This window comes from Dermacentor variabilis, unplaced genomic scaffold (genome assembly GCF_050947875.1).
Source record: "Dermacentor variabilis isolate Ectoservices unplaced genomic scaffold, ASM5094787v1 scaffold_13, whole genome shotgun sequence".
Classification (NCBI taxonomy): Eukaryota; Metazoa; Arthropoda; class Arachnida; order Ixodida; family Ixodidae; genus Dermacentor; species Dermacentor variabilis.
In genome coordinates this window covers 39,194,673-39,266,761 of record NW_027460291.1, presented here as the reverse complement: position 1 = coordinate 39,266,761, position 72,089 = coordinate 39,194,673, and the positions used below count along the sequence as shown (strand labels likewise).

At 46.6% G+C, this 72,089-nt stretch overlaps 1 protein-coding gene across 1 annotated transcript; it reads left to right on the top strand.

The window, feature by feature from the left end:
* Nucleotides 1–22,253: 22,253 nt before the first annotated feature.
* On the top strand, nucleotides 22,254–43,780 carry LOC142566815 (uncharacterized). Its single transcript, XM_075677696.1, has 3 exons — nucleotides 22,254–22,400; nucleotides 32,038–32,383; nucleotides 43,477–43,780. The coding sequence occupies exons 1-3, from the start codon at nucleotides 22,334–22,336 to the stop codon at nucleotides 43,703–43,705; spliced, it is 642 nt and encodes a 213-aa protein (XP_075533811.1). The 5' UTR covers nucleotides 22,254–22,333; the 3' UTR covers nucleotides 43,706–43,780.
* Nucleotides 43,781–72,089: the final 28,309 nt, after the last annotated feature.

Here is a 72,089-nt window from a genome sequence, read left to right as displayed (position 1 = left end):
AAGAATTTTTGCTGGGGTTCACTTTGAACCCGTTTTCGTCTGCCCGCTTGGAAACTTTGTTCAAGCACTGTTGTACTTGTATCTCACAGACTGTTAGGTTGCAGGATTTGAAACCTACTTGTATGTCGTCTACGTAGACGGAATAGAATATAGATGGTGGAAATACTGTGCGAAGCGTGTTCATTTTAACGACAAAGAGCGTGCAACTCAGTACGCCTACCTGGGGTACCCCAGTTTCCTGTATAAAAGCACGCGACAGCGCATTACCTATTTTCACCCGGAATGTATGGTTGGGAAGGTAGCTTTCTATAATGTTCAACATAGTCCAGCGGATGCCCAAAGTCGATAGGTCACGCAGGATTCCTTAGCGCCAGGCTGTATCGTACGCCATTTCCATGTCGAGAAACACGGATAAGAAGGATTGTTTATGCACGAAGGCGTCACGAATGTTTGCTTCGATACGCACTACATGGTCGGCTGTAGCTCGGCCTACTCTAAAACCACACTGATATGGATCAAGAAATTTGTTTAGTTCAAGGAAGTGTAAAAGTCGACGGTTTATAATTTTTTCAAAAAGTTTGCATATACAACTTGTGAGGGCAATTGGGCGGTAACTTGTTACTAATGTGGGGTCTTTGTCCTGTTTCAGAAATGAAATGACGAGGGCTTCTTTCCATGCTGTAGAGAGGTACCCCGCAGCCCATATAGCGTTAAAAAGCTCTAGCAGTGATACTCTAGCTCTAGAGTATCACTGGGGAGATGTTTTATCGTATTATTACGATATTATCGGTAGGTACCCGAGAGACGCGCCGCCGCGAGAACGACGACGAAGTGGGTCTGTGCCCTTGGCGGGAGAAAATGTCGGCCTGGTGCTCTGGCTCCAGTCCAGTGTAAATAGCTTGTACATGGCCTCTTCCGTCTGTGTCTTTCTACGTGTAACATTCTGGTGGAGGTGAGCGATCCCCGTCCTTGCCACGGAGCTCCGGAGTGGTCGGTACATCGAGCTTGTCACCATGCCTTCCGGTAACGAGACCACCTCTGCAACGGCTTCGGCTTGTCCGACTGCTCCCGTCGTCACAGTTGCCCAACATCGCGACCCTGGTGTGTTCTCTGGTGTGGAGGGACAGGGCGTTGACGAATGGATCAAGCTATATGAACATGCCAGCGCTAATAACAGGTGGGACCCAACCATTATGCTCGCCAATGTAATCTTTTATCTCGGCGGACCCACGCGTGTGGCACCAGACGCATGACGACGAGATAACCAGCTGGGACAATTTCAAAGAAAAGCTCAGGGAACTGTTCGGCGACCCCATTTGCCGCAAGGTTGCCACGAGAAAGGCTCTTGCGTCTCGCGTTCAGACATCTACAGAGCCGTACGTTTCATACATCCTCGACGTCTTGGCTCTATGCCGAAAAGCTGACGACGCTATGTCTGAAGCTGATAAAGTGTTATGTCCTAAAAGGCATCGCCGACGACGCTTTCAATTTGCTTGTTTTCGGCAACGTCTCGACAACCGACGCCATCATTAAAGAATGCCGTCGCCTTGAACAGGCTAATAGCCGCCGTATCACAAAGCACATCACGCGGCTACACAACACTGCTGCTACGTCGACATGTGAGGGTCCACCACGTCAGGCTACCACCTGTGACGACGTCACCCGTACTGTTCGCCGCGAGCTCGAGGCGACCTGTTCGCCAGCTTTCGCCGCGACGCCTCCCGATCCGCCAGCAACCACGATTTCGGTGATTCAGGCCACAGTCAGACAGGAATTTGAGAACATGGGTCCGAACTCCGTGTGTACAACGTCTCAACCCAGCGTTCCCCAGTTCTCTACCGGCTCTCCTCGTCCCCGGCAGTCCTTTTCTGCCATATCTCGCCGCAACGCGTCCGAATGGCGTACCACTGATGACAGGCCGATCTGCTTCCACTGCTGTGACATCGGCCACGTCGCTCGTCACTGCCGCAACCGATGGCCACCACCTCCTCGGACATACGCCGCCACTTATTCCCGTACTTTGGGACCTTCTGTTCCCTATCCCACCCGCCATGAACCCACTGTTGCTGATGCCCCTGCTCCGAACCTTCGCTTCAGCCGCTCGCCCTCACCTCGATGCCATCAGTCTCGTTCGCCCCAACCCTGCCGCTTCTCTTCGCCGCCTATCGCCTCCCGGACCCAGCCGGAAAACTAGGCACTGCAGCTTCTGGAGGTGAAGCTGCCTGTCGACCCTGCCCTCAAATCCTCTGCTCACGTTACCAACGAACCAAAACCTTCTTGACGTTGACGTTGACGGCTATCCTGTCACTGCACTCATTGATACAGGCGCACATCTTTCTGTTATGAGTGCTGCCTTCTGACGACGACTCTAAAAGCTCCTCACCCCAGCGTCGACACGCGTCGTCCGCGTTGCGGATGGCGGTACTGTGCCTATCATCGGCATGCGTACGGCACGAGTCAGCATTGCCGGCCGCCGTACCCCGGTCCTCTTCACCGCGATGGCTCATTGCCCCCCCGACCCAATTCTCGGCCTCGACTTTCCCTCCGCGCATTCTGCCCTTATTGACTGCTCTGCCAGTACTCTTCGCCTTGAGTTGCCGATTCTCGAAGAACCTTCTGACGCGCTCCAGTGCCGCTTACGCCCCACCGGCGTTCTTCAGAAGTCGTACATGAGCCTATCGGGTCCTGGTACAGAGCTATGACATGCAGTCAGGGAGGCTCTCAACTCGGCAATGTTAAAAGGCGCGTTAAAGGGTTCGTTCTGTCTGTATTTGCGGTCGATAGCCTTGCGTTCTGCTACTTGTAGGTGTTTTAGGAAAGCCTTGGGATAATTAGCACAACTGGAAACATGCTGGAAGTGTTCGCCAAGGGCCTCAGCTTGGTCTTCCAAGCGGTTCGCTTCACCGTTTACTAGGGGCAACGGATAAATTTCTTGTCGGTGTAGCCTTTTCAGCCCATCCCATACTTTAGTTTCCTGTGTATACGAATTGATACTTAAAAGAAACCTCTCCCAGCTTGTCCTCTTTGACTGTCGTCGCGTCCTTCTTCCCTGTGATTTAGCCTGCTTAAATTCTATTAGATTTTCGGCTGTAGGACTTTCCCGTAGTGTGCTCCAAGCTTTAGTTTGTCTCTTCCGAGCCTTTCTACAATCATCATTCCACCAGGGGACCCGTCTTTTGGATGAGGTGCCCATTGTTTGGGGAATCAACTTTTCGGCGGCGTCAATGATAAAAGCAGTGAAGTATGAAACAGCATCATCTATGGTAAGATTATCTATAAAATCCCGTGATATGCGGCTGTATTCTCTAAAACCTTCCCAGTCAGCTGAGACCGGTTTCCAGCGAGGGAAGTGTGGAGGAGAATCAAGTTGGCTTACGAAGTTCAGCGCTACTGTGAAGTGGTCACTTCCGAATTGGTTTTTAATTACATACCATTCTAGATTGGGAAAGATGGAAGCGGAGCCGATCGCCAGGTCCATTGATGACTACTAGTTATGATGCGGGTTATGATATCTTGGTTCTTTCCTATTAAAGAGGCACGCACCGGAGGTTAAAAGGAAATTTTTAATGAGTCGACCTCTCGAGTCGCATTGTAAGTCTCCTCACATCGTATTATGAGCGTTCAAATCTACCATGAGTATATAAGGCTCGGGAAGCGGCTCAATGAGGTTATAAAAGACTGTCTTTTGAAGATGATGACTCGGGGTATATAAATGGTACATATAGTGACCAACTTATTAAGGAAAATGGCCCGAATTGACACTGCCTCAAGGGGTGTCTGAAGGGCGACGTGTCGGCAAGTTACCACCTTGTCGGCTACTATTGCTACACCACCAAAGGCATGCGCCTTGTCACGGTCTTTTCGGAAGATGGTGTAGTTCCGAAGAAGATTTGTGTTGGTAGGTTAGAGATTTGTCTCTCTTGAACACACAGCAACTTGGGATTGCGTTTGGTATTAGTTCTCTAATGTCGTCAAGGTTATAAAGAAGACCGCTAACGTTCCAGTGTAGTATTTGTGTCTCCATTATGGCAAATGTGTTGGGTGCTGTGTGTTTAAGAAGTAAGAGTATGGTCACGGGCCCTTTCGAGGTCCCGTGACGGAAATTTTATCTTTTTTGGAGTGGTCGAAAGATGCTCGCGGCTCCTTAGGCGCTGGTGGCGCCGTCTGGCTCGTCGTTGTGCCCATCACCTCTTGCGAGGTGCTGGAAACGCGCTCTTCCGAGCGCTTTGCTTGACGTGAATGTCTCAGCACGTTGGACGGGACCTTTGAGCCCACCTGCACGTAGGTAGATGGCCCGGTCTGCTGGGTTGGCGTAGCAGCGCTAGCTGCAGCCACTGGGGGAGGGGGGGAGGCTGACGTCACTGCGTGTAGGTCGGACAGCCGCCGGAGGCCGTTGTGGCGCTGCCCCCTGACGCGCCACTTCGGCAAAGCTTCCAGGCAGGTATGACACCCGCCTACGTGCCTCCTTGAACGATATATTTTCTTTCACTTTGATCGTCAAAATGTCTTTTTCTTTTCTCAAGACGGGCACTTTTTTCCAAAACGGGCACGACCAGGAGTGCGCGACGTGCTCTCCATCACAGTTTACACAATGCAAAGAGTTCTCGCAAGCTTCAGACGTGTGTTCATGGGCACTGCATTTCGCACATGTTTGGCGGCCTCGGCAGCTCTGCGAGCTGTGGCCGTTGGCATTTGAAACATCCGAGGTGATTTGGCACATATGGTCTAACACGGAGCTTGATGCACCCGGCCTCTACAGACTCGGGCAGAATACTTGAGCCGAATGTGAGCATTAGGTGTTTGGTCGCAATTCCTTTACCATCCCGCCTCAGTTTAATTCTCTTGACATTGACAACATTCTGCTCACTGAATCCCTCCAGGAGCTCAGCCTCTGTCAGCTACAGCAAATCATCATCCGAGACAATGCCGCAGGTGGTCTTCAGAGTACGGTGTGGAGTTACTGTCACGGGTACATCCCCAAATGACCATAGACTGGGCAATATTTCATATTGTTTCTGATCATGCAGTTCTAAGAGCATATCACCACTTGCCTTCCTTGATGCCATGTAGCCTGGACCAAGGACATCAGTTAAAGACTTTGAAACTAGAAATGGGGAGATTGTGCGTACTTGTTTACCTGATTTTGCCGAGCGAAGGACGTGAAATCGTGGGACGTTGGGTCTTTGACGTTGTGATGTGTGGTGCGCGACACGGTGCGGTGATCGGGACGGTTAGGAGCAGACGACACTGAGTGCACGCGCGCCGAGGTGGAAGAAGGAAAACAACGACGCCGAAGAGCGTCCGGCACGAGAACGCGCGGCGCATGAAAGACAACAAAAAGAAGAAAAGCAACCAATTAGAAAAGACCACGGGGCGTCAGGCAGCCAATCCGAGAATGCCAAATCGGCCAGACAAGAAGAAAAAGCGTGATGCCCTGGCAGAAGGGGAGGACACGCGAGGAGACGCAAGGGAGACGCCAGGAGAGTTCCAGGAAGCAACGGCAGGAGGAGGTCAACCACCGGAGCGGGCGTTGAAGACGGGCAGTCGGGTTCCCGTCCCGAGCCCACCAGGACTTCACCCGACCGCGGCCTCCTGCCAACCTGTTCCTGTGCGTCGCCCGTCTACATGACCGTGCCGCCAGCTCCTCAAGGCCGGTGAGCTTCTGCGCCAGTGGGCAGGACGAGAACAGTCGGGCCACGGGCCCGAGTTCTACGCCAGCTGCCCGGCCAGAACGCCACCCCCGTCTGTCGTGCCGCCTGCTGCCCGAGGCCGGCGTTCGAGATTCGGCGCCCGTGGGCAGGGCAAGAGCAGTCGGGCTACGGGCCCGAGCTCTACACCCAGCTGCCCGGCCAGAACGCCGCCGCCGTCTACTCCTGCCACCAAGCCGCCCGTTTTACCTCGCCTAGCCAGAGCTGGCGCGCTCCTGTCGCCCGGTCGGTCAGCTTGCACCGCGACCTATGGTGAGACCGGCGCCGCTCCTTTCGCTAGCCTGTCGCCGCGTCGCCGCGTCGAGACTGTTACGCGTCCCTGCCCTCGTGGCAAGCCCGGACTCGCGTACGCGTTAACCGGATGCAAGCCCCATGTGTGTTTCTTTCTGCGATTATGTCTATTAGAGTGTTTCTTTTATGTTTTCTATTTGCTTCTACTTATTCTAAGCTTTTGTTGTTTCATGAAAAGTTTGTGTGTGGGTTCAAACCAACGGCTTTGTCCTCAATTGGGTTCTCGGAGGCTTCGCCTAAGCGAACCATGAGAACCTTTTGAGTACACGAACCATTACCCCCATATTAGGGTGATCACAAATTGGCGTCCATGACAGGACAAAGCCGTTCGTTTGGATTTTATTCTAGCGGCTGGGAACTATGGCTAGCACACGAGACTTGTTAGCCTTAGCCGAGCGCATGGGGCTGGAAGGTGCGGAGTTGATGGCATGGTTGAACGAGCAGGAAGCGCGGGCGCGAGAAGAGCGGGCAGCGGAGCGCGAAGCCAAGAAGCAGGAACTTGCATTGGGGGAAAAGAATTTACAATTGCGGCTAAAGGTCGCAGAGGCTGAGGGCGCATATGTGGGCAAGAAACAGCCAGAAATTAGTTTGCTTGACTTAGCCACAGTGGCCCAGCGATTGGGTGTACATGGGGCAGACTTGAACAAGTGGGTGCAAGACAGATGGTTGCTAATATGCGAGAAAGCTCAGAGGGAGCGTGACAGGCGAATTGCAGAACAGGCAGCTGAGAGGGAACGCCCGGAGGAAGAGCTTCGCAGGGTGCGCGTTGGCATCGAGGCACTCGCGGAGGCTCCATCCGAAGGGACGAGCTCCATTGTTCAGGATGCACCACAGCAATGCAGGGGCGACCCGAGGGTTCCCTCCGACATGACGTCAGGCCTTGGCGACCAAATAGTGTCTCAAGGAGAGACACCTTGTAATGATGCCATTGTAGGCAAAGATACTGAGGTATGGTGACAAGACAAGGAGCATGCTGCTTCCATACCTCAACTAGTGCCGCGTGAGCACAGCGCAGGCGATGACTGGTTCGTGCAGGGTTCAGAGCTGCCGTGCATGGGCCTGGTTCAAAAAGTTGGAACCGATCACCTCCTACAGGCTAAAGATAGCACGTGTGAGCGTTCGCACCATGGGCAGGATGAACCTGAAAATATCAGGGCTCTTGTGGAACCGTGTTTGGTTTCCACAAAAAGTATTGAGGGGTCTTTACTGCGTCCCTCGAATCATACAAAAACTGTTTGTGACACTATGGGCACTTGGAAGGGCTCAGGCCTGTGTACCAAATCAACACATGGCTTTAAGGATTCAGAACATCCTTTGTGTTCTCATGCATTTGTGTGTGGTTCGACCATTGGCGCTGATGCGGCAACCATGCATTACAATGTTCACTACCATAGAGCGCCGACAGTGACTTGGTCGACAGCATGCAGGGACATTATTGCCTGGAGCAATATTATCGCGGACTGGCCAGGGTTCTCTGACCAAGAAGATAAATGTCTAGTTCGGTTGATATGGGAAAGGGTCACCTGAAGGAGCCGGTGCTTCGCTTATGGCTCTTCACGGACTTTTGACCTCGGACTTGGTGACTTCAAATTGATGGTGTATAGCGTGTTGTGATACCCTTTGATGCTACAGTTTTTATTCTTTAGAGTTGTTTTGGTGTTTTTGAATTAGTGTCTTTCGTTAATGACTTTGATCTGTATGCTCAGTTAACTGTGCAGCTGTGTGAACTGTGCATGAAGCCTTGCAGCGCAATCTCGTGGACAGACCATGACTGTAGTGTTGTGAACTATGTCGCGCACTGAGCGGCAGTTTTCCTACAGAAAAACTTGTTAAAAAAAGTGGCTTATGTGATGTGTGGTGCGCAACACGGTGCGGTGATCGGGACGGTCAGGAGCAGACGACACTGAGTGCACGCGCCCCGAGGTGGAAGAAGGAAAACAACGACGCCGAAGAGCGTCCGGCACGAGAACGCGCTGCGCGTGAAAGACAACAAAAAGAAGAAAAGCAACCAATTAGAAAAGACCACGGGGCGTCAGGCAGCCAATCCGAGAATGCCAAATCGGCCAGACAAGAAGAAAAAGCGTGATGCCCTGGCAGAAGGGGAGGAGACGCGAGGAGACGCAGAGGAGACGCAAGGGAGACGCCAGGAGAGTTCCAGGAAGCAACGGCAGGAGGAGGTCAACCACCGGAGCGGGCGTTGAAGACGGGCAGTCGGGTTCCCGATCCGAGCCCACCAGGACTTCACCCGACCGGGGCCTCCTGCTAACCTGTTCCTGTGCGTCGCCCGTCTACCTGCGCGTTCCGCCAGCTCCTCAAGGCCGGTGAGTTTCTGCGCCAGTGGGGAGGACGAGAACAGTCGGGCTACGGGCCCGAGTTCTACGCCAGCTGCCCGGCCAGAACGCCACCCCCGTCTGTCGTGCCGCCTGCTGCCCGAGGCCGGCGTTCGAGCTTCTGTGCCCGTGGGCAGCACGAGAACAGTCCGGCTACGCGCCCCAGTTCTACGCCAGCTGTCCGGCCAGAACGCCGACGCCGTCTACTCGCGCCACCAAGCCGCCTGCTTTACCTCGCCAAGCCAGAGCTGGCGCGCTCCGGGCGCCCGGTCGGTCAGCTTACGCCGCGACCTATGGTGAGACCGGCGCCACTCCTTTCGCCTGCTTGTCGCCGCGTCGCCGCGTCGAGACTGTGACGCGTCCCCGCCCTCGTGGCAAGCCCGGACCCGCGCACCCGTTAACTGCATGCAAGCCCTATGTGTGTTCTGTGCCGCAATGTCTTCTTGAGTGTTTATTTTAGGTATGCTTTCCATTTCCTTCTATTTGCTTTATGCCTCTTTTTAGTTTGATTAAAAGTCTTTGTGTGTGTGTTCAAACCAACGGCTTTGTCCTCAATTGGGTTCTCGGAGGCTCCGCCTAAGAGAACTAGCCGAACCATTGAGTACACGCACCTTTGCCTCATATTAGGGTCATCACAGACGTCCAAAGAACTGAAATATATTTTCGGTGCGCCCTCTTTTCTGAGGGCGATCTGAGAGGTGAGGGAAAGAGCTTGCCACAGAAAAATGTAATTTTCGGCAATAACGTCAGCCACCCACCGTGGATCCCTACGAGGGGACGCTACGAGGACTGTAAAAATAGGTCCTGCAAACGCCAGCTGTACTTAATCACTATAACCAAATATGAGATAACGTAGGTTGGCTATTCACACAAGGTTAACCCTTGCTGCCTGGAAAAAGTGGAAGTAAGCGGAAGCTAGGAGAAGACAGGAAAGATGAAAAGCGAGAGAAAGACGAAGGCTGGAGGGAGAGAGTCACAGGAAAAGGCAACTACCGATTTCCCCCGGGTGGGTCAGTCCGGGGGTGCCGTCTACGTGAAGCAGAGGCCAAAGAGGCGTGTTGCCTCGGCCGGGGGGCCTTAAAGGTCAAAACACCCCACATTTGCTCAACCCCCAGGATTCCTTGTTCCCCGGACAAGGCTAAGCCATGCACGGCTACACGCGGCAGGGTCCAACCCTCGTGTGCTCGGCTACGTGGTGTCGCAACACACCAAACGCCTGCTGACGCAGACGCCCCTGCTGCGAAGAAAAGGAATAAAAAGATTTTTCAACTTCAAATGAACCATAAATCTGTACTCAGTTCGAATGAGTGTCTGGGCTGGACTTTTTAATACCTTTTAAAGGACTTCTACTGAAAAGTTCTCATGAAAGCACACACAGCGAAACTTTTTGATCTTCACAGCGCTATTTCAAAAATGATAACAATGGTCAAAAGAATCCTGCAATCACTAAGTGCATTTTGGGCTCAGCAAAGACTGGATAACGGTCACAGTTATGCAACTAGGTAGCCAATCCTTAACAACTTCCTGCTTAATTATTTTCATCCTCCCTAATTCAATGTTCCTAACCTTCATGAAACATATCATCCTCCATTATTCTTAACTTTTATAACAGTATTGCTAGAATACTAATCTATCTTACAGAACCTGTTATACGTCGCAAAACATTCACATGCACCCAGTTCTGGTGCATGCTGAATAATACTGCAGTAAGAGTGGCAAAATATCAGAGAATTGATTGAAAAATATTCATGAAGCATTGCACGTAGGAAACTTTTGCAGACTGTATTAGTTTCGAATCAGTAGTTTTCAAGATTGTGATTGCAATGCGCACCATAAGTGAATAATTATAACAATAATTAACGAAATAACTCGCACTCTGAATTCCGCACAACGCTGTAAAAATGAAAAATAAATAATACAGAGAAATGTGCTCACACTTGTCTATATATTTTATACGAGCACATTAACCGAACTAAATATTTTTCTTTTTCTCTAGGGCAACACTAGACAGTACTACACGCATTTCAACTGCTCCCTTTCATATTTTTCTTTTATTTCGCTTGAATTCACCAGCTCAGTCCGCGAGTGCCTCCACAACCATCGAGTAGCGGCGAGTGCACAGAGTGCAGCAACAATTTCTAGCGCATTCCTCCCAGATGGCAGCCTGTCTGCACCACCACACCCAAAACCCAACGACAGCCTCGCCCGGTCACTCAGTCGACTAAGGCGGCTGACCATCGCCCACAATGGTTCAGTTCCGAGCGGGAAGACTCCGACTTCGACTACTCGGAGTCTTCGAGCATCTACGGATCCCGGTCCGGTTCCAACCCGAGGTCCAGGCCCCGCTCCTGCTGTCGCCCCCGGCCTCACTTTCAGTCGCCCAGACAGCGATCTCGGTCAACGCCCAAGCAAGAACAGCAGGCAGCACCATCCAACGCGGCGCTCAAAGGCAAGGGGCCCCAGCCGCACCAATGAAAGACCAAAGAAGCCTCACTCAAGAGGACTACCACCAAAAAACACGAGGTAAGCTGGTCAGTAGCAGCCTCCCCCTCGTATAAAAAACCACAGACGCCACCATCCATGAAATTTGAAGGGGAACTTGCGACCATGCGCTCACAGATACAAACACTCACAAAAGAAAACAGATAACTCAAACAACAAGTGATACAGCTCACACAAATACCATAAGAGATGGCTCCACACAAGGCCATCATTGACCTACAAACATATGTCGATGCCACCCGCACTGATGCAAGCCTTCATGGACGCTACGCGCACCCAGTTGGAACAAATAACACAGACTGCAATACAACGCACAGAGGCAGCAATAAAACACATAGAAGCCACTGTAGACAGCAAGCTTAAGAACCAGCTTCACTCCATAAAACTACTAAAGACACTACGACAGAACCTTCACAAGGCCACATCTGTAGCAGGACCTCACCAAATCGTACCATCACCGACCACAACAAATAACAATGTCTAGTCCATACAGGCAAGTCAAAGAAAACTTTGAAATTTGGCAATGGAACTGCCGTAGGTACTGAAGGAAGGGCTGCTGACACAATTGATCGCTCATTCCTCAAAGCCACCGGGGGTCATAGCCCCACAAGAGCCGGTACCCAGCCAACACTACATGGCTACATAAGTCAAGAAGACGAGTGGAAGGTAGCCATACTAGTAGATAGAAACATCACAACCATACAACAGAAACCCATAGACGACATGGACGTACTACATGTACTTCTCCAAATAGTATACAAACGCAACCAGAAACAAAGCGCCTTCGTCTTGAACATTTACTGAACATTTACTGCCCCCCCCCTCCCACCCAAAAACGTTTTGGGGACACCCTCCGCCTCGCTGAAGACAGTCCCCTGGTAATGATAGGCGATTTCAACGCTCTGAACACGCTGTGGGGATACAACAGGCAGGATGGGAAGGGTCTCCGACTAGAAACACTGATTGAACAGTGTCACATCCAACTAATCACAGGCCCGAACATAGCGACACAGCTACATAGCGAACATAGCGACGAGGGAAGGGAACAGGGTAACACGCGACACCTCTCCTGACCTCGCCTTCTCCACTCAAACCACGCGAGCCAAATTGCTCAACACACTCGAAAACTTACACAGCGACCACTGCATATTAAATATACCACTACAGGCTGGACGCCTACGCAGGCAGATCGGCACAGCTAAACTCACTGACTGGCCAAAAGTCAGGGAAGCCCAAGAACAGGCCGCCGACACTCACGAACCTGGAAGACTGGTACGATAACCTCCGTCGACCTAACACCACACAAAGGAAGTCGCCAGAACGGAAGAGACCCCAGAGGTGGATCCTCACTTCCTACACCTGTGGGACGCCAAACGGGGCCTCACGCGCTTCTGGAAGAAAACAGAAATAAAACAGGAAATTGAAGACGCGCGTAGCCCAAATAACAGCGGAAGCAGAAGAATATGCCATGCAACTCGCCTCCGCGAACTGGTATAGATTCTGCGACCCTTCGGCGGCACCCTGGATATAGCCGAGACGTGGCACATCCTCAAAGCCATCCTGGATTTCACCAAAACCAAAGGAGAAGGACACAGGTCTCTGGAGCGGTTACTACACACCTACCCAGGTAGCCAACAAGACCTCATCGATGCCATTAAGACCAAGTGTTATGAGATCCCGCTCCCACAGAAACATGTAGAATACCCTACACAGGACAACCCAACCTACTAATGGACGAATCTGTCACAGAAAACGAAACGAGAGCGGTCATCGCAGCCACCACCCGTAACACCGCGGCGGGCACGGACCAGATCACGAACTCCATGATCACAAATCTGAGCGACAAGTCTATCTCCGCGACCACGGGCTTTCTCAACCAACACTGGGAACAAGGTACGGTGCCGGCAATGTGGAAACACGCACGAATAATCATGACCACCAAACCGGGCAAGATATTGGCAATTAAAAACCTCAGATCCATCTCGCTCAGGTCCTGCCTCGGCAAGGTGTACGAGAAAATTATAAAGGCTAGACTACAGAGACACTTAGAAGGCAACAAACACCTGCCGGTAACCATGTTCGGTTTCCGCGCAGGCCTGTACCCCCCACACAAAATGCGCTACTCCAAATCAAGGAAGAAGTCCTCAGCAACGTTTCCCGCAGCGGAGAACACGTCCTCCTAGCAATCTACATGAAAGGGGCTTCCGACAACGTGAGCCACCAAGGAATCGTAGAAGGGCTGGCCAACCCTGACTGTGGCGAGCAAACGTACAAGTATGTTAAGAGCTTCCTAAGCCACCGCGCGGCGGAGCTGAAGATGGGAGTGATCCAGACTCCAGTGTACCATCCTCTCAACAAGGGCAGACCACAATGTGCTGTCATCTCACCCATGCTGTTCAACGTCGCCATGATCGGCCTCGCAAGCAAACTGCAGGACGTAGCAGGTCTTCGGCACGCAATCTACGCAGACGACATAATACTCTGGACAACAATAGGGTCCCTCGTTGGAAACAAGAACGGCTGCAAGCTGTAGCAAATCTCATCCAAGAATACGTCAGCCAACGGGGACTACAATGCTCCCCCGAAAAGTCTGAGCTCCTACGAGTCTGGCGAGGCTGGGGTAACCACACAGTCCCCACAGACCCAACAAGAAAACTCGAGGTACTCCTCATCGGGAGCCTCATACCAGTGAAGCCATTGCTCAGGGTGCTGGACACGTGGCTGCAGTCCAACCAGCGGGCCGCACACACCCTTACACTCCTCAAAACCAGTGTCAAGGCGATATCACGCATGACCTCCCGCGTAACATTTAAGAACAGAGGCATGAAGGAAATGGACGCCCTCCGACGGGTCAGAAGCCGGGTGGTGAGGAGAATCGCATACAGCCTGCCCTACTACCATCTCACACAGTTTGAGACTAAGCAGGCCGACACACTTTTGAGGATGGCTTTTAAGACCGCCTTCGGCCTGCCGATGAGCACGTCGACTGACAAATTATTGGCGCTAGGGTTGCAGAACGCCCTCAGTGAACTGGCAGAAGCCCTTAACGTCTCTCAACAACAGAGACTTGCGCGGACTTGCATGGGCCGGCAGGTCCTACAAACCCTGGGCTTCGCAGCTATAACAACACGAACTCAAACAACCTGCTTGATACCTCGTCACGTCCAGGACCAGTTTCACGTTGCCCCGATACCAAGCAACATGGACCCTAACCAACACTGGCAGGAGGAGAGCAAGGGCCCAGTACATGAAGGAAGCATTCAGGTTCGATACCACGGCCCGTTTTACGGACGCCGCCATGTATGGGACGAAAAACAAGAGCGCAGTGGCAGTGGTAAGCGACCACCGAGGCCACGTTACCTCCGCTACATCGACCCGCCCCTGCACGATTACGGAAGCCGAAGAGTTGGCCATCGCGTTAGCCATCCGCGAAGGCCAACACGCAAACCAACCACTGACGATCCTCACGGATTCCCAGCAGGCCTGCTGCAACTTCCTACAGGGAAGAACTGGAAGACCTGCTGCACATGTCCTAACCCAAATACTCAAGGAGAACCCTGAGGACTTGACCACCCAAACCATCATCTGGATAACGGGCCACACTGGCATCATGGGCAACCTGCAGACCGATAGAGCAGCTGGAGGAATAGTACATAAGCGAGCTCTCATCACGCAGGCTGCAGAAGACCCGGGCCCGGTGGGCCATGAGTATCCAGCCATCGTGTACTACCACAGAGCGCGTCGCTAGCGATATCCACCATCCCATCGAAATCTAAAGACAGAGGATGCCGCTGCCGGGCGTAGGCTCCAGGCAGGCACTTACACGAACCTACACATATTACACCGCATACACACCACAGCCCACAGGGACGAATGCCCGTAGTGTGGGAGTACACCAACCCTATACTAAATTACGTGGGAGTGCACACTGCATAACATAGGACACCCGGACACCAATATCACGGGGGAGCAATGGGAGGCAGTGCTGCCCATCTCGGCCCTAGACGACCAGCCCAAGCTAATATAGTGAGCTGAGAATATGGCAAGAGCCAGCGGAGCCCTGGACTAGGGGCCCCGGCCATTAGCGGTTTTTCTGATTATTCTTTTAATAAAGTTTATCTATCTATCTTATTATCTGGTCTTGATCCCACAACGGGGAAATAATTCTGCTTTGCAAGTGCATTGCAGTACTTCAATGCTCTAACTGCTTGTTACAAAAACAAAGTGCAAGTAGAGTATTACGTAAGGATCATGTGTTATGAGGCAGTCGCTACACGTATGTCACAGCACTGAGTTGCCGGTGGCCATTATAATTCGCTGTTTTGTGTGGCGTCGTTAACTTGACAGAAGATAGTGGGCATTATTTGATCAATAAAGAATACGACATAATTCTGACCCTGATTAAAAATTTTGTCTCTTCTATGTGATGCGCGCAACCCGCTTTCGATGTGACTTCTTGCAAAGCAACATGGTAGTCCTGTTAATGATGCTGTCATTCACACTTGCGCAGATTGTTTAGTAGGCAGTAGCTCAATGCCATTCCCCAATAGAATCACAGCTTGCATTTCATTCATGTATAATAGAAACATTCTGCACATTTCATGTGAAAATGTGACTTTGGAGGAAATTATGCGATAAGTTCACAGCAGTCAGCCCCATTTTTTGGGACACCGTTGTCTCAAATTACTTACAGCAAAGTGAAGCCATGTACATTCTCACCTTAACTAATGCAGTTTATTATGGCCACAATGGCCAAAACAAACACAAATAAGGTTCTCGTATTGCAAAAGAAACTTGTTCTCGCATTCTCATCTTAACTACTGCAGTTTGGTATGGCCAGAATGACCAAAACAAGCATAAATAAGGCTGTCGTATTGCAAAAGAAAATTGTTCAAATAATTGCCAAGGTTGGTAATACAACTACCTCCAAGTGTGCTATTGAAGCACATAACATTGTTCGCGTCAATCCTTGGTATAAGTTTAAGTTCGTACAAAAAATTTATTTTTCGACGGCATCCACTGCCGATTTTTATTTTACTCTGGCATCTTTGGACATGCGTCGTGCTAAGATACACACAAGAGCTGTTAATACATAGAATATACCATGTTTTCGCGCTAATTATCAATTACAAATGTTGTCTTATAACCTGCCCCGTGTTCTAAACACGTATAAACATAAAATAAGGTATACCAAAGCTGAGCTGCAGAAATATTTTAGTGAAATGTGATTTTATGCCTTCCCTTGTAGATGCCGCATGGTGCTTGGTTATTACTATTATTATGTCTGAACATATGTATGACCATTTCAGCGTTCCGATTTTTGATTTTATTGTTCGAATTTGGTGCAAAAATTCTTAGACTCTGTATGCATGAATGGTGAATGTTTCTCTTTATTGAATGCGACTATTCTATGCGCGTCTGTTGAAGATTTCCTGTACCACTCGTGTGCTACTGCTTGCAGAGGTTTTCTGGACACAGTCAAGCTGCCCAGGCAGCTTTTTGCCAGAAAACACGCTAGTTGAACCTGGAATATAAACTCATACTTATAGTTACTTAAATGTGTTCTGCCTACTGTATATCTACATGTGTGGGCTTGCGATATACCCTGATGGCAAGGCCATTTGTGGTTCGTTCCAAGAGAACATCAACGGATGCAGTATAGCTATTCTCAGGCTCTTCTCTTTATGTTCTGCTGTAAGCTGAATGCTCTACTTATAAGAACCTGTGTTCCTTGTGATCACTATATGTGCCCTTGCTAAAGGTTGCTGTGGTGTCTGCATATTTTTATTGAATAAAATTTTTAGAAGGTTTTTATAGTTGTGCTGTTCTTTCAGAGCTTAACCGGAGCAGGCAGAATTTGATGCAGATATGGAGGCAGTGCTAACGGAAAGATTTAGGAGGTGGGACAACAGTCTTTTTTGGCAAATTTGATGAAAGGATGGCCAAGAAGTTGCACTTTTGAAACATTATGGGATGTACTTACTATGCAGGCAGCACGGGGATATTGAACTGGCGCTATTTATCATGCCCTGTTTTGCACTTATCTGGTCATCAGACATATTTCTTTTTTTCCATTGGCATCGATGATGTATGATTGCTTTTATTTGGGGAGATTGTAAATTTCTCGCCTAATATCAATATTGAAATTTAATTCCTCTATCGACGTATGCCTCCATGACATTTGAAATAAATTAGCCCTTTGCCCTGGCAAAGGATTAAATCCTTGTTCAAATGCCCGAAATGATACATTACCTGATAAGCTTGGACATATTGCAGCTGTTTAGGATGCCTTGTAAACTGAAGCATGGTGTTTCTCAAGGTTGGCCACTGATTCCAATTTAGCAAATCAGACTGCTGTCTTCTGTTTTTGCCAGGTATAGTGCATTGATGTGTTAGAGGTTAATACAGTGATAGTAGTGAAACTTTTGCTCTTGGTGTTTCAGTCACTGTAGTGATACGTGCTCAGTGTTTTTTTAGTTGTTTATAGAATTGTAGTTTATAATAACATATAATGGTGGCTGAAAGCTGCTGAATAACTAGGCATTTCTTGCACACGCAAACTAAGATCTATTATGTTGTGAGCTTCCATCTTAGCGTGAAGATAGTCTATTGACTACCCAGGCAGAGGTCACCGCAGTTGCTGCAAAGGGTCCGGTTAAGTAGCAGGAGGTAGTTTGACCAACACTTGTGATGGTAGTCATGTGCACCACCATTGTCAGTCTTCAGATGATTACCCTAGGAATGGTCAATGTTGCCATACCAAAGGGGTTCCGCTGACTACCAAGGGGTATTTGCATGGACCACTGAGGTAGTCGCATCAACTCCTGCTTTCGGAGTATTGCATACACCTCAGTAGTTCTTGCGGGAGAGTAACCGGTACTGTGATAGAGTGGCCGGTACCGTATTCCCAAGAGAGTCCGTGTTACCACCCAAAAGGTCATATGTGCGATGAGCAGATACACCTCGAAGAGAGTCAGTTGAGAGTATCTTTCTTTAAGAGTGTTGTACACCGCTGGTTCATGATGTGCGTGGGGTCTCATTGGCATAAAACGCGTGTACACCGTAGCCATTATTCCCTGCGCACACCGTGCCCATGGTGGCCCTTGTGGGCGCCCCTTGCTGAGACCACGGCCAATTGACCATCGCGGTAACCCTCTCCTGAGCCAGTGTTTGGTGACCAAGTGTACGCTAGCCTCAGCTGTCGCAGTGGAATCTTTCGTTGACGTGTGGCCCGCAATTACGACGCTATCGGTTTATGCAAATGTCGTACGCACTTACGAGTGTGTGATGGGTCGGCACATCATATGTTAATCACCCTGCCGCCTCACTGAGCAGGTGCTTGCTGCTTATTAGTTTTTAATTGCGCCCACTGTGCTCGACCCTCTTGCATTATCTCGTGTACGATTTTCTTTCGCGTAATGTTCGATTGTTTTGCGTCTGTAAACCTCTCTCCATTCTTCTTTTCTGGAGTTTTACGTGCCAAAACCACTTTCTGATTATGAGGCACGCCGTAGTGTAGGACTCCGGAAATTTCGACCACCTGGGGTTCTTTAACGTGCACCTAAATCTAAGCACACGGGTGTTTTCGCATTTCGCCCCCATCGAAATGCGGCCGCCGTGGCCGGGATTCAATCCCGCGAAAACCTCTCTCCATTGTCGCGTTTTCTTTTGTATGTCGTTTTTTTAGGAAAGGGAGCAAACACGTTAAACCATGGTTAAAGAAAGGGGTCGTAGAAGTGGCTCAATGCTTGAATAGCGGGCAGACCACTCGCACGATGATCCTTGTATAGGTTCGATGATTGGTGTGCCGGCGGGCCTTCCTCAAAACCACGCGGTGGTGTTTGGGCTATACGTGGTGGGGCACTGAGGGATAAAAAACGTGGCCCTGTGGCCCTGACTAAGCGTTATGCACTAAACTTCAGGCGATATACCCCACTGGCTCTACCGATATAGGGTCCCCATATGTGTTCCAGTTACACCTTGAATTTCTATGTGTATTTCTTGTAAACAGTTGCAAATACAAAGTGTCTTCGAGCTTCATATGTGTCTACTTCCATCCATCCGAAGCCTCCAGCGAGCTTATCACCGCTATCCTTAGTGGCAGTATTCTTCACTTGCGAAGACCGTCTCTGGCAGTATGTCTCGGCCGCCCAACTGAAGAAGTAGCCCCTTTACCTGTGCGAGGGTGGAAGAAGGACCTGGATCCTACTGGCCTTGCTGGTCTCCACAGTGCAGAAGACCTGGTCAGTCATTGGCACGGATTTTGTTTCGCGAGAGGTTTGGAACGTGACAACCAGGAATGCAGAAAAGCGGCGGGACAGACGACCACGAGTGCAGCCGTTAAGGTGACCATCCATAAATATCGTCTCCGGCACTCCTGTTAATTCGTTGCACGGAAAGACAAGATCTATCGCCATAGATAAGCAGATACCAAAGTATGGAAAGCAACAATCAGCTAAGACCGCGGATATTTGCAGCATCTTTTTTACTAATTAAGACTAGAGTGTCTTTGTTGTAAATAGTGTATTTGTGAAATTTATGGACTGCGAACGGATTGTACAAGAGGAGTTAATGTAATGAAGATGTTACAGTCACTCGTCTATCAAATCTGCCAGTAGAATCAAAGTACCTTTCGAAAATTGAGAACCCGTTAAATGAGTTCATATTGAGAAAATTTCACTTTACTTGTTTTGCATCATTATCCTGTAGTTGCCAAGTCCATCGTCACAGTATCAGGCTTCCACTGCCCGAAAAAATTTCGATTTCATAAAACATGAATGAAACCCCATTTTAATTAGAGGAATAAACATATACATCCCCAGAGCAGGACTTCCTAGACTATGCGCTCTTTTTACAAAAATTGTGTTTTTTTATGTGGCGAAATTGCACAGTAAGTTGTCTTAGAAAGTCTTAGAAAGTCTTAGAAAAAAATTCGAACTTATAGTTTTCCTTCAACCAGAGCAAGGTGCAAAAGATTTTTTGTAGTACGCCCCAGCAGCAATGCGGTCGCGGGGGCGTAGAATCGAAGCCGTTACTTTGTGCTCAGTAGCACACTCGACCACTGCACATGCACATCATGTGAGGTGTTTACTGATGCTGCTCTTCACCCCATGAAAATCCGGAAGGGATCACTTGATAGCATTGGTGCACAGGTCATGCACTGGTCGATGGCGTATTGCGATCGCCGTGAAGATAGCTTTAAATGTATATGATCACTTGTCGCTCGGCTTATTTGGTCTTTATTCGTCATGGCCGAAAACACACGACATCGTAAGCAGAAGCCGCACTACAGGAAAGAGGAAACACGCTTTTTCTGGTCCGGTGATTTCTTCACAACTTTTGGCGTCTTGAATAGCTTAGAAATGCATAGATGACGAGATAATAGGCGATAAAAGAGCAGAATGGTGCCTAGGAGTCTCAGTAACGCGACAACACCCGACAAATCTTGGTGTCGAATGCAAAGCGCCGAGCGAATGAATAAATAATTGTAGCGGGTTGGATTCGGCTGGTGAGTGGACACGGTGACATAATTATTTGCAACAGCTGGAAAGGCACATGTAGACGGAGGCAAGAAACATGCTTGAGACTACTTCAACAGGCTTCCACGTTCACTGACTCGTGCGCTATTGGTTACGATACCACGTGATCACCACCCATTGATTCAGAGACGCGTAAACTTTCCCTTCTGAGGACACCCTGCGCCAAGAAGCTGTGCTGCATTTGGCGCGCGTTTTTGAATGATTGCAATTACAGCGAATATATTTATTATTCTCAAACGCGTTTGAGATAATCTCGCACCACAGTGTCGTTACCGGGTCGGAAGCTGCCCAATGAACCGAAAAGAAACACGTTTTGTAAAATTTTTGTGCCAACACACTTTTAACATGCGTAATGCCAAAGTGCAGCGTAATTGGTATTTATTTATTTATTATTTATTGCGTGTGCCTTCAGGGCCAGAGCCATTAAATAGCGGAGTGGGTACATAAATTACAGAGAAACGTACCGTGCAGCAAGGGTGTTAGTACTACAGAAATAGATAGGTCTCAGTTATGCAGTGTTGTCTAAGTGTTCTTGTAGAGCTGGGTAATAAATTTTTTTACGGTGCACATACTGCACTTATGCACGGTAAAATCTTTTCCTTCTCAAGAACTTGAGCGATAACTTGATTTTTTTTTTGGTTTCGCACAGAACCATGACCTTCCACGTTCTTTGTTTGGGGCGTTCAGCAGAGTGGCAGTGTTTGCCAATTATTTCGAATAAACTTACCCCATGCTTCTCGAGCCGACACTCGATAATTTGAATGCTTTCTTAAATTTAAGTCTTCCTGTACCCTCATCAGTCGTAAAGTTTGAACTGCTGCTTTTGAAAATATTGAATCCTGCTTAAGAAATGTTTTTGTAGCTCAATAACGTCTGCCTGTTAAAGGGTTCCACCAAAAAATCTCCAAACTAAGGGCGTCTGGTATGTTCTATTTCTATGTAGTTGTGTAATAAAGCCACCGTGGTAACGCCGTCATAAGGACTAGTCTTCAATCGACTTTTTTCAGTCACCTTATCCACTTTATGGATAAGACCGCGGCAGTTGATGAACGCAGCAATAGCTTTCTTTAGGCCGATTGCTTTTTCACAGCCTCGCCACTGTTTCAGCTACCTTACCTGTGGTGTTACACGGAGCATGGTGCGCAAATGTGTCCCAGTAAAGAGGTCTTATTCGGATCTAGCGCGCTGTATTGAAGGGCCTAAGTAATCTACAGATCGAAGTTAAACTACATTTTTATGATTATCGCATTGAGACATCTTTTTCTCCTACAGCGCTGGGCTTTACGAGACGCTTGTTTAAATCAAGGCTATTTAACACCAAATCATTAATGAAAGTAATTTTACTTATGTAGTTCTAAGAACAGGAAGCAGCGCTGCGAATGCGTGGTGCTAGGGCTCCTAAGGATGATCGCATGGTCATATTAATTATTTTGGTTCAAGGTGACCTTTACCCAGTAGTGCAGCTGCTATTTTTCTGCATGAGATATAGCAGATGGTTCTCCATCTTCACTATGACCAAAGTTTGGCTTTGTTGACCGTCGTCTTTGCGATTCTTACATGCGACTCCAAGAAAACATCTGAGTGCTTCCGAAAGGCAGCGCACACCTATAGCATGCATTACGCGGTCCAGATCAGCGAGAGAGACTTTGTTCTTAGTCGCCAACATTTGCTTCTCGCTCATGCGATGTCATTTAATCTCGGTTCTCATTGCCTAGGAATGACGTCTAACCATCTGTTCGTTTCCACGTCTCGAAGTCTCAGATACCCGGAGATGAAGCATCTGCATTGTAAGCGCTTCTCCCGCGTCTCGGAAACAGGGCTTGACCTAGTGATTGTTATCGCGCTGCCCACGCTCGCCAGTGATATAAGGCTCGCGTGAGCGCTCCCAAGTACTAGCAGCAAGGCTGGAGGCTTGGACGCCGACTTGGGTCGCATTCGTGCGTGCAGAATCCCCGGTGCAGTCATGAATTTCGACAAACGAATTTTGGTCATCTTGCTATTGGCGTTTACGTGTGGAAGTCACAGCTCAGGTGAGACCGGCGTTGTTTCAGTGATTGAATTGGGTTCTTTGTTTGGGCACGTAGCAATTAAAGGCACAGGAAACACGGAAAACGAGATGAGGTACGCAACACCAGTGGAGCCGTACCGATTCTCTTCCTGTTCATTCTGATGCTAGTCCATTTATTTCTTGCTGATTCTATTCATTTCTTATTTGTCTCACGTAGCGGATGATACCGGTGACAAGCGGGAGTGCGAGCCTATGACGAAAGGCAAGAATAATGGAAAATGAAAGAAATATCCCCGCAGTCTGTACACATTTCGCTACCATTAACGTTTGTCTTGCGTAGGTTGTATTTCTCGTGTTTCTAACACTTTCGTTTACACTGTGACGGATGCCATTCTGACCAGTTATCTCGTCTTTATGAATTGCGGTCTGCTTTGGTGATGTATGTGAGCTGAGTACTGAAGCTTTAAGGTTATGTTGTAATTTAAAGTTTTACGGGCTGGTGAACATTTTACAGAGTCAGATTTGATCTATCATCATCATCATCATCGTCGTCAGCCTGTTTTATGTCCACTGCAGGAAATGTACCAGTCACTGAGAATTCAGTGGCAACAGCTTTTTACAAGCTTTTAGTCTTTTACAGTGGGGCTGGTAGAGCGCCGCTGGATTTCCCTTTACGTTTGCGACTTGGCCGGGCTGGGGGAGGGAGAGCTGAGAGAGAGTGAAAGCAGAGTACAAAAATAGCATCGCCTAGCATAGGGACACAGAGGAGATTCTTCAGCACTCAAATGAGAAACGAAAATGCAGGTGCCCTTTCTGCTTAAATTAGGGTAGTTATTTATTCAATTAATTTATTTATTTCTTCAAATACCCTAAAGGCCCAGCAGGCATTACATAGGGGAGGAAACAACAGTTAGTACAAAGCAACGCAGTACTACGATGTGTACAGAAGTCGCTGACCCTTAACAGCATGTTCAAGAGAAAAACAAAATATAAAGATACATAGCAACAATCATCAACAAACATTCAATTGTTACAGAGAGTAGCGTTATATATACACACACATGTATGAAGTGAGGAGAGGGGAAGAATGAAGGTTACAGCTCAAGGTGACATTTCAAACTGGTTACAAACGCTTCGTAATCAATGACAGATGCAATGGTGCTAGGCAGAAGATTCCATTGACGGATGGCTAGGACGAGCGGCGAATGAAAGAAGAGGTTAGTGCCGGCAAAGATGGGTTCGACTTTGAGTTGGTGGTCAATGCGTGGGAATATGCGATGTGTTGGCGTGAGATGGGGCAAAGCAAAGGAAGAGTGGCTGTGATATAATTTGTGGAAAAAGGACAGTATGGAAAGCGTTCTACGTCTTTCAAGAAGAGGTAACTTGAGAGCTTTCTTTATTTCAGTCACGCTTGCCGTACGCGACTAGTTCTTCGACATGAATCGAGCGGCTTTATTTTGAAGAGACTCTAATTTTGTTATTAAGTATGCTTGGCATGGGTTCCAAATCAAAGAGGCGTAATCCAACTGCGAGCGCACTAATGTGGTGTATGCTAAATACTTAGTGTCTGCATTAGCTGAACGCAGATTGCGTCTGAGAAATCCGAGTGTTTTAGAAGCGTTGTTAATGACCACATCTATGTGAATGTTCCATGAAAGGTCGGATGCTAAATGGATCCCTAAATATTTTATGAGCGGTACCGATTCTACGGTCATGCCGTTTAGAATGTAATGGCAAGGTTCTGGGTCAGTTTTTGTGGTAAATGTCACGACTTTTGTTTTCGAGGTATTAATTTCCATTTGCCATTGCGTGCACCAATTGTTAATCTTGTCTAAGTCCGATTGTAACTGAAGTGAATCAGAAGGTTCAATTATTTGCCTGTATATCACGCAATCATCTGCAAACAATCTGACTGTAGAATTCAGGTTATTGCTTATGTCATTAATATAAACTAAGAATAAGATAGCTCCAAGTACAGACCCTTCTGGTACTCCTGATTTAACGTGGGAGAGGGTTGATGAATCACCATTAACAAAGACTGATTGGTATTTAATTAAATACTGTCGACCTGACCCCATAAACGTATACTAACATCGATATTCGTGCTGCTAATCGTTTGCTGCGTATAGATGGCCCTGACCAATAATAATTATATAATATTTTTTCGTATTTGATAGTTTTTATTACTTTTAAAATGCAGGAATATAGGCAATTGCCATCCCGCACATATCAACCACTGCAATCCGCAAGTTTTGTTCTTGTCACAGGCCCAAGAAACAAGAATTGAAAATACTAAAAGAAGCCTAAATCACCCGCCACAATGATTGATTAATCAATTGAGAAGAAGATTCTCCGGTGCGAAAAAGCATTGGGCAAAAACAGAAACAACATAAAGGGATTGGACTATAGTAGAACTAGTCTTTGGGCGAGATACTGCGTATTTATGCTTGAGAACAGGAACATCAAGACAACATGGCACAATAAACACGTTTACGCACCTCTGACCTAATGTAGATCCACTCAGCGCCCTCCCTCCAAATTCAAACTTTTTTTCACTTAATTCATCCTTTTATGGCGTCTTCGTAAACCAGCTAGGCGGGAGGTCTATGAAACTGACTGGCAATAGAACTTTATCTTCGTCAGGAGAGTCGTGAGAAGCCAACTCTCTATTGGAATGTGCTTATTACCATTCTGGCACCAACTCGCAGGAGCAGGAGACTCCGCGCCGTGCGTTTCAAGTACGAAAGCTCTTCCTAGGCCTACGTAACGTACATTTCTACAGCTCATTGTGAAGAATCTGCAGCCTCCTGTGTGGTTGCAGCCTTTCATTGAAGAATTATTTGATGCACCAGTACACAATATTCAATTGATTTCTGCTTTTAGGGTAGCAGCCGGTAAGGGTGTGTTTGATACGTAGTTCCTGTTCAAAAATTGGAAGTGTGAACTAAAACTGGTCTGTGCAATGCTACAGGAGCTGTGCTATAAACCTCCAATTCTTTTGTATGATCCTGGAGGCAATTTCTTCTTCTACATCTGGTTGATCGAGAAGGGGGGACAATGTGACGATGTGATGAGACCTACAAAATCCCGGACGAAGAACGTTGAAGCGCATTTGCTTGAAAAGCTTATACGAACACAACTGCCTCGTGCAGTCAATGAACATAGGATGAACATCCAAGTTCATTTCCTTCCGCTTACTCATCAAACTTATCGCATTCTCTACTACATTCAATGTGGGTCCACATGCACAAGACAAAAAAAATGACATGAAAGCCCTCTGAACTTACCATTTCTTGTCTTTTTGTGTCACTCATAGTATGATGCATTTCATCTGAAGTGTTCTGAATGGTATTTACGGCAAACGTGGTAGAGGTGAGTGACTCAATTAGTCCAGAGAAGCGTCCTAGCGGCAACGGAATATTTTGCATGACCTACCATGGTGGCTTAGTCGGTATGGCATTGCTCTTCTTATGCACAAAATCACGGGATCAAACCAAAGCCGCAGCCACCACATTTCGATGTGGGCAAAAAGCAAACGCGCGCCCTTATGCCGCGCTTTGGCTGCACGTTAGTGAACTCCACGGGGTCCAACTTACTCAGGAGCGGCCCACTGTGGCGTGGCTCTTAATCAGATCGCGCTTTTGCGTATGAAAACCCCGGAGTTTCTTTTACATTTTGGATATACTCAAATCCCCAAAAACACGCCGAATTCAATAAATTGCATAACGTATACGCTTAATATTTAAGATTTCGTTCAGCTTAATAACGCCGTTAAGAGCCGATCGAAATGAATAAGATTATGTTTTGTTGCTGCGTCAGAATGAAAACGCTCTCGCAGCCTTACTAGGGTGAAGCCCGACTCCAACGGACTGCTGCATTTTTTAATGCATATTTCTTACGCAATGCGGGCCTTAGTAGCTGCCAATCGGGTGAAACTACGCTAGGGACTGGACTAGAGATGCATCAGATGTAAAATGTAGACCATTGTCCGCAATTCAATACTACCAAGCAAAACATGAGAACAATACTTTTTGTGTTTCTAGATTTGCCTGCGTTTGAGGACCTTGCTTCAAGCCTCCTGAGACACGGCGATTTCCTTACTGCACTATATTACGTAAAAGCCTGAACACAATCTGTACCACATTCTAAAGTACTTAAGTCCCACAAGCGGCTTTGATGATTTTTCGTTGTCGTTTCAATTTATGCCCACCAAACATTTGCACAGAGGTGAACTATCTGCACGTTGTTGGAATACGTTGTACACAACACAAAGTATGTCCATTCTATTTGTGCCTTCAATTGATAATAGGAAGCGTAGCGCTCCAATTGAAAAGCATGCTTTCTGTAAACTACTTGAGCAGATGTTTCCACGTTGTTATTAATAACGCACTAGTGGCACCTTCAACCCAGAAGAAATTTCTGGAAACCCGTAAATGTTTTCGAACAAAACACATGGTTCCGTGTAATAAGTTCAGTTACAGGGTTTTGAAGCTTCCGCAATAATATTTGCTGGTTCCGGCAATATCTACACTGTGGCTATTCACTACTTGCGAAGTTGGGTATTCATATAGTTGTAGTCTATTGCTGCGGGTATTCTTTGTAAATAGGTTTGGGAGCAGAACATCAGATGTAGCCCAGCAAGGACGACATGGAAGTTTATGTTATCCCAGTGCTGCCACTTGCGTCTACAATGTTCATTTTAAATTTGTGAATACGCTTCGGCATTTCAGTACACATAATGTGCGGAATCATGAGCATCGACATACGGTTTACTGACTATCTGCGAAGATTGAAACAGGTAGCGTTATTATCCTACATGTGCGGAATCTAGGGAATTAATTGTCTCTGCCTACGCCCATATGGAGGACGGATGCAGCTTACTGCATGCAGCTGATGCAGCTTACTAATATTTTTTATGATATAAATGGAGCGAAAAATACCAGCAGGAACGTCTTTAAAAGGCTTAAGTCGCGATAGGTGGCTGATGCATAAGCTCAAAAGATTATCATTATACACCGTACATTTAAGAGACATCCGCGAAGGACACGCTCGCCGAATGGCATTCGTACAGTGAGACGTGCTTTAAAGGAATTCGGGTGGCACGCACGCAAGTGAGCGAAAGGAGAACGCGCACCTTTCGCTCAAAACTTGGCCTCACTAAGCCACTCACGATAGTGTGTGCAGAGCCAAAGGACTGCGCGAACGCAGTAAGATGAATTTAGCTGCGTTCCCCTTCACCAACCTTTATCATCATAATCCTACTTTATGTACACTGCATGACACGGTATTTTAAACGAGACTCACTTATTCGGTTGATCAACAAAACCTGGATGAAGCGACAGTTGTGGCTCCCAGGCAGCTACGGCAGCGACAACTTTCATAACCTCATTATCCGCTAGCCAACAGCGTTAAACCACACTTTGAGTCCGCAAGCCTTGCCCGACATTTCCTTATGAATGAGCCTTTAACTATGGCGGAGCTGCTGCCTCCCTTGGCGTCCATGAACCGGTGCACACCACCGCGAACCTACACTCATTTTCCAGTGCACGCTCAGCTGTGGAGGAGCACATACTTTCTTCACGTAAGGCCCAAAATATAGCTCCTATATACAGCGACCCTTGGGTTTGGTGCAAATTTGGTGCAGCCAAAGAAACGCGCTATATATATAGTTCGCTTATAAAGCGAACTGATGCTATAGAGAACAGGAAACGACGCTTAAAAGTGGATTTCCGCAGACCTTCATTCCTGGTTGCTACTGACTGCCGTCACAAAATTAAGCGAAAGGACCAGAGCTGAGGCCTTTGTCACTTTCAGCGAGAATACCGTCGTACTTCTTTACACCCACCAAAGTTACTCCATAAACATCCTTCGGGAGGGCCACAATACAATTCAACACGGCAAAGCATTTCATGGATACGGTGGTGGTGCATCGCGTGATCCCGAGGACCCCTCGCTTGCCGCACCTGCACTTGCTCTTGCCCCAAGCTGCGATTACTACGACGTAACTACATCGATGAGCCAATGACAGCGTTCAAAATCACGACAAGAAACACGGTGCCAAATGAACAGTGGCAACTCCTGGCCAGCCTTGACCGAGGCGAGGGGTGCTCACAGGCATGGAGAGAACGGTGACCGGGCGAATATATATATATATATATATATATATATATATATATATATATAAACAAAGACCACGTTACATTCCCGTCATGCACCAGAATATAACGCGTGGCGCGTTGCGGCTTCAGAAATTTCTAAAATTACCTTGCATTATAATCGTAGGTATTTGGTACTCGACCACAATTCACAGAATAGTTCTGTGAAATTTACCAGTCCCGCGTTAAAGCCCGTGAAAACAGCATGAGACTGGCTGCTTCTTCTTTCTCAATCAAATCTACGGCTCTCGTAGAAGGCTCTCCCTTTCTACTAAAATGCACCATTAAGGCAAATTTTGCACCACCCATGATACAAGCAGACACCGGAAATCAAGAGAAATAACCAGTTAGCCGCCAATTATGAAGAGCGAACCATGACTTCTGTTCTCAGCTATATATTCCAATTGTTCATAAGGGGCATGTGAGGGGCCTCAATATATGCACCACCCATATGGAAATGCAGTTCCTGAGGCGTGAGACCTTGGTGGATTTTATCACATAAACTGGGCAAAGTCGCACTTTGTATGCATGGGCCACCCGGGCTGCACGCCTAGAATATTTGTAGAAGTGAACATGGCGATGCACGCCAAGTCTGAAAATTAGACCGAAAGCTCTGTGCTGCAATGAACGAATGTCGTGACAGTCCGCCGGAGAATCCACACGAAAAATAGCCGAAAGCAGTCTTCAAAACAGAATGGTCTTCATGAACCTCCACAAGAAAAAGAGTTTTATTCTCCGCAGGGTGGTGATAAGGCGCAGAGCGTTGTTCTCCTTCGCCCACGCTTGGTGTAGATTGTATGATGTATCACGGTTCCATTTGGATTTTTATGTGCTTTATGGAAAGTCCCCGCGCGACAGCTCCCAGGGATGTTAAGCCTGTGATTTGCATCCCTCCCGCGTACGCGGCTCGCTCACGCTCTCACAAGACCGAACCATGGCACGCAGTCTTCTCCTCATGCTTACGTGAAGGAATGTCGCGCTTATTATGGCCTCGTGTAGCTTCAAACGTCATTCACGCCTCATTTACATGCGGGTCACGCTAAAACTTATAGTTTAGCATAAGATTAAGCGTGGATTTTTTTAGAGTCAAGAGCTGCTTGCCTCAGGTGAAAAATATACCGAAGCAAATATCCGAAACACGAGGAGGCATGTGTATGCTGCAGCAAAACTCCGAGCATGGTGAACACGTCCTAATGGAATGCGAAGGGATTGAACCAGTGAGACCCGGAGGTAATGTACACCTTCCAGAACCGTTTTGGATTTCAAGCGAACGGAAGCATCAAACGGTCATCAGTCGAAATAAGCAAGAAACGTTTAGAGTACTGGTGAAAAAGAAAAGTAGAGATGATATTGATACGAAAGGATCCATTACAGCCGCAAGTAGCGATAAAAAATAGAGAAGGTTGAGAGAAAAAAAAAGCTTATTTAGATGTCTACAACAACACTAGAATGAAAAAGAAATGTACAGCATACCTGATGAAATCAAGCAGGCTACGTGACTACTTGTCCCCGCCCGGTTTGAAAAGGGATGCCAATAAATCACATTAATCATCCCTGGTGTTATGGGATAATGCCCAGTACGAAGGCATCCATGACAATTTCGTGAAGCAGCTAAGCGAGATACATAGGTTCAACCGAGTACAAGTGTCCGGATGGCAACGCCGGAAATGCGATATATTGGTGAAAATTCTCTGTTCCCTATGGGATTAGTGTTTCATTTATCTTACGTTTTTATAAGGCAAAGGGTGCAACAGAAGGCTGGAGTACGCGGACGATATAGAGCTACTAGCGGACCATGCAAGATGTTTACAGACATGCGAATATATGTAGCGACGGAACGACATATCTAGGCCTCCCACGTTTAGCAGACAAACCTAGAATTATGATCTTTATTGAAAACCAAAGTAATCACGTGGTTCGAAAATGCAGTTATGCGCTTAAAATTGCATATTTTGTTGGGGTGGAAGTTAACCAAAGCTCGGTAGGCCGTTTGCTTTCTGGGCCTACGATAAAACCCCAAATTAGAAAGGGCAGGGTGACGTGAACTAGGTTTCTTTTGAAGCCAGAGAAGCGCAGAACTAACTGAGCTTCGAAGAAAATTTCAGCAATATGAATCAAAATAAACGAGCGCTTAAAGTTGATAACTATCTGTACCTCAAAAGCATAGACAGAGAAATTGAGGAAAAGTTCAAGGAAGTTGGCGACCAAGGAAAGGGGAAGTCAAAGTGCAAATAGGCAACCAACACTACTCACAACCACAGTAATAGAAACAGAAATATTGAACTGCATGCAAAGAATGGAAACAAAGAAGATCATGGTGGCTTACGAGAATAGGAATAAAGCAATTAGGTGTGAAAATGTGTTCGATAGCAGAAAGGGAAGTGCCTTCCTATTTCACGCTCGAGCTGGTTGCCTGAGGACACGAACATACCGGAGTAAATATTCACTACAGCATTAGGCATGCGTCTGCTTCATTAAATATTCGAACACAACTCAGCACATCTTAATAGAATGCGAAAGTATTGACCCAGTGAGGTCCGTAGAGAACGCGTGCCTTCCAAAAGCGGTTATATTTAAAGTGGATGGAAGACATAAACCGGTCAGCAGTCGAGATATTCAAGCGATGTTTAGAGTATTTGTGGTAAAAAGGCACGGGAGATATTGCAGGACCGCATCCGATACAGGCATAGGTACCGCTACAAGGTAGATATAGAAGTTGTAAGGTAGGGAAAGAAAACACAAAGGAGATATAGACAAAATGCTAGACTGAAAAGCATATATTACATATGTCATTACCTCAAGCAGGCTAGGCGACTATTTCTCACCGGCGCATTTCAAGGGAGGTGCTAAGAAATCATCTACAAGATCATCATCATCATCATCATCATCATCATCATCATCCGAGAAAGCTAATATAGCCAACGCTGGAATAAAACTGCCCGTATCGCCTATGCATTGCAATCGGTAACCATAACGGTGACGCCATGTTGCTACGACCGCAGGCGTAAACGAGGAGATGCGATTAAGACGGGACGTGCAAGGAACGCGATTGCGATGGCGGAGTCATTTGTTTCAGACGGTTACCAGCGCACCATTTACGAATCATAAATTTTACTTAATAATGCTATAAATAGCCATAGAATCTTTCTGAAAAGTACACAGAATGAAATTTTCCCATCGCTCACATATACCTCTTACGTATATATGCTTGCTTTTGCAAGCTTTTGCATATTTATATATCTTTAGCGTTACAAATGTGAAAGGTAGCAACATGGCGGTGTCGTTGTGGATCCCTCTCCCCACACGTAGGGTCGCCAACTGGACTCAACCTGTAACCTCCCTGCCTTTGCTTCCTGCCTTCAATCTCTCTCTTTCTCTGGTAATGAATGGCTCGCTGTCGTCTTAAGCAATAAAGGCTTAGTCGTAGGGAATCAATACAGAAAACGGGAGATAATGAGATGTTGTGGCACTGATAGTCCCCATTCATTTATTTTTCGTTTGCAGGGACCCCATCTGACCGGAAGACCGACCTGTTCACAAAGATGCTTCGGCTAGGAGTCAGCTTTTTAAAGTTGGACCCCATGGCGCTACCCGACCAAACGGTGGATTTTTCTTTCTTCGGCCAAGCGTTGCTGCTCGAAGGATCAGTCTCAGGCCTAGGATCACTTACGCGGACAGGCACGAACATTGTACGTGCCGAAAACGGTACCTTCCGCGCCACCATAGATGTGGGCACTCAGCAACTGCTTGTAAACTACACGGCCTTGATAAATGCTGCGAGTTTGCACCACCTGGTCGCGTACATGTCCGCCTCCGTTAGTGCAACCAGGATGACCATCCATCTCAATGAGTAAGTGTGCCTATGCCCCCTAATTAAGTGTAAAGGAGGTAAAAGAAACTTGGGAAATTAACAATGAAGTATTATATTCTGGCACTTTACGTTCCAAAAGTGCGATCTGATTATGAGGCTTGAGTGCCTCGAGCGGCCAGTCCTGCGATAATTTCGCGTGCATTTGCGGGCTTCTTTCACGCTAGGAAAAACATTTCTATGTAGCACGCATAGAGCAACAGAAAGCTGTATCCACAGTTCGTCATAGGATAGGATAGGGATAACTTTAATAAAATGCTGGCAAACGACGGTTTAACATGTCGTGACGCTGGCCAAGCGTCGACCCGGGGTTGTACCCTACTCGGCACAGTTCGTCATGTTGCTCTATAGTTGTCTCATTCACACTTTTTATCAAATTATAATTTTATGAAGCTTGAATAAATGACTTAGACTAATTACGTAACTAGGTGAAGTGCAAAAAAATAATCTGAGTCTCTACAAGTTCTGTCCAGCTTCGTGTCATTCCCATATTTTAAGCTTTGCGTAAAGTTAGCTGGGATACAGTGCATATGCGTATGTGTGGAGAGTTTTTCCGAACGAAAAGAAGCCCCCGAATGCACGCGAAATGGCCGCGCCACTGGCCACTCGAGGCCCCTTGCGTGTATTCGCGGTCTCTCTTCGGGCTTGGAAAAACACTTTCATGTACCATGTACTGAGCAATAGAAAGGTGCATCCATTGTTTTTCATGTAGCTGTACAATTTTCTCATTGACGCTTTTCATTAAATTATAATACCGGACAACTTGATATATTATTTGAGTCTAATCATGTAATTACGTGGAATGCAAAATATAGTCTGTGTATCTCCAAGCGATGGCAAACTACTTTGCCTTTGTTCTGGCCAGCTACGTGGCATTTGCGTGCTGTTAAATCTTGATGCATGACAGTCGCATACCCTGTATACTGAACGGGAAGAAGTGGAACCAACGCACCCGATTTTCGTTGGTCAAACTGATCTTAATACAACGCACAATGAAACCAAGAAAATTATAGGGTCAATTATTTGTGTTTATTGAAATATAGAAATGATAATGTATTGGGAAAATGAAAGTGAAAGTGAAAGTGAAACCCACTTGTAATGCTGAACGCAAGAAATTGAATAATCATTAAGGTGACGTTTCCGAACCCGCATGGCTTAGGAAACCACGTATAACACTCTTTTTTCGCCAACCGATGCTTGGCGTCCACCAGCGCTTGCTGCACGTTCTCTGTAGGAACGCGCTTTATTTTGACTTGGTAAGGGCGTATCGCGCATGCTTTACCGCTTCGCTATTCGAACGGACGTGACGAACCGCCGCTCATTTAGAGGTAACAGCAGGCAGTCAGAGCCCTGCCGCTCGGTGGCAATAACTAGGTTTCCACAGGCGTACGGCTAACCACTAGATAGCGTGCTGCGAACCATGTTATAGAGGTCCAGCCTTTGCATGCATTCATGCACTAGTTTAGGAAACCACTCGCCTTGCGCTCACTTCCGCACGATGGAAAAGCGTTGAAACCACGGCCCCTTCCTCGTGATCATAAAATCCGAGAATGGGAGTCGGCTTGTGGTCGATAGTCCATTAGGTTGCAGCTAACGCACTGCTGAAATGCATTACCAAAATTTCAAAAGCAGTTGTCGAGGCACTGACAAAAAACGAACACACATAAATAAAAAAGAAAGCTTAGGGGCCGGAGCAAAGACAGTCAGAACGTGCTTCAAAGTAATGTAAATTGCCAAAGTAACGCATTATTCTCATTAATTTGCATTTGTGATAGTTCAGCCTCATTAAGAGAAAGCTTTAGCACAGCAGCTCCCATCTAAATACATAGTAACATGGTAATGTTGTTCAATCTAAACGATACGCTGGAAAGGTAGCTTTCACTGCGTTGCAAAACGCGCGGCTGCTCACGACTATTTGATGAAGCTGTTAATTTGTGCAGGCATCGTGATCGTCTCATGCGCGAAATAGTTGCGTCTGAACAAATCGCCCTAGGTGGGGAGCGGGATTCATGCATCAGCTTCCCTTCAGGTCAAGACTCTATTCGACACTAGCGCTCAATTTCTCCCCTGGCGGGAGCATTCCATTTCTCCCTGGTAGTGCGTCTGCACCATTGCTTTCCGAGATCACGTTCCTGCTGTTTGTGTAACGTCTTGTATGCGATGGCTGCAGGTCTGCTGGTGCAGAAAAAGAAACTGCGCATAACTACTGGCAACTGCCATTATAGCGGCAGAAACACAGTTGGGCTGAGACCGCGGGCGATAATTGAACGCTTGCCGATGGAACCGTATGAAATAAGCAGATGGAAAAGTCGGCGACGCTTTAACTACGTTCTCGCTTTTCGTATCCACGGTAGCGGTGAAGCGCTTCTTCCTCTCTGCAATCATCCTCTCTCTTAACGCAAGAACAGTGCTCGCGTTCCAAAGCGGCCTTGCTAGACCATGTGTGACTCAGCAAACGCATCGGAAGACTCCGCCTTGGTTTCTTGAGAACATTTACCGAATGGACGCAGCACTCTTGGTTCGCGCGATGCTGACGCCTGCAGGAAAAAAATTGGCTGAACGCTTAGCTTGGTTAAGCCTGGAAGATTGCGAAAGCAATACCCTTGGCTGCGCCTTGGATCGGCTGATGGTGTGGACATGGTTGGCCTTTGTTAAACTTATGGCTATACATCATCCAACATAGCGCAAGGCAGCGCGCCGACCACTGCGAGGAGCCAAGCTGTAGCCCCATTTATCCTCCTAGCGTGACGTCACACCACCGAGCGCCCTCTCTTGGTAGCGCCGTAGCAGCGGCGGGCAAGGCTTCGCCTCCACCATCGATGCCGCGAGCTGGGGCCCCGTCTCTCGGTCTGGTGTGACCTCACACCAGCGAGCGCCCTCTCTCGGTAGCGCCGCAGCAGCGGCGCGCAAGGCTTCGCCTCCACCATCGATGCCGCGAGCTGGGGCCCCGTCTCTCGGTGTGGCGTGACGTCACACGGTCACGTGACGCGCAGCTGTGTCAGGAGGCGCCACGACCACCGATGGGCCGAAAGTGCGAGCAGTATTGCTTTCGCAATAAAAAAAAGGTTGAAGCGCGTGCGTGTGCTTACAGGTAAACGACAGCTCCAGCAGGTGGCCCTGCTATTTTCTATAGCATTCACTAAGAAAGAGCTCAACTATCTCCAGAACACGTACAGATGGTAGGGCTCTTGATTTGTTGCTATCATTGTTAGCTTCCATGCGCATGGGTGATAGCTGGTTAGATAGTAGAATAGGTTGTGCATATATATTATTACGCTCACGAAAGGCGTTTATTTTCAAGCAGGGTAGAGTTAGACGCGATGGCCTTGATCAGCTGAGCGCCTGCCGAGATTCAGCTAGCCAGCCGAACGTCGTCTTCCTCGTTCACCTCTGTTCGATGCCCCCCATACTGTTTGTTGAGGCGTAAACCCACTACGTACGTAAGAGTGTCACATTTCCCTCTGCACATACGAAGCCCGCCGGGCAACTCACACAGGCTGTCGGGAAATAAAGGCCTTTAAACGGGCGACATGCGAAAGTTCAGTCTTTGCTGACCGTCGGCGATTTGACGTGAGGCGTACTATGCGGTAGGTTAATTCGCGGATACGCTGAGTAATAACATAGGGTCCAACATAGTGGGCCAGCAGTTTTTCACATAATCCACGTTTTCTGGTTGGTTTCAAGAGCCACAATAAATCACAAAGGCCATATATCACGTGTCGGCGTCGGCGGTCGTAGCGTTCCTTCGAGCGGTCTTGTCAAACAAGAGTCCGCAAAAAGCAAGTCGTCGGGCTTCTTCAGCGAGACAGACTATCTCTGATATACAAAGATTATCGGAGCTGGAAAACGGGAAGATAGTGTCTAGTGTCAAGGAGGCGGGCGAGCGTAAAGAAGAAAGAAGAGACTGTAGCCCGTAACTTCGTGCTGTGAGGTGTTAAATGCGTACGTAATGAAATGTAGCACGCTGTCCCAATTCTTATAATCTGACGCGACATACATCGACAGCATGTTAGTAAGAGTTCTATTCGTGCATTCGGTAAGGCCGTTTCTTTGTGGATGATATGGGGTGGAATGTCGAAAACTTGAACCACATAGACGAAGCATCTCTTCTACTACGTCTGCAGTGAAATGCCGCCCATGATCGCTGAGGACGACTCTGGGAGGTCCATGTCTAAGAATGACAAAACCCAGCAGAAAAACACACTCCGGTTGTAGTAGACGATGGTATTGCAGCTGTCTCAAAGTAGCGTGTCAAGTGATCAGCACACACGACAATCCAGCGATTTCCATCAGATGACCGCGGGAAAGGACCGAGAAGGTCGATGCCAACTTGCTCAAAAGCAGTGCTGGGGGATGGCACTGGATGTAGTCGACCAGGAGGAGCACTCGTCGGACGCTTGTGACGTTGACACTCGCTGCAGTTGGACACATACTGGTCGGTCGTCTGGCACATTTTAGGCCAGTAAAACCTTTCTTGAAGGCAGTAGAGCGTTTGCGCAGATCCCAAATGACCAGATGTTGCATCGTCATGCATAGCGCGCAAGACGGAGACACGGAGACTCTCCGGGACCACCAGGAGATACCGTGGGCCTGTAGCAGAATAGTTCTTTTTGTAAAAAACTCCATCACGAACGCAGAACGAGTGGCTGGTGCTGACTGCCTTGCAGTAATGAGCGGTGCTTCTAAAGTTCTGTCGTTTTATTGCTCGACCTTGAAGGCATTTATATCAGGAAATCCTGGCTCCACTGATGCGATATAGCGGTCGAAGTTGTCCGCGTCGCAGTCCGTCGTTGAAAGCGGCATGCGCGAGAGGCGGTCATATTCCTGTAAACGAAGTCAGTGGCTATGGTGCTGGGCTGCTGAGCACGAGGTCGCGGGATCTAATCCCGGCCACGGCGGCCGCATTTCGATGGGGGCGAAATGCGAAAACGCCCGTGTGCTTAGATTTAGGTGCACGTTAAAGAACCGCAGGTGGTCAAAATTTCCGGAGTCCTCCACTACGGCGTGCCTCATAATCAGAAAGTGGTTTTGGCACGTAAAACCCCAAATATTATTATTATTAACGAAGTGTCCATCCAATGCGCAAGCCGGCCCGACGGATCACGGAGATTAACCAGCCAGAACAGAGAATGGTGGTCTGTCACGACAGTGAAGGGGCGCCCGTACAGGTGTGACCGGAAGCGGTAGACTGTGAAAATCACTGCAAGACATTCTTGCTCTGTGACGGTGTAGTTACGCTCGGACTTACTTAAAGAGCGACTCGCATAGGCGACGACGTGCTCTTTGGTGTCGATGCGCTGAATAAGGATAGCGCCGATGCCAATACCGCTAGCGTCCGTATGAACCTCTGTGGGAACCGCATCGTCGTCGGAGAATGGGATGGGACGTCGGACGAGACTTCAGCTCACGAAAGCTAGCTTCCCATTCAGGAGTCCATTCAAAGGGAACACCCTACTGGGGGAGGCATGTCAGCGGATACGCGATGTTAGCAAATCCACGAATAAACCGGCGGAAGTACGAGCAAAGCCCTAGGAAACTACGTAGCTCTTTTACATGGCGAGATTGTTTGAAGGCTTCCACCGTAGCAGTCTTCGCTGGATCGGGTCGTATACCGTCCTTATCCACTAGGTGCCTCAGAACCAGTGTTTGGAGCTCTCCAAAATGACACTTCTTGGAGTTGAGCACCAAACCAGCTTTGCCCAAGCACTCTAGCATAAGATTGAGACGTGCGTTGTGCTCACTGAACGTGCGCCCGAAAATCACTACATCGTCTAGATAGCACATGCATACTTCCCACTTCAAACCACGCAGGTTTGAAGTGGGAAGTATAAAGCGCTCGAAAGTCGCAGGCGTATTACTCAGCCCGAACGGCATCACACTAAATTCAAGAAGTCTATCTGGTGTTAAAATGTCGCTTTCTCCTCGTCTGCCTTGTGCATAGGAATCTGCCACTACCCCGACCTCAAGTCAACAGACGAAAATTAAGACGCTGATGAAAGGTAGTCGATAGCGTCATCAATACGCGGAAGATGATATACGTACTTTTTAGTGATGGTGTTGAGACGGCGGTAGTCAACACAAAATAGCCATGTACCATCTTTCTTTTTAACCAGAATCACTGGCGCTGCCCACGGACTACAGGATTCTTGGATTACATTCTTATTTAGAATTTGCTAGACTTGGTCGTTGATCACCTTGCGTTCCGATGGTGGGACTCTGTGTGGTTTCTGTCGTAAAGGTTGGGCAGATCCCGTATCTAAGCGATGGTGTATGCGAGAAGGAGGAAAGAATGGTGGCCCCTCTTGCTGCAAAAAGTCAAACAGTTGGGCATGTTCCATCAGAATATTCGCCATTTCGTGGTGATGCTTATTGCTGAGTGACTTGTTCACCACAGTTACAATTGAGGAGTGCGCAGCAGCGCAGGCATTAACGAAATAGCGTTCATCTGCAGAATCAGGGGCCTCTGTAAGAATGGCAAACGACAGCACTTGATCTTCATGGTGGCGGCAAGTTTCAGACGTTGTGGTAGTATTGCAGGTTCACTCGAACAGTTTACGGCCCATAAGTTAGTGCGTCCCTGAACAAATGACAGCGTGCAATACGGTATCAGCACATTCCTCTTGATGCCACTCAGATGAGCTGGATCCATGGTAGCGTCAAACGTTCAGTCGGTGCTAGGGAAACAGGCAGCTGAAAAACAGGTTGCGGATAACGGAGGCACAACTTTATCCCTGGATACACAAAGCACAATTTCATGATGTGGTGGGCCGTCCATAAAGGCAGCAGAAAAGCTCGTACATACACTGATTTCACCCGTTTTGCAGTCGAGAGTGGCACCACACAGTTTAAAAAGAACAAGGCCCAGGATTACGTCATGAGTAGAATGAGGTAGAAGAGCGAACTCTGCGTCAAATATTTGACCACCCAAAGTAAAGTCTACATTGCGCACGCCCACAGTATACAACAACTCCCCACTCACTCCGCGAAACATATCGGCACGGTCCCAGCGAAACATCACTTTTCGTCCTAGGAGGCTTTTAAACGCAAAACTCATCATTCAAACGGTTGCTCCCATGTCCACTGAGGCCATTGAAGAAACTCCATTAATCAATACAGACACCTTATACTTAAACATACAAAAGGTTGGAGGTACCTCTGTCGACATCGAAGATTGTCCAGCGACCTCACCTCCAATGGTCGCATTGACTAGTTTTCTGGAGGTGGCGACGGGTAGCGATGACGCGGAGAGGGCGACCGGCTTACGCGAGGAGCGGGTGGTGGTGTCAAGCTGCGATCGGATGCTGGACAACGGTTCCTCAGCGGCTCCGGGTGCTGTTGAGAGAAGCCTCCTGGATGTGTGCGAGGGCGAATGCACTTCGCCTGGGGAAGCGCGGTACCGCCTAGACATCGTCGATCGGTCGAACCTCGGTGGTTGGTGGTCAGTGCAGTACCTGGCAATGTGACGCAAGTCGCCACAGCTATAACACACAGGTAAAGGACGATCGATGAACTGCTCCTCGAAGCGCTCCGCCGTGGGGGGTCGTGTAGCACAGCGAAGCGGCTGAGCCTGCTGCACAGGAGGAACGGTCGGTCTGCGTGCAAATCTGCTGGGGCGATGGTGTCCTGCAAGTCGGTGTTAGGGCGTCAATGTGCCCTCACGTGGCCATGGAGCTCCTCTGTGGTTGACGTCTGTGACACATACCACCGGTTGCCACGAAGCGCAGGGTGCGGCAGGCGTCATGTGTTGCGTGTAATAAGCATCATGTTGTTGTATGACGTTGTGCGCAAGTTCCTGGTGTCGCAGCAGTTCGTGACGCAAGATCTGTCGTATAGTAGACGAAAGACCGGCGGACGGGCTCTCATCGACGCTGGAGATGGTTGTCACATTAGCCAAGCGTCAAAATTTTAGCACAATGCCACGTGTTTTCAACGTTTCAAACATACGGCGATGACGTACGACATCTGAGACGGAATCAACGTGTTCCCTACTTATAAGGAAATTGCAGACATCTTCTGCAATTCCTTTGAGATGTCCGGCTCGGTCTTTCTCAAACATCTGCGAATTGATGATTTTGCACAGCTTGAGGATTTCTGCTATGTAGGTAGTGCTTGTTTCTGCAGGATTTTGAGCTCTTTGAGTTAGTGACCTCTCGGCGCGTTTCTGTTTGGCGTAGGAGTCGCCAAAACCCTTGTTAATTTCATCAACGAAGCGCTCACACGTTGTTAGGGAGTCTTGGTGGTTTTCATACCACATCAGCGCTGTCTCACTCAGAAAGAGTACGTCATATTCAAGCTGAGTGAACGAATGCCAACGGTTGTACCGGCTCACCCTCGCGTAGTGCGTCAGCCACTCTTGGACGTCTTCGCCCACTTTTCCCGCAAACGAGCGGGGTTCCATGTAGCGCTGCAAAGGTCCAACTGGCGCTCACCTTTGAGCAGGTGAAACTCAGAGCTGGCATTTGTCCACCTCCGTCCTAAGCCTTAGGGAAGGTCGTTGGCAAGACACCAGCAAGATGACGGCTCCGGCGAAGTTCTAGGTGTTGCGACTCCGTGGTACATTGTGTCGTACCCCGCACCTCCACCACTCTGTTACGCCCACGAAAGGTGGTTATTTTCAAGCCGGGTAGAGTTCGACGCGATGGCCTTCATCAGCTGAGCGCCTGTCGAGGTTCACCTAGCCAGTCGCACGTCGTCTTCCTCGTTCACCTCTCTTCGACGCCCCCCATACTGTTTGTTGAGGCGTAAACCAACTACGTACGTAAGATTGTCACAATATGTATAAAGGTATTACGCCTTTTGTCCAAATAAGTTTGTTAGAAGTAGAGCGCTGTCACCTCAATCTCATTGTCTGTGCCTGTGTTTTTGACGCTCTTGTTTCAACATGACAATGGAGAAATCCTTTTTCTTGGCAACCACTTTGTCGAGTTTCATGTGGTTCGTTACGGTTATAAGAAAACAGAAGTATAATATAGTGACAGGAGGGAGGAAGTTTTATTTTATCCGGCAATTTCCGTATCAAAGAGTGTAAAATCAAAAATTGAAAAAATAAAGAACAGAAATTCAAGTACCGAGTTTTCAAATATGTAACTCAGTAAAACTGATATAATATTGTCAACTGCACGTATTAGAATTACTGCATTTAAAACAGAGAAAATATAATGTATGAAGAGTACGCTATCCAACAGCAGTCAATCGCCCTCAAATATGTCAATATATTGTGACGAAAACGTTCTTAAAACCCTTGCAGACATTGTAACTGACTTAAGCAAGCTGTAAACATAAATATCATGTTTGTCCTTCCAGGATGGCTTTTGCGCGGACGGACACGGAAATAGAAAGGCGTTGCAGGACAGCTCCATTGATCCCCCTACAGACATGTGTGTGTCCGTCAGCGCAAGGACTATTCCGCCATCTTTAACCCACTCGGCCAAATAGCCACTCCGCCACATTTGTCCGCATTAGGCGCTTTAACATGTGCAGTTTACCGGACAACAAAATATCTTTTTTGGTGAACAGCTACCGCTTCGAATACTGTCTCACACTAGTTAGAAACTTGCATACTGTGGAAAAGTTTTGCAAAAAGTATCAAAATTGTGTTCAATCGAAATTCACATTTCTACTAAAACATTTTCTTGCGCGAGCTGGTTCATAACTGAAAAGGGAAACGAAAGCCCGAAAGAAACACTGATAGGACACTGACAGAGGACTGGCGCTTCTACAACGTTGGACAAATACGCGTTAGTAAAACAGAAAACAAGAAAATACTTTACTAAGCCATAATTCCCTTACGTTGATCAAGCGTCAGCCCTGTGTACTCATGTTACCTTTGTTTCTTTCGCGTTTATGTCTTGCTTCTGATTCGTTCCGTTGCAAATTACCATCTTCACTTACATGCAACACATTTTCTTGAAACCAGCACAGTGCTTGGCTCGTTAGTGTTGTCAGTTTTACATGTATTTGAATAGAGAAATTGGTGTTGGCGCCAAGCTACAGCTCTCTTAAATTGTGGCGGCCGCAGGATGAAGGCAAAACCCGAGCCTAGGGACCTCCGAAAACTGAGAATTTCTATATTCGGTAGCGACTTTACAGCACGTTCAACAACACGTTGCTGCGCAGTCAGTTGACGTACGGCAGAGATGGAGACCTTGTGGCTGGATCATCTATTTTTCGCATCGCAACAGGGAAGGCACAGCGCAAGGCACAAGCACGAAGAAAGCATTTTGGAAGCCATACGAAATAAACATTGGTTATGTTATAAGGGCGTTTTTCAGAATGGAGCTAACAGTGTGAAAAACACAGAGATGTAGCTGAGTATTACGACTCTCTTGCAAAGCAGTTCCAAGAAGCCCAAGCAACAGCTCTGGGGAAGATAGATTTGCTCGCTGTTTACCCAAATGTAAGAAGTGGCATTAGCTTTACGCACCTCTAAAAATGCTTTGCTGGCCAGCAGGCGGGGGCTCCCACTGCTCAGCAGCAGTGAACAAGAGTCAGGCACAAATGATCTTTCACGCTCGTGAAAGCAGGTGCATTTATTAGCGTTGCAAAGCCAAATGCGTCAGTGATGCCGTAGCAGCGAGAGGGACGGGGTTGGCGGGTTGCGCCACCTTCAGAACCCTCAACTGCGTGGCGGAATGCAAACACTTCGAAACGCGCCAATAAAGCAGGCGCTAAGGATGCTAGAGATCGAGCACAGCCGTGAATCCGATGGCGGTAATAGACGGCGGTGATACACGTGCTTCTTTCGTATAAACCTAATCTGCCAACAAATATGCCATTCCTTCTTCAAATTCTATGATGTTCCTATTTCATTCGGCAATCTACAACGTAGAGAAGTTGCTACAACGTAGCACGTGGACGAGCTCTAAGTATATACATCAATATTTTTTTTTCTTGCAGAGAGTGATCGTCGATTATGCAATTCGAAGTTGATCTAGTAAAGCATTCAGAAAGCTGAATTTTGTGAAAGCCCGGTATTTTAGTACTGAGAACCTCATCCCCTCATTTCTCAGAGCTCAAAGTTATACCGTGTTATATTTTTATGCCACCTATTTAATTAAGTTTCTCGTATTTTGCAGGACTGATGCCGGTGAACTTCTACTCGGGGGTTTCGAACTAATTAAACTCGATGGACTGGAGGTTAAACTTGACGCAGTAAAGCATGGAGACTTTCTGATTAACACCATCATAAATACTGCTACACGTCTCTTCAGCGGTGTCTTCCGGAAGGTAACTGAACAAATGATTGTCAAAGCAGTCAGATCTCATCTTAAAGATATAAACAATCTTCTGTCTGCACAAGCGTAGGCTAAAGCCACTTGCTAATGTGACTATCAATGATGAATGAATATGTGGGAAAAAATAAAGCATACTCTAAAAATACAGGTGTCCGTTGCTATAACTTGACCTTGAACTCGTGTAGTATGATTCCGCGCAAGCACACGACGAATACATATGTATGCCTCGAACCAGAGGCACTTCAGATGGAAAGTTATAAAACAGCCAGCAGTGAACTGAAACTAATGACAACTCCAAACAACTCATAACTGAGATCACCACACGGAATGATGCTTCCACACTTAGGAATCACAACGGTTGAAAAGACAAAATTTGCTTGTCAACGTGCTCATGCGATCAAATGTTTTCCTATTTCATCACTATTCAATATTTCATTTTTTACTGCATGCAAGCATCCTGCTCCTACTGTATCAACTGCGAGCTAAGTATTTGTGCTTAGAACTTTTTGTGCTATAATTTATCTATGTAGAAATTCCAAATAAGAAGGCTTTCTTCAATATAACCCACAGCTTGTCTTCGATGAAATCTTCTGTGTTTATCAGCCTAGGGTATTTTTACATCTACTAACATCTAACTGATTCACAAATTACAATGCTCAGCCCCAGGTTGCGCGTTTAATCTCGGCCGCTGCAGCCACATGCCGATTGGGCCGGAATGCGATAGAAATGCCATGTGCCCTGCATTCTGCGCACTTTATAGAACCCCAGGTGATCAAAGCTACTCTGGTGTCCCCCACTACGGCGTGCGTCATAACAAAACGGTGGCTGTGGAATGTATTGGCCTCGTATTTCGTTTTTAATAGTGCATAAAATAATTGAGGCTTCCAACAAGTTCGTTTATAACAAAGGTGGTAAGTACAAAAGACCGTCGAATGTTCCAGAACGGGACATTGAAAACACAGAAATGATGTTGATCTGAGAAGTTTATTCATGCGTTTCTTTTTTCGGGCACGAACGTAACTCGGTGGAAATTACCAAGTACACTAGTTAAAAAATGACACCGACCACTAAAGTTAATAAAAAGAAAGACATTTCGGCTCCCAAAAGGAGTCTTGTTCACAGTGAAGTTGAAGGTGGAAATGTTCCGGTTATGTAGGAATTAGGGTGCGACGTATAGCAACGCGCGTACACGTAGGGAAAGCTACCGTCATTGTGAGTAAATGTATGCTCCGCGGTCTGGATTGTCAGGGATTAAAAAAAAAGCCGAAGTCCAGTTCTTTTGCTATTCCGTTATTGTTGCGTTGTCCAAGTCTCTGAGCCATGGCAGTGGAAATTTCAGTCCAAGTTGCATGACGTCAAAAATGGTGTGCAGAAACCTCCTATATAGGAGTTGGCTCAATTAGCAATCCTAGCGATAATAGGGGTAGAGCTAGAAGTGATCCAGTTGCAAATGATGTAACGTTTTACAAATGACGTTGAGAAAATATAAATGGCGCCCCCACTTATCATGACCAACCCGTGACGCACATAATATGCACATAGCGCCAAATGTTAACGCAGTACGTTTATCCGGATTGATTTTACCTTCGCACTATCTCACCTTAGAATGCGTTTCCTGCAAGTCTGCTAATGATCGATGATGGAAGAGCGCCTGACATATAAATAAAACGGGAAAGTGAATGAAGAATGAAAAACAACGGGTTGAACCTACGCTCCCTTCGTTAAAGGAATGCAAGTTCATCTTTGAAGCCGGGCTATTAGAGACCTTTGGTAGTCTTGGCGAAAGCAGCGTGTAAAAATCATTTCATAGCGCCAGTTTCAGATGTAATTTAATACTCACAGCCGCCATACTCTACTGCCATCGCACTAAGCCAACAATATTGCTTCAAATTTTTGTGTTATCGTCAGTATCCCTGCGCCGAAGACGCATAAATGTTGGTCCCGCTTGATGGTATTTCTCGGTGTCTTCGCCGATCGCTTCAGTGCGCGCGCTTCCCTTGCGACGCACATGCGGGCGCAGACGCAAGACGGGTTAAAACTTGTGTGTGAGCACCCTTTTGAATCAAGAGAGCATTTATCGGTGAGAAGATAGATAATGCACTTACGACAGTGTGTTGCAACTAGCACACCAGCTAGTGACATTTGAATTCAGTGAAAGCAACTTGAGTCCGCATGACGCATTCATTTTAACCTGCAGCTGACCAATCCAGGCTAGCTGAATTGCCGCGTTAGTTTCGTGTTCTCCGCACTTTGCTACAACCATAGTCAAATAGTTTGAACAGACGTCTGTAATATCTAGCCTTAAAAGAATCCGGTTATGCTGAGAAATAAACTTTATTTTAACGAAATTCTTTACAGTAAAAACTTCTATGGTGTGAACCATTAACCCGACACCGCCATTTTTGTATCCCTGGTAATTATTACACTATGGCCAGTGACACGGTCGTGTACCAGTTGGCTTGTCAACCTGCATGTGCATAGCACCCTTTATTATGTGCTTCGCTGGAGATCAGTGGGCTATCGTATCTCTGAAATAGATAATAAAAATGCGGTAGAAATGGAGCTAGTGAAAAAAAAATACCAAATGGAAAATATAAAAAGAAACAGAAGAAGGAAGCGACGAAAGAAAGAAAACACAAAGCAGCCAAATGAAAATAACTAAATGCTGTTGCGTGTAGCTTGAATTTTTTTTATTCAATACTACCGGTCGCTTTTGATAGCTAAGGTTAAGTACATGACGTCTAAATGTTAATGGGCCATCGAGAAAACAACAACAGTAGAAACTACAACAGAGAAGCACAAAGGCACCCACCGTAAAAAATAAAAAAACGTCGTAATGAAGGGAACATTTTGGCAGCTCTATTTCCACGCATTTGACCGTCAATGTGACGGCAGGCAGTCATTTCTAGAAAACAGTGTTTGTAAAGCATTTTGACGCCACCCATGTCAACACGAAACACAACCTAGCCATCAATTTCACAGTATTTTGTCGTCAATGTGACTACATGTTGTCATATTAAAATGACGGTGTTTTTATCATTTTGAGGTCTCATGCATCAATGTGAAATACAACCTAGTTCTCAATACGACAATTTGACCGTCAATGTAACCACATGTTGTGATTATTAAATGACGGTGCTCTTGATTATTTTGACGTCTCATCCATCAATATGAAATACATCATCATCAGCAGCAGCAGCAGCCTGGCTACGCCCACTGCAGGGCAATGGCCTCTCGTAAACCTGGTCGTAAATTCTGAAGCGTGCAGTCATTTAAAATGACGGTGTTTTTAATTATTGTGATGCCTGGCTTGTTGATGTAAAATACAGCCGTTGTCAATATGACAGAGTCATGTCTTTCTGTTTTACGCTCTGCTGTCATCTAGATTTTCTCTGTGAATGGCAAAAATGTTCATCGGTTGTATGGTCCAAGTCGTTTTTTCGCAGTACATATCCAACTGCCACGCCTCATTTATATGTCTATGTCAGTATGGTCCGCCAAAGTGCGTGACTCACTTGCAGTGTATTGTATACCTAATAAAAGATCCCACAACGCTTAGCATATGTACTTGCAGATTTACTTCTTAAAATAAAATGTTGACTCCCAGTTGACTTTCGGGTTCAGCATGAAGAGCGCAGAATTATGGTAGCACTATGGTACCTGATAAACAAAATTTAATACTACGATCAGTAAAAACAATAGTACGTATTAAGTTCGCACTAAATTACACAATAAAACCATGTAGACATAAAAAAATGGTGACTCACTACAAAACTACAAATGAAACAACCAAATTCGTATTGGGTAGGCTGTTCCAAAAATGCAATTCTCTGTCACCAATATCATATGGACTCTAGACACCTGTCGACTCTAGGCTCATAAAGAGGTCAACATGTTTCTTAAAGTGGGCTGCTCTTTTTGTTTTTGAAAGCACTTCTCCTAAAAATGTACATATTCTTATCTTTGTTGTGTACTCGCATCAAGTTCCAGTGGTCTGCGAGATGTCCCTCAGATTTATTATGTGTATGTTCAAATTCAGGCAATGTTATATTTGTGCTTCAGGTCATGTTTGTGTGAACATAACCTGAAAGTTATAGGCGAATCTAGGGAAGACCTCACATATCGCCGTAGCTGGGGTCGCAGCACATCATATTATCACGATTCACAAACAGCAGGAACGGATGAAAAGGGCAGGACACTTTAATTGCAAGCCGATTGAAAAACGACCGCGCAGGGACCTCTTCTTCTTTTCCGCAGTACGCGAGATCTTCGTCTTCCTCTACGTGCCGCCTACTGGATGTGGCATTTGCCTGCCTCCTGAGAGAGCATCGTCCCGATGCTCACCTAGCGGCAGGAAGATGTGTCAGACGAGGTGTGGGCACTTCATTCCGAACAATAGGGCTTCATGCGCACAATGTGCACAACTTCTGGTGGACGCTGCCTCGCCCTGGAGGAAGCACGACTGTCACGGATGACCCTTTAGTTCATGTCGCTGAGGCGCTGTAAAACCTTGTACGGAACGAAGTACTGCCTGAATAGCTTTTCTGAAAGCGCTCACCGACGGATGGGACTCCAAAACCTCACGTTGTCGCCTGGCTGATATGTGAGTTAGCGATGCCATAGATTGTAGCGTCGAGCGTCGTTGCCCTGTTGTCGGGCGATTCTGACGCAGGCGAGTTGTCTCGCTTCTTCAGCTCATTGAGCGAAAGCTTCAGCAGCCGTGCCTATATCACCACAGTCATGTGGCAATATCGCATCGAGCATCGTCGTCACTTCACGGCCATGAAGAAGGCTAAATGATGTCTTTCGCATTGTTTCCTGTTCAGCAGTGTTGTAAGCGAATGTAATGTACGGTAGAATGTCATTCCCATTTTTGTACTCCACGTCTACGTACATACTCAGCATGTCGGCAATCATCTTGTTCAAGCGTTCTGGTAGGCCGTTCGTTTGCGGGTGATAGGCTGTGGTCTTTCGGTGAGCCGTGCCGCTGAGGCTAAGTACTGTCTTTAGAAGTGTACTCGTAAAGGCAGTCCCTCTGTCCTTGATTATCTCCGCTGGTGCACCGTGCCTCACAACCCCGTTTTCAATAAAGAATTGCGCTGCTTCGACGGCGGTACCACATGGAAGGGCCTTGGTTTCTGCATAGCGTGTCAGGTAATCGGTGGTAACTATTACCCACTTATTGCCAGTATTGAAAGTTGGGAATAATTCGAGAAGGTCCATACCGATTTGGGCAAATGGGGTCGTGGGCACTTGGACTGGTTGTAGTAGCCCAGCTGGTTTCATATATGGTGGTTTGCGTCGCTGACAATCGAGGCACGTGCACACGTATTGTTTCACAAAGGTGGCAGTCCTTGGCCAGTAATATTTCTCTTTGATTCGGGTCAGTGTTCGCGTATAGCCGAGGTGACCATATGTCAGCTCACCGTGGCAGGCTTGCGAGACCTCATGACGGAGGCACGTTGGGACGACAAGTAGGCGGCTGCTTCCGCTTGCTGAGAAGTTCTTGTAAAGAACAAAATTATGGACGCAGAAAGATGGCAAGCCCCTTGCAAATGTTTTGGGCACGCTTGCAATCTTGCCTGCTAAAAAATTCAAAAAAGCGGAATCAGTTCGCTGTCTGCCCGCTGCTGAGGAGCAATCGTGGCCGTGTCTAGAACAATTATAAAAAGCCATGTCTACATCATGTTCCGTGACTTCCTGCTCAATCGGTGACCTTGAAAGGCAGTCGGCGTCGCGATGCTTTCGTCCGGACTTGTACACCACTGTCATATCGAATTCTTGATGCCTTAGGCTCCAACACATTAGTCGACCGGACGGATCCTTCAAGTTTGTCAGCCAGTAAAGTGAGTGATGATCGCTGACAACATTGAAGGAACTGCCATAGAGATACGGGCGAAACTTCATAACTGCTCATACCACCGCAAGGCATTCATTTTCTGTGGTTGGGTAATTAGACTCAGCGAGTGAGAGCGTCCTGCTTGCGTATGCAATGACTCTCTCGGCTGAGTCTTGTAACTGCACGAGCACAGCGCCTTTACCTACGTTGCTAGCGTTCATATGAATCATGGCAGGAGCGTCCTCGTCAGAGTGAACCAGTACAGGAGGTGTTTGCAGGCACCGTCGGAAATCAATAAACGCTTCTTGTTTTTCGCCCCCATACGAAGGCAACGTCTGCTCTTGTAAGGCGCGTTAACGGTGAAGCTATATGTGAAAAATTGCCCGTAAATCTTCGGTAATACGAACAGAGACCTAAGAAACGCTTCACTGCCTTCTTATTCGTTGGCGTTGGAAACTGCGACGGCCGTGATCTTGTCGGGGTCAGGGTGGACGCCTTCATGACTCACAACATGACCTAAGAACTGGAGTTCCTCGAAACCAAAGTGACACTTTTCTGCTTTCATTGTTAAGCCGGCGGACAGGATCGTTTGTAGAACCGCCAGCAGCTGTCTCAGGGGTTCCTCGAACGTCTCTCAAAAAACTATGACGTCATCGAGGTATACTAGGCATGTCTGCCACTTCAGGCCTGACAGAACCATACCCATGAGTCTCTGAAAAGTTGTTGGAGCTGAGCATAAACCGAAAGGCATGGCCTTGAATTTGTAAAGCCCATCAGGCGTCACGAAAGCAGTCTTTTCTCTGTCTCTGTCGTCAACCTAGATTTGCCAATAACCACTTTTGAGGTCCATCGACGAGAAGTAGTAGGCATGTCTCAGCCTGTCGAGAGAATCGTGAATACGCGGTAATGGGTAAGCGTCTTCCTTTGTAACCCGGTTTAGCTTACTGTAGTCGACACAAAAACGTAGACTCCTGTCTTTCTTTTTGACCGTCACTACCAGCGATGCCCACGGGCTTTTTGATGGTTCGATAACGTCATCGGGAAGCATTTTCTTCACTTGCTCTCGGATCGCTTTGCGTTCTTTTGGTGCTACACGGCACGGGTTTTGGCTTATTGGACTCGATGTCTCATCCGTGATAATCCGGTACTTCGTCAGAGGCGTCTGACTAACTGCATGTCAACAAGAAGCAATTGCGAAGCTGGTGAAGCAGGTCCTCAAGGCGCTGCCTTTCCCCTGGTGATAAGCTCGCGCTCACATCAAGAACAGGTAGCAGTGCTGAAGCGTCTTGCCCTCCTTGTTGTAATGCAAGGCATTCGCCGAATTCCGCAATTTCTTCGAGGTAAGCAACTATTGCGCCTTTTGCAATGTGTCGTAGTTTCTTACTGAAGCTTGTCAGCAGTAGTTCTGTTTCCTCATGCGTTACTTTGACAAAATTTCTGGGCGTGGCAATACCTTGAGTGAGCAAAACGGTATTTATCTGCTCGGCAATACCTTCCCCATCGTACTTTGTGTCGCACCTGACGGAAACAACATGGCAAGATAACGGTGGTACGGTCACGTCATCTATGATGCGCAAAACTTGCGTTGTAGTTCTGCCCTTTCGTATCCAGAAAAGGTTAGTATACCTTCTGGTATGTTGATGACGGCGACGTACCCGCGTAAGAAGTCGACACATCAGATTACATCTTTGCAGCAGTAGGGGAAAATAATAAAATTTGCGAAGAATGACGAATCCGCCATGTTGACTCTTGCAGTACATTTGCCAGTCTGTGTCAGTAGCTGGCCTCCAGCACCTCTAATATGCGGTCCTGACCATTCCATTTTCGCTCTGCGAAGTCTGTCCACCAGTGTTACCGTTACGGTTGAAAAGTCCGCGCCAGTGTCTACTAGCACCGTCACGTCGTGACCGCCAATTGATACAGAAACATCGGCGCTAACAATCTCGTCTGTCGTCAGATCATCCGGCTGTATCGGCTTCTCGTTCGACGGCAATGGGGGATTTTCGGAACTTCGACGTGTGGCAACGTTCCCCCCTGAGGTCCCGGCCTTCAGTTTCCCCCGTGTGGGCTGGGAGATCGCCCTCGGGCCACGTCGTTGGAACTGCGTCTTGCAGCTGGAAAAAAATGTCCCGGAGAAGGGGAGCGCGACCGGTAACCGGGAGAATCGGCTTGCCAACTCGTCGAATTACCGTCGATGTTCGCTCGGCTGCCGTCAAAAGCACGACGGGAAGCAGTGGATGGTGACGCTTGGTACCCTTCAACGCGATAAGGGCAATGACGACAGATGTGGCCCGCTTCCCCACAGTGGAAGCACTAGTGCCTGTAGTCAGCTGTGCGCCAAATGTCGGTTCTGCGAAGCGGTGGTCGCGTCGGTTGTTCCCTATGGTACCAAGGTGATGTCGATGCTGACTGCTGGTGATACTGCGGCGTCGGCATCGGAGGTGGCGGTCGACGGACAACTTCTGCGTAGCTGGGTTGCCACGTCTGGGAATTCGGCTGGGGAGCCGCAAACACTTGCTTTAATATTTGGCGCACAACTTGAGCCACCGATGCAGCTGTGCATTCATTTGGCGTGGCAGTGGGCGTCTTTATTTTTTCCTGAACAATTTCGCGTATCAGCCGGTGCAAGCAAGCCTCTTCTGTGACCGTCACTGCTGCGGCGCTTGCCGGTCCAGTGATGGTCAGGTGATCATACTGGCGGCTCCGTAGGAGTAACGCGCACTCTGTGGCCGTCGGTTCTTTAATAAATTCATCGATGCTCGTCGGCTGGTTCTGCTCAAGACCGGCAGACCGTGCGTGAGGCGGCTGAGTTTTTTGGCCTTGGGCATATCGGGATCTGCACGACGACAAGGACGAGCCATGTCATCAGCGAATATGGCAACAGTTTCATTCAGCTTTTGAATCCGTCATTCGAGAAGACGCTGGGCGCGGTATCGCCTTTCGGTGCTACCGAACTCATCCGAGTTGGCCCAGATTCCCTCATGATTAACGAACCATGTGCGGGCTCCGTCTTGAAGAGAGAAAGACACATGGGATAGCTTCGGTTCAGCATGCCACTCATTATATTTGGCGACACGCTCGTATTCCTCGAGCCAGTCTTCTGCATCCTCGTAGGCATTGCCGTGGAAGCTCACGGGAGATCGAGGAGTTAAAAGAGTCACCTGTACAGGGCCTGGGTCGGCCATGGCTTGGGTACTCGTGGTAACAGGCAGACTTTCTGGTAGGCGACCAAATTCTGGGCCTAGGCGTCGCCTAGTAGGCGACGGCTGGCGCGGTGAACGGGTGTTTCGACACGCGGAAAACATCCTGGGCTTGATGTGGGGCTGTTGACAGGCGTCCCAAACATTTACCCAGCGCCTCCACCAGTGTCACGATTGACAAGCAGCAGGAACTGATAAAAAAGGGCAGGACACTTTAATTGCAGGCCGACTGAAAAACGACCGCGCAGGGACCTCTTCTTCTTTTCCGCAGTGCGCGAGATCTTCGTCTTCCTCTACGTGCCGCGTACTGGATGTGGCTATATTTGATCTGATTATAGAAAAATAAAGTTTTCTTTTATTTATTTATTATTACCCTCACAGCCAAAGGCATTAAAGAGGGGAGTGAACAGTTACATAGTTTAAGTACAAAGGCTTCTGATTACACAGTTTTGGCTAGGGTTTACATCATGAGAACTTTGCAAAGTAAGATTGAAAAGTGGTAAATACGAAATGCACCTAGGTTACAAACATATAGTAAATAATACTTCGATTACAAAAAGTTAGCTAAAACTGCTCGAGATCTTTCGTCATCGTGAATGAATAAGACTTCAACAGGAAGGTGGTTCCATTGCGTGGATGACTGAAGAACAAATGACTGAAAAAGTTTTAGTGTGACAAGATTTGAGACGAACCTTATAAGGGTGGTTGATGCGAGGTGTTACTTATTATGGCTGAAAAATGAGATAGTTGCGGAGTGATGAATGATGGTATACCGTGTGAAAAAGAACTAAACATGCGATTTTACGACGAGAAGGAAGTGGGGTAAGTGCAAGGTTGGTTTTCATGGAAACGCTTGGAGTTCTATTATAGTTACATAAGCTGAAATGAACTGTATTATTTTAAACGAGTTCATATAAATTAGTTATTTTGTCAATGACAGGATCCCAAACAACACATGCATATTTTAGTTTCGCAGGTATAAGGGTAGTGTAAAGAAGGATTTTTAGGGATAAAGAAGGATTTTTAGGGATAAAGGGGCGGTTGAAAAGTCACGCTGTCGATAGCAAGCATACAGGTTAGCATTGGTAATTACGAAGTCGGTATAAGCATCCCAAGTTAGCAGAGATATGCACACCTAGGTATATATAAGAGTTAGCCAATTCCAAGAGAACATTATTTAGGTAATATGTATGCATGTCGTTAGTTATTCGGTATACACGCATCAAGTTTAGTTCTAATAACCAATGTTTGCACCAGTTAGCTACAGTAGTTAGACCAGACTGAAGATGGTTAGGCTACCCTGCACTAGATTTTTCGAGATAACACAATCGTGAGAAAATAAATGAATGGTAGTAAGGAAGGCAGGTCGCTAATATAAATGAGAAGCAAAAGAGGCCCAAGAGATCTTGTGGTACCATATATAAAAGTCAGTTCACGTGTTGTAGCTAATTCAGTTTGGAGAACGCACACAAACTGTCATATTAAAAACTGCTCATTTGCTAACGCGAACCATGAGTGTATATGCGCACCTATGTTTAGCCAGATTAAAACTGTAAAACATTACCGCATTCGAGAGCCAAATTGGTATTAAAAGAAAGGTTAAATAATCATGTTTATGCCTTGTTATTCTTTTGTTTTTACCTTAACTGACCTGTATGGATTTTTATTTTAGCAATCCACCATGGCAGCCCAGTGGCTGTCATTGCATTACCGAGCTCAAGGGCTTAATGCTAGCCTGGCCAGCCGCACTTTGATGAGGTCAAAGGGCAAGAACATTTATGCACTCAATTTTATGTGGTCGACGAAAACCGCCGCTGGTCAAAATTGATTCAGAGTCCTCCACTGCGGTATACCTCATTGTCAGATTGCAATTATGCCATGTAAAAATCCAAAATTCAATTTCATTTATTTCGTTTTCTTTTGGTGAGTAGATACATCTTCTAATTACAAAACATTACTAAATTTTTGTAACACTGGAACACTGATTTGTTCCACACTATAATGGTAGCATGGAATACACACCAGAAAAAAACATGTTTCCCTTCACTTGCATGTTGCACTCATGTTGTAGAGGAATAAAAACAAATGAAAGGTCGAAAAGCACTAGGGAGATTAATTCTACCAACAACTTACCACATTAAAACTCAGCGGGTTTGGATGAGACTCAGCAGCCTTTGCGCGATGCTGCAATAGAGCCCTTTCTCCCGTCTTTTTGATGCGTTTATTTGCCCAAAGTACCTAAAAAAAGCAGAGGAAGTTGGATTATATCTGCCTTAACCGTGACTGTCAAGCACTCTGGCTTGAGGTCTGTAAAGCCATGGACTCGTGAACTGCACTGTCATGTAAAACGCAGCGCGCTCAAGGGAACAGAGTACGAACATGGCCCTTCATCATAACCTGTTGCAGACAATGCAAATCTATCTATGTGTTCAAGTAGGTGTTCTTTCTACGTTCTAGTGCCAATGATATGTTATATAAACGTAACATCATAACAATTCTAGAGCACAATGTGATTCATTTCAATAGCAAGTAACTGTAAGAAAAATTAACTAAACTGATCTCAGAAAGTCCCATTGGTCAGAAAGCGTCATCAAATTGCTTAAATAAATTATACATGAAATTAAGAGATAAGGTCGAAAAGCTACTGCAACTTTCCTGATTACACTACTGACAAGCTTAACTTCCAACCTAAAACAGAGGACGGCAAGCTTACAGCTCCCAATGCTTTTGTGCAGTCCTCAATAAAACACTATTTAATTGATAATTAGACACCTTTACCCTTGACTGCTTGTGAAAATGTTTACCAGTATTCCCACTGTTTCCAGAATGACACGGACAAATCAGTGAGAATCACATTTTTTAGGCACAGCCATGTGCAAACAACAAGTGATGAAGAGGAAAACAGATGGTAAAATATTTGTGGCTTTATAGGCAGAAAAACAAGATGAAGGCAAATGAAAGTGAACGCAAAACATCTCACCTCTCGGTTCTCCCCCTGGTGACAAGTTGTTTTTTTTTGTACATGTTCATGTTCTTTTACCGGCTAATTATTTCACTCCAATTCAAAACTCAAAATAACGCCCCACATGTATTGCTTGGCTTCATGTTATTGTCTTACACAACGGGCTCCTGGATATTTTAAGCTTCTTCTCATTCATATAATAGTGATGGTCTCGGCATGAACAAGTTTGATACTTTAACATAGCATTTGAGTTTGTCAGACGCTCACGCCTATTGTTCACGTACTGCATGATGCCGTCAGGGAAAAAAAGATATACATTCAGCACCATGCACATAAGTGGCACTGTCTAACGCTACCAGGGTTATATCTTGCACACATGCATTGATATCCAAGTGGATGGGGGAGTAGCCGCCGTGCAACAACTGCTAGTGCGTATTATGGAGGTTGTGGGTTCAACTCAAAGTAGCGGGAAGATGTTTTGCAACCACTTTCATATTGTTACGTAGGAAGACACCGACGAAAAGCTATTTACAAGTATATTTACAAGGCTACAAGGCAATACGCTGCGCTTGGCCAAGAGGCAACAGCCCGCGCTAGCTTCTAATCGTCGTCGTCGTCTTCACACTGCTCGCCTTTCGTGATCGCACATATTGTGCCGTAGCACTACCCCCGGCGGCAAAAGCGCCGTCCCGGAGCGACTAAAGATCAGACGCGGAAGCAGTGTAGTAGGCCTTGAGCCTACTGACGTGTACGACATCACTAGATGCCAGAGGAGAGGACGAGGTTGAACCCACAGGAGCAATTTCGTAAGTCACGGGCGTCACCTGGCGCAGCACGCGGTAGGGCCCTGTGTATCGCGAAAGGAGCTTCTCTGAAAGTCCGACGTGACGAGTGGGCGACCACAGGAGCACGAGCGCACCAGGCGAAAATTGTACGTCACGATGGCGGGCGTTGTACTGGCACTGCTGAGTGGTTTGTGAGGCCGTCAGTCGAGCACGGGCAAGCTGGCGTGCATGGTCGGCGAGGGCGATGGCGTCGCGCGCATACTCGCTTGTTGAGACCGCAGCAGGAGGAAGTGCCGTGTCTAAGGGCAAGGTAGGTTCGCGACCGTACAGTAGATAAAAGGGAGAAAATCCAGCGGTGTCGTGCCGGGAAGAATTGTACGCAAATGTTACGTAAGGAAGGGCAATGTCCCAGTCGTGGTGGTCGGTGGAAACGTACTTGGCCAGCATATCGGTAAGAGTACGGTTTAACCGCTCTGTCAGGCCATTGGTTTGAGGATGGTATGAGGTAGTCAGTTTGTGTTGAATGGAGCAGGAACGCACAATGTCAGCGATAACTTTCGAGAGAAAGTTTCGACCACTGTCAGTATGGAGCTGTCGCGGGGCGCCATGAAGCAAGATAATGTCACGCAAGAGAAAGTCCGCGACGTCAGTGGCGCAACTGGTAGGGAGAGCCCGAGTGATAGCGTATCGGGTGGCGTAATCAGTCGCGACGGCTACCCATTTGTTCCCAGAGGATGACGTGGGAAAGGGACCGAGGAGGTCTAATCCAACACGAAAGAACGATTCCACGGGGATGGTGATCGGCTGGAGATGACCGGCAGGTAGCACCTAAGGTGTTTTCCGACGCTGGCAGGGATCACAGGCAGCAACATAGCGTCGAACGGAGCGAGCGAGACCAGGCCAATAGAAGCGGCGGCGGACGCGGTCGTACGTGCGGGTTACCCCAAGATGTCCTGCAGTGGGTGCGTCATGCATCTCAAAGAGCACAGTCTGTCGTAGCTGTTTCGGCACGACAAGAAGAAGGTCAGAGCCGTCAGGGAGGAAGTTCCTTCGATACAGAATGCCGCCCTGGAGGACATATCGGCGAACGGATGCGTCGGTAGGTGTAGAGCGCAGACGCTCGATAAGTGCTCGCAGCGATAGGTCTCGGTACTGCTCATCGGCGATGTTAGCGAAGGCAGACACAGAGAAAATGCCGTTGGCGCTACTACTGTCGGCGTCGTCAGGCTCGTCGACCGGGTAGCGAGACAGGCAGTCAGCGTCCTTGTGTAGTCGGCCAGATTTATAGGTGACAGTATACGAATATTCTGGGAGGCGTAAGGCCCAGCGACCAAGTCTTCCTGTAGGATCTCTCAGTGAGCATAACCAGCAAAGCGCGTGATGGTCGGTGACAACGGAAAAGGATCGGCCGTATAAGTATGGGCGGAATTTCGCAACCGCCCAAACTAGGGCCAGACACTCACGCTCAGTGATGGAATAGTTGCGCTCCGCGGGTGAGAGGAGCCTGCTGGCGTAAGCGATAACCCGGTCGTGGCCACGCTGGCGTTGTGCCAGTACCGCGCCAATTCCGTGACCGCTGGCATCAGTACGGACTTCGATAGGCGCAGAAGGATCGAAATGGGCCAGAACCGGAGGCGTTGTGAGAATGTCGATTAGATGTGAGAATGCAGAGGCCTCGTTATCGCCCCACTTGAAAGGGGCGTCCTTTTTCAAAAGCTCGGTTAGTGGTCGTGCTATGGCGGCGAAATTTCTCACGAAACGGCGGAAGTACGAACAAAGGCCGATGAAGCTGCGCACATCCTTGACACACTTCGGAACAGGGAAGTGCGCAACAGCATGGATCTTGCCTGGGTCCGGTTGCACTCCGTTCGCGTCAACGAGATGTCCAAGGACGGTAATCTGGCGACGGCCGAATTGGCACTGAGCGTTGAACTGGCACGGATGCGTTGAGTTGCAGACCGGCTCGACGAAAAACGTCCAGGACTGCTGAGAGGCGCTCGAGGTGCGTAGCGAACGTTGGGGAGAACACGATGACGTCGTCCAGGTAGCACAGGCACGTGGACCATTTGAATCCGTGAAGAAGGGAGTCCATCATGCGTTCAAAAGTGGCAGGGGCGTTACATAGACCGAACGGCATCACTTTGAATTGATAAAGACCGTCGTGTGTGACAAAAGCAGTCTTCTCGCGGTCGAGATCGTCCACGGCAATCTGCCAGTAGCCGGAGCGAAGGTCAATAGAGGAGAAATAGCGAGCACCGTGGAGGCAGTCAAGGGCGTCATCAATCCGAGGTAGGGGATACACGTCCTTTTTGGTAACCCGATTTAGGTGCCGATAATCCACGCAAAAGCGCCATGAGCCATCCTTCTTTTTGACCAGTACTACAGGTGACGCCCATGGACTATATGATGGTTCAATAATGTTCTTGGCAAGCATGTTGCGAACTTCTGCGTGAATAACTTGACGCTCAGCTGGTGACACTCGATACGGGCGGCGATGAATAGGAGGGGCATCGCCGGTATTAATGCGATGTTTGACAGCTGTAGTTTGGGCCAAAGGACGATCGTTAAAGTCAAAAATATCGTGGTAGTAAAACAGAACGCGGTAGCGTTCACGAGCGTGCTCGGACGGCAAGTCGGGGGCAATCATTTTCTGGAAGTCGGCGATGGTACAATTTGCCGACTGCGATGGTAGAGGAGTATCGTATGAAGTGTCGTCAACTGCAATGGATGCTACTGAGTGATCTTCGAAGGAGCAAAGGTGGGCCAGAGACATCCCACGTGGCAGCACTTGTGTCGTCAAGCCAAAGTTGAGCACTGGCAGGCAGACGCAATTCTCCGTAACAGATAAAACTGTATGAGGTACTGTGATCCCGTGTGTAAGGAGGACGTCTTGCATAGGAGCCGCGATGTAGTGACCGTCGGGGACTGGTGGGGATGACACTAGGTCAACGTAGGTCAGTGCCGAAGGTGGCAAGCGAACGAAGTCGGCGGAACTGAGGCGACTGGGTTGAGGTTCAGCAGGATCGAGAACAGGCAGGTCAAGGCGGAGAGTACTGGCGAAACAATCGATGAGAGCAGAATGTGCGGAGAGGAAGTCTAAGCCGAGGATGATGTCGTGGGGACAGTGGGCGATGACTGTGAATAGCACGATTGTTGAGCGATCGGCGAAGGAGACGCGGGCGGTACACATACCAATAACGGGGGCTGTTCCGCCATCGGCGACACGGACAACAGGCGTCGTGGCGGGCGTGATAAGTTTCTTGAGCCGGTTACGAAGGTCAGCGCTCATTACGGACAAATGCGCCCCAGTGTCTATGAGTGCGGACACAGAAACACCGTCGACTTGCACCTCCACCAGATATGTTACGTAGGAAGACACCGACGAAAAGCTATTTACAAGTATATTTACAAGGCTACAAGGCAATACGCTGCGCTTGGCCAAGAGGCAACAGCCCGCGCTAGCTTCTAATCGTCGTCGTCGTCTTCACACTGCTCGCCTTTCGGGATCGCACATATTGTGCCGTAGCAATATGTATTCGTCTTGGACTTTACTGGTGGTCAGTGCCTTTCTGAAGTTCAAATCACTGTTTCAGTAGTTGTCTCAGTTTTTATCGGAGTTGCAGTGGACTGCACGCATCATAAATCATAAGAGCAAGTGCTAGCCACTGATAATATTACTGTGGGTGTAAGAAGCAAAACATGACTGCTTCACCTTTGTATCCTGGCGTACAGAGGTTCGCTGCATGCCACTGTTATATGCTTCAAGGGTTCACTGTTATATGCTTGAAGCAACGCCAAATATATGCAATGCCTAAGAATGCTGTGTATTGCTCCGTAGACTAAACAGAAGTTAATATATGAACAGCTTCAAAATGGCTCATGACCGTTACTATTATTTCCAGCGGTAAAAACATTTTCTAAACACAAGACTGAATGCACAAATTTTGACACAAATTTTGGCACAAATTGTATGAGTGTAGTTCATTTCCACAGTTTCATATGTTTCTGTTTCAAGAAGAAAATGTGAGCACTGAAAATGTCAAAGCATAGCGAAAGTGTTTTAATGAATTTCAGAATGCTGTGCTTTACTTTAGTTTATAAACAAAAACAATTATTCTGAAGCATTAGTGTCATTTTCTTAAATCGGAAATTCTCGTGTATGTTGTGTAAAGCTTAAGTGGTAGAACGAAACAAAACCACTGAATTTGTGCAGTGTGTGCAGTGATTAGGATAAACTGTCACTTTGTCATAACGTGGAAAGTTGGCTTAACCTTTACGAGCAAGAATTTGAAGATGCGCTCGCGCAGCTTTTCCCCTCATGCATGGAATTACTATTTGGCCAATTATTCACAGGTATAACTCTTCGAGAACATTTTGTGGGTTATTACTATAGCAGTTAAATTTCTGAGAAAGAAATATAGCACTTTCATGTCTTTTTTCCTACTGATTGAAACAAGTCACTACTCAGCTTTGTGCTTATAAGGCTGTTACTTTATTAAACACTTTATTTTAGAATACAGAATCACCTTGCCACAATATGTTGTTAGCAAATTTTATGTTGTGAGAAATTGAACAGGGAATGTCACCGGAGCCAACGTTTCCACAAAAGGACTTGTCTTCATTCCCTTGTAAAAATGTTGGCTCCAGCAATATTCCCTGTTCAACGATATCTCACTTCAAGACTCTACCATCCCATGAACTTCTTTCTTGTTTAACAAATATTAAAGAAGAAATCAAGTGAAGCCCAATCTATATAAGGAGGTTGTACCCTGAAAGGGATATGGCTCTCTTCGTTGTCAATGGCAAGAACACACCACCACAGGACTCAACTTATTGAATTGTGAGCTGATGTATGATATACACAAGGGCTACCTAAAGTCCCTCAATAATTCCAAAGTAGAGACAGGCTTTGATCCAGCCGACGACGCCAGCGATAGGCTGATCAGTGACATGTGACCTTGCTCCGCCCCTTTGCCGCCATGAAAGTTCCTGCGTGCTGGGCGAAGTGCGCGCGTTTCGCCTGTTGTGCTATGCACATTCAGTGCCGTAGCAACGAGGGGGGCCGGTGGGCCGTTAGCCCCGGGCGCAAGGGGCCACCGGGGGGGTATCATATACGTCTGAAGACACCCCTCTTTGCGCGGACTATACCCGAAGGGGGGGGAGGGTGACAGAAGACCTATGGGCCCCGGGTGCCAGACGACATATAGCTACGCCACTGTGCACATTGCTGCGATAATTTCGTTCCGGGTGAGCAGAATTGCCTTGTTGCTTTGAGGGTTGGGTGCCGAAACTGGACGAACGATGGCAAGAAGTTATTTTGCATCCCGCGCGGCAAGCAGAACCTAACCACAAGAAAAGTATGCTTGCACAGAATTGGACGGAAGGACTTTGAGCTGCCGGTAACTGCACGGTTATGCTACGCAAGAAACACAGAACGATACAAAGGTGTGATAGAAAGTATACACGTGCATCGACGAGCTGTGATAGTATTTCACTCGCGCGCATGAATGTTGATGGCCGAAGTTTGTGGATATTATTTATTTTAGTTCGTTATGGGAGCCCGCTGAATAGCTCAGTATGACCTAGGATGCAAAGGACCGAAATGCCTTGTTGCTGTGCCGGTGAGTGCCGAAATCAGACGGAGGACGGCAGAAAGTTATATTGCATTGCGCGCGGCAAACGAAACCTAACGAGAAGATAAATGTGGTCGCATAGAATCGGACGGAAAGACAGAACCGTCGGTAACTGCACGACTATGCGAGGAGAGTAACGTAGAGCGATACGAAGGTGCGAGAGAAAGTATACACGTGTGCGTGCAGAGCTGCGATAGTATTTCATTCACGCGCATGAATTTTGCAGTATTTCATTCACGCGCATGAATTTTGCAGTATTTCATTCACGCGCATGACGGCCGAAGTTTGTGGAGATTTTTGATTTTAGTGAATTATGAGCCCGGTGACTTAGCAAGTGCAGTATGACCTAGCATGCAAGTAAATAGTGGGGCAGAAACGCATTAACTCGCTGACAAATATCCGCATTGCGTTACGTGCGATAAAAAATAAATTTCAGCAGCGAATTCTACTTTCACACTTTCCTGTGTTTGCGTGCGTTGTTAACTGCGCTTTACAATATGTGCAAAAAGTCATTTCCAACTGTGCATATCCTAATCGTTTTTTGTGCATTGCATATGTGAATAAACATATTCCTAAGTACCTGCATTACTCTGCTTTTAAAAACAAATACTGCATAGCCACTGCTACTGGCCATCAAATCATAAAGTGTAATAGTATAATACAATTTATCAAAGTACATTACATACAGCTGCGAGCTCGCTCCTTCCAAGTTTCCATTACACTCGAAGAAGTTTCAGTAATCGGCGATGCCATTTTACTGATGAAAAACACACAACTGCAAATTAGCATAAGAAAAACGCCAGAAGCAATACACGGATCGCTAGCAAAACACAGTGCAGTAATAGCTAGGCCAATCCGCGTGCGTTTCGTATAAGGGCGCCCTAATTCTTACGGGGCTTTAGCGGGGCACGGAGGCGAAAAGGCATAAACACAACAATGCGCGTCATGATTCAAGTTTACGTGGCGACGTCGCACGGTTCACGAGAACAGTCAACCGCATTCACACACGCGCACACACTACGCTCGATGTTGGTGTGCCGCGGCATTAGATCGCACTGGCTGCCCGAACACGATCGAGGAGACTCGCTGAGATGATCCATACCGCCACTTTAGAATGTCACGACAGTTGCACTGGCTCGTAGCACTGAACCACAAAACAAAACAGTCGTCGTGTAATCGCTGAAAAACACACTCAGCGGCAAGAAGACGGTTGGCGCACTAGTTTCCACATACATACAGGATGTTGAGTTGCCGTGAGGGTCGCACATTTCAGCGACGTTATATCGAAGCTTTTCGGTCCAAGCGAGTGTCAGCCTTCCTTTTTTTTACCCGAATTCTTCGTTCAAAGTAACCGCTATATGTACGCAGCACACTTACGAGCAAAATAATTCACAGAGCAAACATGATTAAGTGCAAGCAATCACCAGGGCTCGCGCTGTGATTGAGCGCAAACGAACGAAAGGTAAACATGCGGTATCGCGAGGCGATGAAGCACTCATTCCGCTCTCTTGAGCGTTTTTCTTTCAGCGCTCATTTGAAATTAAAGGACTAGATTTAGCAGTTCGGGCCCTTCTTTCGTTTTTCACCAGAGTCAGGCACCAGTAGCGCTTTATTTCCGCGCATGTGCAAATCTTTTTTCACCTCACGAATGCCGCGGCGCCGTGGTTTAGCTTGGGCGCCGTCTGCTACAGGAACTTCCTAGGTGGCGCGCGCGGCAGATGTCGCTACCTTGTTTTAGAGGGACCTTAGGGCTACCTTGTTGTGCCTTATGCTGTCATACAGAACTCACTAGCTATATCAATGCATGGAAAAGAAAATGAGACTTCTACGGTTCACCTTGCACTACACAACTTCACAAGAACAATACTTGGAAGCTCCCTACAGGTGAATTTCCTGTTACCTGCAGTTCTTGGTCATAGTACTGATTTTGTTTACGGTCATTACCTGAAGCGGATTGGTCATTTTCATTGAAATGCGAACATTTGTAAACAGCCGCGTTGATATTGCACTATTGCGCTTATTATTATTATTATTATTATTATTATTATTATTATTATTATTATTATTATTATTATTATTATTATTATTATTATTATTATTATTATATTGCACTATTGCGAGGATAAGCGATGTTGAACACGAAGAAGGCACCAAGGAGCAAGCCCTTCTCAATGCTGCTCGTAGTATTGAACTTGGCTCCGTCAACAGCAACGACAATTTATAGACGTCTCATGCTTGAGCCTGCATGGAAGCAAAATTATTTTCTAATAAAAAGTGATGCAACAATTTGCAGTTAGAGTAACATTATCCTCTTTGCGCAAAACATGGGCAAAATCACATTACAGTTAAGTTTGCATGCAGAGAGCACTACTACTGAGTTACCAGGTTCACTGTATAATATTAAGACTAAAGAAGGCTATTTCACTCGTGTCCATGTGCAAGCTGACAAGTAAGCCTCCTGCATGTCTGTCTGTGTTTCCTGATTTTACACATCTCGTTGAACAAAGCCTGTCTATGGGGATAACGAAATGTGCTACACTAACCATGCTACGAGGACGAGTTTTCACTGTAACGCAACCAGTGCAAGAATGCAGAAAAGCCAGTGTAGATGCGCATGGCCTTAACTCACAACCACGATATCATTGTTGATACTTGCAGGAAGTTAGCACTATGTATGTGTCTTCTTTCTTTTCTGTGTCCTTGTACTATTTGCGTTACACCGAAAAAGCCTTCTATATGACATACCAACAAGCCCCAAATTTCTACAATACACACCTATGACAGCAAGATGCGGTGTCAATGGTAGACCTGCGATCACGCCTTCAGCTGCATGCTGGAAGTTCACAAGCCTTAAGTTTGCTAAGCCTTGCACGAGACAGAAGAAACGCTGAATATTCAACTAAACCAAAGTGACACCTGAAATTAAATTCCCTGCACCTAGCTGCTATTGCAATGAGATGGACGACCTTCCATGAGACATGGGTACAATGAAAGCGGAAGACACTAGGCACAGAAAGACACGATGACAAGCAATGTCCTTTTGCAGTAGTTGGCACCTTTCCTCAGCACGTCTGCGTAGTGACCAAGCATCATTATAGCACTTCCTGCACATCAGATGTTACATTTCAGCAGATTTAGCTAGAAATGCTGTTTATGAAGTTACACATTTTCAAACTCACTCCACGAAACATCATCTGAATGTTACAAGTTTTGGTATTTGTTTATACGTGGGGCAAAGAGATTACATGTGAAAAATAACTAAATTATTTGATATAGCTTGTACTCTCCAACTATAAACCAAAACTTATAGCTAGTTTAAATCTTACAAAACTGCGGAAATGCTATCTACTTTGCACCAGGTATGAATAACAAATACAGAAGATTCACTTACTTAGCTTATAAATATGGCAATTTCACATGTTCCAGTACAAGCAGAACGTTTCTTGGTAAGCCAATTTCATATGAACTGCTGGGGCTACAGTGGTTCATATCAGGTTGCTTTGAGAAATGGACCAAGAAATAGAAACAGCAATCTACTTATTGGTACATAATAAGTTACATTTGAAGTTTGTCAAATGCAATGTTAAATTAGCTGGTTCGTTATGGTTCACATATAACAAAAGAAATCACGTAGGGACAATAAATCTCAAGTTGATCACAGTGTGCACTGCGATGGTCTTAATGTCTCTTCACTTGTCCGGGTTCTCCAGTACCGCTCTAAGCCGTTAGACCTCTGATGCACAATAGAGAACATGGGACAAAATAAACATACCGGATGAAAAGCCGCCACGTTGCTGTAGTCCTCGGAGAAGAAGGCACATAGCAGTTCCAGAATGAAGTAGTGCCTTCGCACCACCTGTCCTTCCTTGTCGGTAGCAGTGGTAATCATCTGAAGCAGTAGGAGCGTTTCTTTCTTTGACAGTTTTAGCATATAGTAAACAAGCTTGGGCCATTGTAGTATCAACTCACGGATAAATGTCTCAAAAAAAGGGAAGCCGACGAGGGTCTCAAGATGTCTCAAGAAGTGCGACTCCTCCAGAAGGTTCGGCCATAGTTCCCTGATATTTTGCATAGTTAAATTTCCCTCATTAATATCCTTGCGCTGCAGAGGGTACGTCTCCGCCATCAACTTTGAGATTTCATTACGGCAGCTTGAAGCTGGCTTTCAGTAGCAGGCACCTTTTTTCTGTCAAGCTCTCCCATGTTTCTCAATGACAGACAGGCTGCCATGCAACACAACCATAACAGTGCTGTGGGCCCCTGAATTGTTTCTTTGAAGTTTGACCTGCTGGCTCCAACAAATCATCAGCCGTTCGCTTGGCATTTCGCTTTGGTTGCCGCTTGTTTTAAAGGAATGTTGCCAGTCGCCGATAAAATGAAGTGCTTCCATCACCAATAACATCTTCAGTTGATGTCAGGTCAGCAAATAATTTGGAAACTTTCGTTGTCACCAACCGGGCCACATGTTTACCTGTTGTAATCCCTGGCGACGGATCAAACTTTGCAACCGATGCCCCAAGCACCTTCAGTAGATAGCGCCTCATCTGCGGAGTTGGCCTTTGTCCCTCTTCGAAGTCCTTCAGAAGTTCTTGAGGAAGGTCAGTCCAATTGACCTGGAAGTCATCTTTCCAGCTGTGAGAAGTGATTGATGATGATGCGATAGCGCTTTCGGTTGTCGCTGCTGCATCTGCCTGTACTGAACTTCTTCCTATGTTGTCTGAGGGCCTTCACTTCGGCCCTCAGAAATTTCAATTGGCCTTCACTCCGCTGAGGAGTTTCCTAACATAATACAATTTCAGATGAGGTTTACGATCCTCAGCATCACGATAAACAAGGTACTTCGCATGTTCGTAACCCATTGACTCTAGATAAGTGGTGAGATTTGAAAGTTCTTCATCAGGAATTTCGGGGACTAGTCTCCATATTGCCGACGTGATTGACTCCATTTTCTGACAAAAAGAGATATGCTGAAATTGGTAACTTCATCTATTTGATATACAAGGACACAATACCACACCAATCACTTATCAACAAATCGCAATACTATCACAAAGTACAATACAACAGTCATATGCTTTTACACAGAATGACTAAAGTCAGCACCATGGTTGAGAGTCAACACGTTCTTAGACTCACAGGCACTTTTATTTATTTATTTATTTATTTATTTATTTAAGATACTTTCAGGGCCCAAAGGCACTACAGAAAGGAGTAGGGGAAAATGGCAAGGCGTGCAGTTAACAACAAAAAGGTATTACAAGGCTTGTAAAGCAATCTTGAACGTGTGGCCATCAGTTATGCTGGCATTTGTTGAGGGAAGGTTGTTCCTTGCGACACTTGTTCTAGGAACAAAAGAGTCATTACACAATTTTGTGCGACAAGAAGGTAAACCCACCTTGAAGCGATGATCGGCCCTTGAAGATATATAATGAGGTGGATGAAACAGAACGTCCTTCAGCTCGTTGTTATAATAATAGATATTATGAAAAAGGTTAAGGCGAGATGACTTTCAACGCAACGAAAGGTCAGGCAAGTTTAGGATTTTTTTCATAGATGTGATACTGGAATAACGTGAATAATTCGATAAGATGAAACGTGCTCCGCGATTCTGAATGGCTTCAAGAGTTTGAGTGAGTGTAGTGTGAGTAGGATCCCACATGGCGCATGCGTACTTTAATTTAGAACGTACCAAGGTTTTGTAAACTATTAACTTAAGGGACGATGGGGCATCAAAAAAGTTTCGACGCAGATAACCAATCATATGACTGGCGTTGTTCGTTACATATTTGACATGCGTATTCCATGAAAGATTAGAAGAAATGTGAACACCAAGGTATTTATAGTTGTCAACAGATGGTAATGGATTAGTGAGGCAGTAAGTACGCGGATAATTATTAGTGCTGAGGCGAGAAACTTGCATACTTTTGCACTTAGTTTTATTAACTGTCATGAGCCATTGACTGCACCATTCAAATACCCTATCAAGGCTACGTTGCAGGTTGAGATAATCGGCAAGGTTTTTAATTTTCTGGTAAAGCACGCAGTCATCTGCAAACAGTCGGACAGTTGAGGAACAAAGGCAAGTAGAAGATCATTAATATAGATCGAGAAGAACAGAGGGCCCAAAACGGACCCTTGCAGGACACCAGATGTTACGGCAGAATTAGGTGAAGAGAACGCATTAGCCGTCACATACTGACTACGGTCACAAAGAAATTCCTTAATTCATGCAAGTACATTGGGGTCTATGTTAAGTTGATTAAGCTAGAAGATAACTAGATTATGTGAGACGGAGTCAAATGCTTTAGCAAAATCTAAATATGTGGAATCAGTATCAAAGTCATGATCCACGTTAATAAAGAAGTCGTTAGTAAAACATAGCAATTGCGTTTCGCACGAAACTGCTTTACGGAATCCATGCTGTTGAATGCTCAAGAAGGAATTGAACTCAAGGAATTCAATGAGGAGCGAGTATAATATATGCTTAAGATTTGTACTGGAATGAATGTTATAGATATGGTGTGGTAATTATTGGGGGAATGTACATCACCAGATTCATGCACAGGGACCACCTTCCCTATCTTCTAATCAGAGGGCAGTGTAGACATATTTTTTGACAATATTTTTGACAATATTTTTGACAATATCAGTGAAGAATAAACTTGTGTACAATTCAGCATTTTCGACGAGATACAATCTGGACCGGCCGACGAAGACAATTTTAAGTTGACAATCAGCCTTTCGACACCACCTGCATGAATAGCGATAGAATCCATCCGTAAGAAGTTGGTTTTTGGTATATGCAGAAATACTGTGGGGGTGCTCATATGAAAATGAGCAACAAACACATTGTTCAGGACATTGCGGCATTCGCTTTGAACTACTGGAACATTAGATTGGATTAACTAAATGTGTGTCCTTTTAGTACCGTTAATAATGCTCCAAAACTTAGGGGGATTAGAACGAAGTAGCAAAGGAAGAGTTATAGGAAACATTCGTTGCGCTTTCTAGACAATCACATGTAAGAAGACAGGACAGGCGCAAACTAACAACTGTTAGTTAGTTGTTAGTTTGCGCCTGTCCTGTCTTCTTACATGTGATTGTCTAGAAAGCGCAACCAATGCTTCCTATTACAATGAACCAACTTGCCCAACAACGCATCCTGCTAAAAGAAGAGTTTTATGAAAGAATTTCTTCTTGGCTTTTGAAAGCGCAGTACAGAATTCTCTGTTAAATTTTTGATAGCAAGACCAGTGGTCTATTCTGGCTGTGAATTTGGCGCGTCGAAATATCCGCTTCTTTTTGTTGCGCATGTACTTTAACGTGTTATTAAACCATGGAGAGCGAGTACCTGATGAAACTTTCATTTTAGGTACAAAGCGATCTATTAGAGACAAGAGCTTGTTTTTATAAAGCAACCAGTTATCCTCAACCGCTCGCTGCTCTAAACAGGCGAAAAACCAATCAGCAAAGACCTGAAATACCCCATTCATTCCAGTCACGTCTGCTTTACCGTAGTCTTGGATGACCCAAGTTTTTTTTCTTGTTGGAAACCTTTGCCCGAAGAATGAAGTGAATTATAGAGTAATCGGTAATTCCCAGTGAATGAGTTAGGCCGGAAGCTAGGTCTGGTGTAGTGCTACGTATAAAGTCTAGAATATTAGCGAAAGTGGGAGTTATGCGAGTGTGAAGGTGAACGAGCTGAGTTAAGTTCAAGTCCTGGAAAAAGTTAAACATTCTTTGCTTTCAGCTGATTTGTGTTTCAAGGAAACCGAGTCTCGTTCCCACCTGATGTCTGGAAAATTGAAGTCGCCAAGTAAGAAGAGGGGCGATTTTGGTTATCTGAACAGCTGATTGAAAACATCGTGCAGTTCATTACCGAAAGACAATGATGCAGTTGGTAGCCGATAACAGACACAAAAATATTTCGCGATAATCAATGAGCACGCGCACACACACATGCTCAAGCGAGGATACAATTGGAATTACGTGGGAAGCAAGACTATCAGCAACCGCCAGCAGAACACCGCCACCACACCGGTAATCACGATCACATCGGTAAAATTTGTAGCACTTTTCCCAGTCCAAAATTTCTGTATTTTTAACTTTTGCATTCAAAGAACTCCTATCAACAAGCTGTTCAAGCAAATCACAGTACTATTAAAGAGTGCAAGAATAATACAATGGTCATATGCTTTTAGACACAACGAATAACGTCAACATTATGGTTCAAAGTGAGCACCTTCATAGACCCACAGACAAACACGTTCAAAGAGCTTATATGAGCAAGCTGTTCATACTTTACGCACACTTGATCCTGTTTGGAGAATGAGACTACCTTAAGGCCTCTGCCACCCCATTTTCAATGCAGCAGCCTGTTCCAGTGAAAGCAATGATCCTTCCAACAGAGGCACACCATGTAATCTTCACTCCTTTTAAGCAATTACACTCGCAATACAGGATGACAGATCCAGCTTTGTAGGTGGTACCATTGCAAGTTAGACGCCGGCTGAGTTGAACTGGCTCTGGCTCTGGGAATGCAAATTGCACTTCATTCACTATTTTGCTATCTATAATGTCAGTCTGAAAGTAAAAGCATCTTTCTTGGAGCAGATTGTCAGACATTACATTTCCGGCCCTACAGTCGGCCTCATGCATTTCATGCTTCGTTGACATTGTGAGAATGATGTTCTTAAAGTTTTGAGAGCCTCGAATAATTCACTTCAAATATGAATCTTTGCTTTCGAATCGCAGAGTCGAGGTTTGAGCTAGTGGACCGTAACGATAGCACAGATCAGGGTAATGACACAGAAAATGATGTTTAGGTCTCAGTGGTACCAGTGCGTAAGTACGGACTCTTTCAGCGACGTATTCATTGGTCAGAATCCTAAGGCCCTCAACTGGAGTAACACGGAGTCTGGGAGACATCATAATAAGAACAATCATTTTTAACATCAAGTACAAGTCCCATACTTCGTCCTCACAATCGACGATCTTATCATGGATGAGGACAGGGAGCAGTCGTATTAAGTAATAGACTTGAACAGCTTGCCAACACACTTTGCAGCTCTTGTGATTCCCAAATGAGGCTGGCCTGCTTGCTGCATCACAACTCAGAGATATATTCTTGATTCGTTCATTTACCTGTGTGACTGTGAACCATTTTCTTTTATGAACAAGGTGCTTAACAACCCATGCTAAATCAAATGCAGCAACCCCTTCTAAGATATGAGCAATATATAGTGGTAATCCTGATGCAACATGGAGAGACTGCAAGGTAGTAAAAGAGGAGTCGAACTTGAATCCTTTTGCGAAATCATGCTGCCCTGTCCGGCCATGCTCACATGACGAGTCCTATGCATACCACGTGAGCGTGGTGATCCAATAAATGAGGGTCTTTAACGAAGTCATCCTTTTTAATTTCACAGTACCGACAGAATTATTACGATGCTGAAAAGTTTTCGGTAAAGCCACCAATTTCATGCCTTCGCAGATTGTCCCCCAAAATAGAATCGAAGGCACATTTGAAAGGTTTATTTCCCACATTGATTCAACTGCTTTCTAGATCTTAAAGTTCACCGACAACCACATTCATCACAGCATGATTGCCTAGCTACACAAGTGTTGACTCGTAACACGCCATCACTAACTGGATGTTACGTACCTTAGTGTTAAAGTGTGAAGGAAGATTGGCAACAGTGTAATACATGCCTAAGACTTTGTGCTTTTTTTAGCTGATCCAAGTAGATTTGCAAATTCAAATTAATCCTGGTACAGGAGCACCTGAATAGCTCCAGTGTACTGTTTTAGATAGGCAGAATCTTTGCCAAGAGTTCTATTGCTGAAGCTAGAAAGATACTGGCCATCGCAAATTTTGCTCTTCGTTAATGCTTGTGGCACAGTGACATTCAAAGCATAGCAGTAAGAGATTGCCTAATTTGTACATAGTGAAAGCTTCGTTCATTCATGAAGATCACCTCAGTTGGCTCTATCATATTGAGTCTCTTTGTAGAAATTCCGCCGCACATATTTGGT

What these genes read in the sequence shown, in the direction of transcription:
- LOC142566815 (XM_075677696.1), top strand. Translation starts at nt 22,334, where the DNA reads ATGAATTTCGACAAACGAATTTTGGTCATCTTGCTATTGGCGTTTACG. An exon ending in GTGTGGAAGTCACAGCTCAG is followed by an intron (nt 22,401 to 32,037) that starts GTGAGACCGGCG and finishes TTTCGTTTGCAG; the next exon opens with GGACCCCATCTGACCGGAAG. An exon ending in ATGACCATCCATCTCAATGA is followed by an intron (nt 32,384 to 43,476) that starts GTAAGTGTGCCT and finishes CGTATTTTGCAG; the next exon opens with GACTGATGCCGGTGAACTTC.